This window comes from Phragmites australis, chromosome 21, assembly GCF_958298935.1.
Source record: "Phragmites australis chromosome 21, lpPhrAust1.1, whole genome shotgun sequence".
In the NCBI taxonomy this organism is placed as follows: Eukaryota; Viridiplantae; Streptophyta; class Magnoliopsida; order Poales; family Poaceae; genus Phragmites; species Phragmites australis.
Genome location: NC_084941.1, coordinates 16,077,114 through 16,149,202, shown reverse-complemented (window position 1 = coordinate 16,149,202; position 72,089 = coordinate 16,077,114). Strand labels below are relative to the sequence as shown.

Below are 72,089 nucleotides of genomic sequence, written 5' to 3'. Positions count from 1 at the left end.
AGTCGAGGCTCTTTGGGGTTAGTGAAAATCCTGCTCGGGTATCTAGTCGAGACTTGTCAAAGCTAGTCGAACCCTACTCGAGTGATAGTTGAATCTAGTTGAGACTCATCGAAGCTAGTCAAAACCTAGTCGATATTGATTATCTGCATTTGTTCTTGTTCATGTTACATCAAGAATTGAATTAAATTAAATCTGAAAGTGCTATTTTTACAGTTAATGAAGATGATAGATGTGTGTATTATCGCCATGATGGGGGTGAGGGAGTTATTCTGTGCTTGTATGTTGATGACATACTAATTTTTGGGATAAATCTTGATGTGATTAATGAGGTTAAGTCATTTTTGTCTCGAAATTTTGATATGAAAGATCTGGGAGAGGCTGATGTGATTTAAACATCAAGTTGATCAAAAGTGAGAATGGGATTACGCTTTCACAATCTCATTATGTGGAAAAGATCTTGAGCCGCTTTGGCTACATGGACAACAAGATCGCTTTAACACCTTATGATCCTAGCTTAATACTTCGAAAGAATAAAAGGATTGTTAGGGATCAACTGAGATACTCCCAGGTAACCGGATCACTCATGTATCTAGCTAGTGCTACAAGGACTGATATCTCATTTGCTGTGAGCAAATTATGCTGGTTTACTTATAATCCGGGTGATGAACATTGGCATGCACTTGATTGAGTAATGCGCTACTTGCTAGGCATTGTGAATTATGGACTTCACTATACTGGGTACCCATCAGTACGGAGGGTTATAGTGATTCAAATTGGATATTTGATATTGATGAGATCAAGGCCACAAGTGGATATGTATTCATTCTTGGAGGTGCTACTGTCTCATGGAGGTCTTACAAACATACCATATTGATGAGGTCAACCATGGAAGCAGAACTCACAGCGTTAGACATAGCCACTATTGAGGCAGAATAGTTGTGTGAGCTCTTGATGGATTTACAAGTGGTTGAAAAATCGATACTAGCTATCCTTATGAACTATGATAACCAAATAGTTATTGTCAAAGTAAACAGTTCTAAGGACAACATGAAATCCTCAATACATGTAAAGAGACGATTAAAATATGTCAGAAAACTGAGAAACTCCGGAGTGATACCGTTGGATTATATCCAAACAGCTAAGAATCTGGCAGATTAATTTACAAAGGGACTATCACATCATATGATAGATAATGCATCAAAGGAGATGAGTATGAGACCCATGTGAGTTATACTATAGTGGTAACCCAACCTATGTGATCGGAGATCCCATGAATTAGGACCTAGGAAGAATAAGCTATTGGTTAACCGAAGGAGAGTACCACACAAACCACTCGAGTGAAGATGCAATACTCTCAAAATCTGTAAGGCGGGTTGGATGTTGCCTTAATGTGTATGTTAGATTTAATTAGCGAAGATGCTAACCTACAGGGTATTCTTGAAAGAACACAGCTTTATGAGCATGACTGTTGGTCACAGTCTATGAGACTTGGGTGATCTCAAATAAACTCATGAAGAGACCATGGAGTACGACTTATATGCTCCACCCGCAAGGTAGCCTACTGGAAACTAAGTATCAGTTATAATTTTAAGTGAAACTTGTTTGCACAAAACTTGCAATTCAAGGTATAGTCCATTTTCCAAGTTGTGAATGAGTGTATCTTAATGTTCTAGGTGGATAACAGGTATCCATCGAAATACTAGTATATCAAACAGTATTGAGAAAAGGCAAATCTTCATGGGACTTTGAGGTCTGGTGGGGGATTGTTGGAACATATGGGCTTGACTCATTATATTTGTGTAATTCCAAATAAATCTCAAAGGCCCAACTATGTGTAGGTGGGGTGTAATCTTCAGTCCCACCTTACTAGTGGAGGTGGAGGACAACCAACTTAAAAGGGATTCTCTCCTTCACTCACTTAGCATGTGTGGAAGAGAGGACTAGGAGAACACATGCGTGCACTTGCTCGCCTTGCCTTGCCAGACTGTGGCTGAGGCCATGGTCATGGTGGTGGCGGAGGGCGCGGGCGCACGACACCTGTGTGAATGGTCCACCAAAATTGGGTCCAGTTGCTTACACAGGTGTGGCCTCCTTTTGTAGTTTTGTTCTTTTTTCTGCATAGGCAAATAGATAAATATATGGAAACCATGTCGGTTAAGAGCCCGATCGTCGTGCGTCTCAATCGCTCGATCCTCTTTCTCTCTATATATATCTGCTAGTCGTCACCACAAAGAAGAGACACATATACGCAATTAGGGTTTTTGCCAATTTCTCTCTGCTGAGCCATCACACGTAGTCTACTTCATACTGCTGTGCTGGTGTGCACCGACGAACGGGAGAATAGGTCTCCAGAACCCGTCGCTCTTGGAATCTTGCACCGGGTAGGGCGAATAAGGTTTTTGAGAAGCGCTCGTTGCAACTGCTCATGATCAGCTTCCTCTACATCACGGCGATCTACTTCGACTACTTCATCATCTTCATCATCGTTCACTACATCGACATCACCGGGGCCTCTGCATCTCATGTTGCCTCAGGTACGTACATTGCAATCTATATTAGATACTTAGTCGAGGCTCTTTGGGGTTAGTCGAAATCTTGCTTGAGTATCAAGTTGAGGCTCTTTGGGACTGGTCAAAATCCTGCTCGAGTATCTAGTCGAGACTCATCAGAGCTTGTCAAACCCTACTTGAATGATATTCGAATCTAGTCGAGACTTGTCACACACGATTTTAACGGACAAAACCAAGTGCGGCTTATGTGTGCCCAGGAAGTTTAACACACATAAGGACATCATAGGTGAAGTAGCAAAAGCAATACTTTTATTATATAAACATTCACTTCTTACAGAATAAAGACTTCACCTAAACAACCTAAAAAATTAAACTAAACGACAGCATCTAAATAACAGCAGCGGGATGAAAACATCGGCGACCAAGCACTCCACAGGCACCGACTGGAAGACACGCTCCTTAGAACACCAGGTCGTCTTCTTGGAAATCTTCAAAATCTTCCACTGAGCAGCATATGTTTTTGTAGAAGAAAGCAAGGGTGAGCACATAGAATACTCAGTAAGTGTGGGAAAGTAATGACATACAGGCTTATATCAAGAATAGGCTAACACATGGTATATTTGCATAAATGCGAGTAATGAAAACATATTTGGACTAAAAAACATTAAGCAATTATTAAATGAATGTAACCCAAACAGTTCAGCATCCAGCATACAAGGCTCCCCACCTTGCACACCATAACCGTCTAGTACTCCCTGTACTTTATCCAAAACCACCTAGTACTCCCTGTACCAAAACCATAACTATAACCATCACCCTCTAATCATGTGAGGATCCAAGTCGCTCATATCCGTGAGAACGACTGTTATAATAGTTTTACACTCTGCAGAGGTTGTTCATCTTTCCCCACGAGTCAGTGAATTCCATATTGCCGTGTTTGCAAGACACTTAACACACGCTAGTGGTGTGCCGCCAAGAATCACTGCATAACATTTGCTACCAACTAGAGACTAATCCAATATGTGTCTGCCCACTAAGTTTCATCACCAGGCTTTACGCAAGCTAAGCTCCTACCCAGAAGCCCCCTTTTGTGCTGACCCAACACACACTAGATAGACTCTAATCAGTATGTCACGTCTTACCCATATCAGCCTGGTTGGTACGTTACTTCTTGGGTTGTCACTCCACGAACCGGTCCTTACTTAGGTTACTTGAGCAAACACTAAACCAACATCATAACCATGATAGCCACCAAAACTATTTTGCTCAAGGCCTAAGGTTCCATGTTGCTAGACCATTAACAAATTAACCATCAATATTGTATATGTTCATTAGTCAAGATCATGACACTTCTTAACATCCCAAAAGCATGGCTAAGCAATCTACCCATAAAAGACACCTAACCATAAACCATCTAGGTTCCAAGGGATGATAGGGGAAAATCTAGAGAAAACCCTAACATACGTGACTACCCATCATATTGACAGACATTGCATGCAGTTTATTAAAACCAAAATATTTAGAAACATAGGTTCAATATGATCAAGCACAATAACCGGCAAATAAACAAACAAGATACACTAATAACAGAGCACAAAACAAAAGAACAACGAGATAAAATCTATCTAGAAAGAAAGAGCACTGAAAAACGAATCTATCAGCGCAAGAATCGCTTAAAATGGAGCTATGACGAAAAAGTTAGGGCTAAAACAAATCTAGGGTTTAATCTGAAAAAGAAAAGGGCTTATTTTGAATAAAATAGAAAGTTTAGGGACCTTTTTGTAAAAATAGGGGACCTAATTGTAGTTATGAAAAAGATCAGGGACTAATATGTAAAAAGGTAGGTGCTTTTTGCTAAAAACAGAGAAGTTCAGGGGTTTTCTTGCAAAATTACCAATTTCCAGGAATTATCAAATTTATTTCTATATTGAAAAACCTCTTTTATGACGTGGCTGTTGACTGGTTTGACACATTGGCAAAAGAGTTGAGATGGCAGCTGAGGTGGCAGGATGACGTAGCAAAGCGGCTGACTGGGTTCAAGTATAAACACATGGTGCTATGATATTGGTTGCCAAAGGGGTACGCTCGGATCTAATATCGGCCACACAAAACAGATCTGAGGACTCAGAGGAGTTCGGCTACCGGAGAAGAAGGTCACGGAGGCACCGAGGGGGTTCACGGCGGCGCACGGCCGGGAATCTCACCGGAATCGGCTCCAGCTCGCCGGCGGCGACGACGAGTGATGAAACAGAACCAGGAGAGCGCGGGGAATCCGTTTTGAAGCTTACCGCGAGCTTGGCGGCACGGGAAGGCGGTCGTCGATGACACCAGCGGCGATGCAGCACGGGTTCTCGTCGGCGAGGGGCTCCGGTGGTCAATTGGCGACGGCGAGGCCTGGGAAGGCTTTTGGGCAGCACGTGGCTTCGAAAGAGGGCTTCGGACAGCGCCAGACAACTCTGGAGCGGCAAGGCGGCGAGGACCGATGAGTGGCGGCGTTAATGGTGGCTGGAAGCTCGGGTTTCGCGGAGATGCGATGAAATTCGGCGAGATGGCTTGGGGGAAAAGGTGAGGAGGGGTAGGACTGCTTATATAGGCGGCTCGGGTCATCCAGGGGTATCGGCGTACTCGATTCGGTCTCTAGGGCAGCAGTGCAGCGTGTTCGGGTTGGTTTCGGTCGAGAGTCTGCAAGGAAGACGACAGGGACACGAGCCCACATGTCGGTGGCGCACGGTGAAGGCGACAGGAGCAAAGGCTCCTTCGGCGCGTTCTGCTGGGGTGCACGACGCTGGGTCGGACCGAGGCCCAGGCGGGGGAAGATCGAGGCCGGCCGGCTGGGCTGAGGCCGAAAGAAAGGTTTGGGTCGGGGGGGGGGGGGCGAAGAAAAAGGCAGCCCACGAAAGTTTATTCTTTTCTTGTTTTTCTAAATTCAATTTCAAATTCAAATTCAAAGCAAATCCACTTCAAATAAAATCTATCAAAAGCCAAATAAAAATCCTATATGCCTAATTCAGCATGAATGCATAATAATCAATTATATCCTATGTCAAATATATTTTTGTTTTATATAAAGTAGGATTTTACTCTTTTTAATTATTTAAACTCATATTAAATTCTAGCAAATTTTTAAGAAATTTCTAAAGGTGGAAAAATTAGGGTGTTACAAGACTCATCCGAGCTAGTTGAATCTAGTCGAGACTCATCTGCTCGAGTATTTTTATACGACCAGCCATTGGGAGCTATAGGTTTGGCCTCCACGACAGTATCGCGGGCTGCTACCTTGAGATGGGCCTCAAGTCATCATGGTCAGGCTGGAGGGAAGAATGGTTGTTCCTCAAGATAGAGGATTTGCTGGACAATATCTGTGTGCCAAACAGACCGGTAGAGGTCCTCGATAGCTGGGGGAGCTCGCCTATGACCACTCTGGAGCTGTTGAGCCTCGTGGCCTAGCTCAAGACCCTTGTGAATGCTGGGCTGACATGATCAGATGTCATTCGTGAGTTCATCAAGTGCCGCGTGTGCCACTTGAGGAAAAGAACACATCTGGAATATATGTATACCAGGAGTGACGACGTCACCAGGGAGATCTCTCTACGTAACATCGCAACCACTTCCATAGCGCTCTTTGTTCATTTGTGCAGTGTCTTAAGTATCCCTCCTATGCAGATCTCTCTGATGAGTCCATCGAGTCGTAGGTCAAATTCTTCATGGCGGTAGCCCCGAGGAAGGATAGCCCGCCGAAGATACTCCTGCATTGTGCGACCTCTCCCCATCGGAGAGGGTTCGGATCAGATTGGTATGTTTGGCCTTTCCTCAGAACTTCCATCTTAAAGCCTTCTCCTAGGTCCGGGTTTCATGGTTTATGTTGTTGCAGAGTCTCCCTGAGGTTGATGTTTTGCGTCCGATAATCGATGAGATCACAGGGACCGCCCGTGAAATTGATCTTACTGCAAGTGTGCCCTCTCAACGGTCCAGCACCACCCCGGTCGACCAGCCACCTAGCCGTGATGTTGGCCCAGCTAGTCGAGGAGGTGACTAGATTGCCTAGATTAGGGTAGCGATGATAGGCGGCGGTCCTACAAGTGGCGCCGGTCAGCAAAGGGTCGACCAGCATCAAACTCACCACGCCCAGACCCACTCTGACCAGGCATGCTCCGACCATCCTGGCTCTGACCAGGCACACCCCGACTAGTCTTGCTCTGACCAGCCCAGAAGCAGTCAGGCTACCACTTTGGCCAAGTGCCCACACTCAGGGGGAAGAGACTGGCAGAGTACCCGTCTACCGGGGAGACGTCCAAACGTGCTTGTGAGATGCCGAGTACCCGTGGCTCAACCGTCAGACTGTCCTCCCAAACCAGCCAACCCAGCATCTTTATGAGGTCTAGGCTTGTCCTCAAGGGCTCCTTCAGTGCCTTAAAAGCTTCTCAGAGAATGCTACGTGTGGTGCTCTCATCCTTCTTAAACTGGGCGAGGTTGGTGGCAAGCGTGGTTTTTTCTCGTTGGAGCTCACCACACTCCTGGTGTAGAGTGAGCCACTCCAACTACCTCTCTAGTGCGGCGCACCTGCTAGCAGGTGCTTCCTTTTCATCAATTAGCTTGCGGATAGAGGCCGGGAAATGTGTGGCTGGAGATCATCGAGCCGAAGGACCTACGCACAGCCCGGGCTTGGGACTATGCCACCAGGGTTCTCTCGAAAAAGTTTTCCAATTTCCCGGGTACCCTGGTGGAGAGGGGTGCCAAGGATGTGGCGTAGGAAGTGACGGATGTGGCAGGGTACATCCACTGGTGCTATCGTAGCCATGATCCCAACTTTAACCTCGACCTCATTCAGGAGAGGGTTGCAGTAGTCGGGCCTGTAGCTGGGGAGAAATTGCAGGAGGAGTGCCAAAGGGCGGTGGACTATGGGGATCCATCTTCCAGGTGGAGGCCATCGAGGAGTAAATATCAAGTTGTAACTTAGGTTCTGCATTATGTTTGGATGAAACTTTTTTATTTCTCTGATGAGTTTTGCTGTTGTCACCATGGACGTAGAAGTCCCGAAGTGTTCAATCCTCCCCCCGCTCTGAGCCCCCGACCGAAACTATCAACAATGCCCACGACCAGCACAGGATGGAAGTGGCACGATCAAAACTGGCTGCCCCCTGCTTGCATCGAACCCTTGATAATGCTCACCGAAGATTCCATTGACCGGCGTATTTGGGAAGCGGTTGCCGAGTGTGAGCTAGGATTTGCGGTTGAGTAAGAGAACCTATAGGGTGACCTTCGAGGTGTGTCGGTCCTACCATCACTTGGTCACATGTAGTCCTAGGCTAGCCAAGCAAGACTCACCAGCTGACCTCTGCGAGGTTCGTGACCTATTTTCTTGGTCAGCTTGTCAGGATGAGTTGCTCGTAGCACAGAGAGACCTGGAGCGGATGACCAGAGAGAGCGACCAGTGATGCGAATACTTCTACGGCTGCCTCAGTCGGGCCTTTACACCCTTTGACTCACTGCTGTGGTCCACCGTCGTTCAAGTTCGCCCCACTCCTGGAGACACTGTGACCCGTCACATCGATTGGTTTTATGCAGCCTCTGAGGAGGCCAACGATCTTGAGTGGAGCTTTGTGAGACCGTCGGTGACTACCTTTTCAAGGTCGAAGTCACCGACGCCTACCTTCCCCTTGTCTGCATCCGTGACCATATCCCCGACCTGGACCTTGCCTTGGTAGTCCCTGCCAGCTTTGGCAGGGTTCAAAGGACCACAGAGGAGTTCGGTGCTCTCCCAGACTTGTTTTTATATGCAGCTCGCTCCCTCCTTTGGACCGTTCAGTTCGACCTACTAAGGGGCATCTTTAGCACCTAGGGATACTATTTGTAAGAAACAGCCCCCAGGCAATACCCGAGCGGTTACTTGTAACACAAGGACTTGCTTTTATGTAAACCTTCCTTGTGTTCAATTGTCGAGTGGGTTCTGAGTGCTCCTTGGCGAGGTTCCTACCGCTTAGGATGGCCCTTAGCACGACAAGCCCTTCGGAGGTGACCAGCGCTCGACCCGATCCAGGGCTTACGACCTCATGTCTGTCATCCATCGGATGCCCATACCTTTGGACAGTAGAGGCGTCCCTCTACTCAAGAGCACTTGTGGTCTTGCCACGTGACCTTTTCTGCTGACACATCATCGTTAGGGGCTGCTCAATCATCCAGACTATACCTGAATCGAGCAGGGTGACCACATGATGGTCACTTGAGGTCGACAACATGGAAGGAGGCGTTGCCTCCAAAGTGTTGCCTCTTGTGCTTTGTTTATAAGCGGAGCATCCCTTCCACTTTGTTCTGAGACCGCGGTGGGTGGTCACGTGAATCTTTTTTGAAAGACTCCGACTGGGACATGTGTCCAAGAAGAGGCTAGTTAGGCCAGCCCATCGGCTAGGAAGTCATCCTTATGAGGGAGGTGCTTGACTTCAAAACCGATGAAGCGTCACTCTAGCTTTCTCACTTCGGAGAGGTATGTCGCCATCATCTGGCTTGAGCACAGGAAACCTTTCGCACTCGAATCACAGCCAGTAGTGAGTCCCTCATCGCTAGTGGGCGTTTTACCCCTTGTGCGAAGGCTGCTCATATTCCAGATAAGAGGCTCTCATACTCTGTAATATTGTTTGATGGCCTCAAAATTTAATTGAAATGTGTACCTGAAGGTGTCACTGGCCGGTGAGGTCGAGATCGCTGCAGCCCCCAGTCTAATCAATGTGAACGACCTACCAACAAGTGTGGTCCTGTGCCTATTCATCTCTGGTCGCAGAAAGCAACCACTGTTTGATGACCAGTAACACTTTCACGACCAATGGGGGTAGCTGAAAAATAGGGCAACAACTCCTTGTCTGGTTAAGGAGTGGTTAGTATAGGAGGAGAAAAAGGGTCACCTGTTGAGATCCTGGGAGGCTGCCCCATTCCTGGTATCAACCAAAAGTGATCATTCTTTCTATCACAACTTGAAGAGTGGAAGGCCCTATTTTCTATCCACAAGATGACCCTAAATAAGGAAAAAATGCATTCAGTCAATTTCTGAACATCCTTTAACCTGGTCGGGAATCTCATGTGGCCGATGGTTCTGGTTCACGTTGCGGAGGGCACTTTGGTGAAGAGGATCGCACAGGTTGGTGGGCAATTCGTCCTGACACGGTGGGCGCATCTCCAGGCAGTGCCATAGTTACTAGGCTAGCTTCCCCGGGGCATACGGCCTGGAGCTCGCTACAAGTACCTGGGACATCGGGGCCTATGCCGCTCTCTGTTGTATGGTACTTGTTGAATTTCGAAACCTTCGGATTTTGATCCGATGTCTAAACTCTGGAGTGCACCGAGCTCAGTCATATCCCATGATGAATTCCCCGCGTTGATCAGGGTCCTCGGAACGGTACTCTGCGGTTACCGTGGATCTAGCCATGAGTAGCCCAATCTATTTCCAACACTCACCAAAACGTAGAAATGTGCTCCCTACCTGGCACACCAACTGTTGAGGGTTAATCCCTGATAATGATTCCGGGATGTACCAGTCGAGGGGTGCGTGAACAACACTTGCGGGGTTCGTATGCTATGAATTCAAGAACACAGGAGTTATCCAGGTTTAGGCCTCTAGAAGGATAATAGCCCTACATCCTATGTACCTGGTTATCAGTGTTTTGGAACTGGTTACCCATGAGTTTTCTTGACTCCTCCCTCTCTTTATATACCAGAAAGAGGGTGAACATACAAGTGGACCCCTTTTGCTCTGATGATACTGACATGCCCGTCCCATCCATCAGACATCTTCATGCTCACCTGATCCTGATCAGTCGGCCTGCCCTGTCCCCTCACTGGTCTCACCCGCACGCATGCAAAGTGACCTGCCATGCCTGTAAGCCCGTCCCGTAGCATTTAACGCTACAGGACGAGGCATGGCACCTCTATACTGACCACGACCTGGCCGTCGGGGTGGAGTGCCTAGGGAAGGAAAGACACTTGAGTGAAAAATATTTAATGAGAATAGACTGGTTTGGTGAGTACATGCCCCGAGACCAGCGAAGCCTGGTTGCGGGATTTCCTTATGTGCTAAGGATCCTGGTTGCGAAGGCATAGAATGGTCGCGTGGTGGGACCCCGGTTTGGGAAAAATCTTCTGCGAACTGGAAATAGCTAGTGTGGGCCCACAGAATAGGGGACCTCTATTCTATACACCGACACTAAGTATCTAATACAGATTGCAATGTACATACTCAATGGTGATGTGAGATGTAGAGACCCCCATGATTTCGATGCAGTGGATGATGAAGTAGTCGAAGTCAATCACGATGATGTAGAGAAAGCTGATCGTGAGCAGTTGTGATGAGCGCTTCCTAAAAACCTTATTCGCCCTCTCCCGGTGCTGGATCCCAAGAGCGATGGGTTCCAGAGAGCCGCTCCCCCGTTCGTCGGTGCACGCCGGATGGAGTAGAGGGAGGATCGAGCCATGATCGGACTCAGTTATGTGCCACAATCGACGATCAAGCTCTTAGCCGATACGGTTTCTATATATTTATCTGTTTGCCCACACAGTAAAAAGAATAAAACTAGAAAAGGAGGTTGCACATGCGCAAGCAACTGAACCCAATTTAACAAACCATTCATGCTAGTGCCGTGTGCCCGCACCCTCCGCCACCACCTCGGTGAGGCAAGCGAGCGCGCACGTGTGTTCTTCTAGTTCTTTCTACCACACATGCTAAGTGGGTGAAGAAGAGAATCCCTTTTAATTTTTTTTTTCTTCACCTCCACTAGCAAGATGAGACTAAAAGATTACACATCCACCTCTACAAGGTTGGACCTTTAAGATTTATTTAGAATTACACAAATATAATAGGTCAGGCCCATATATATTCTAACAATGCATGCTAGGATCGAGTGGTTAAATGAATGGTAATATATAGTCAATCGAGATCAGTTGCTAATATTTTCTTGAGAATTTGGGACGCATTGCTAGCTTACCATTAATGACTAGTTTGTTTGTTTTTCTTTAGGTAGCAATGGTTCAAAAGAAAGCCATTGATTCATTTTTTAAAAGAAATAGAGATAAACCAGTTGTGGAGCAAGAGCAACCTTCGGTATGGTTTACTTGTAGTTTGGTAAGTGCTAGTCTGATTGTCTTCACGGTCACTTACAATTTGTGAATTGCGACCCAATTGTATATATAATGTCATCCTTAATGCTTTCCTCAAATTCTACTAAGACTTATAACTCTAGCACTTGTACTAGTTGATTAGCCTTTGCAACTTTGCCTAATTGCCTTTGCTTGTGGTCCATGGGCGTCCTATTCTTTTGATGATGGTAATTAGCAAGGTTTTGAATCTTGTGATTTCCGCGGCTTCGCGGCAATGTTCCATAAAAAGCTATAGCAGCTATCCTTTGTTGCGTGCTAGTATTAAAAAATAATTAAATGTCTAATATGGACATAATAAAATTCGTGTTCGGCTAAATTGTAAAGACGTGGTAAATACGAATACTTGAGTATTGAAATGGAGTAAGAAATGATCTTTCTCAAGGTTTTTCTCATAGTTCAGGTTTATAAGAAATGTCTTTGAGCTTCTAATAATTTTGGATTTCAAAATTAGCTTGCTAGTAACGAGCTACGGCAAATAGCGAAAGATTGGCTCATAGTTTCACGTTTAGGGTCCAAAACAGCTAGCTAGCTATTCAAAATGCTGGTAAATAGAATCAATTGAAACAGTGACACACGATTAGTCCAACTGGTAACCGATATGACATTGACAAGAATGGATCCATGAATGATGCATCGTGCACAAGTTGTAGCTAGTTAAGCACCCTGTGGAATTGAGATCCTCTGCAGTTAAGTGATAACCGCAGAGGATGAACAGTCCTCTGCAGCACGACCACTCACTTCTACACGATCAAAAGCAATGCTCCCAAACAACTGTTACAGTGTAGTTGCTATAGTATAGTTGTTACAGTATAGTGCTACAGTGACAAACCAAAGCACAGTGTATCCGGATACTGTTGATACAGTTTGGTGATTGATTTATGCATAGTAGGCTCGTTTCACTATTGAAACAATAATTCTTTTTATTAATCTTTCATTAATGCAGATGATTTGGGTCCCGACCTGTGGCCTATGTAGGGTGTAAACTCGACTATACATTCGATATGATGTGATGAGATTTAGATTTTGCTATCATTTTTGTCCTATTCATATTCAAAACTGAAAAAAATGGATGCAAACGTGGTGATGTGTTTGGGATATGAAATGTTGTTTCATCTTTTTCATATTCATATTCGAATTCAAATTCGATGCTTATATAGTATGTTATTGCAATATGACTAGCTGTTTGATCGAGTTATTAAATTTAAAGTGAAATCATGTTTGTTTAGGCGAAACAAATAAATAAGATTATTTTTTTAAGGCTAACAGGACATGGCATTGATGCTCCAGTTCCATTTATTGAATGAAACCGAGCCATAACCCATTCAGCTCAGAATACAAGTTTTAAGCCACCAAAATAGGCTTAAGGCCCTCTTCTAGACAGCTTAGTCTTGTGTATAAGGCAGCTTAAACTTAACTATCCACATAAACTCCTGTCTGAGGAAGCCTTGAGAAGCTCATGTACTGTTTTCTAAACGGTTTCAGAAATTTGAGTTTATTGTTTGTGTAGAATGGTGAAAAGTCTGTATTATTCCTATACTTGTTTTGTTTGTTGTTTAATTGATAATATCATTATTTTAGACTGTTTTTTACACATTTAAGCATTAGAATAAGAATATAAAATAGAAAAGATCTATGATAATTTGGGCTATGCATTGTCGTAGCTGTTGTCCACGATAATTATCCTAAAGGTGAAATGCATACATTGCTGGGGGCAATTCACAAAACCGTATGTATTGCTACCGAGTTCTGAACAAAAAGTTGTTTCCATCCACATAACCGAATTTCCATCCCCCAAGTTCCAGAGAAAATCGTTGATGCCTTTCTTATTCTCTTGTGACACTAACCAAATCGAAATTATATAGAGAAGACATTGTCCTATATACTTAGCCATTGTTCGACAAAGAATTCAGCTAGCCTGAAATATCATTTCTAGTTCACAGAGTCACACGCACTAACAGATGGAAGTCATTAAGGAAACAGGCAACAAATATTCAGAGCTAAGTAAAATCCAAGGCAAGGTTCTCATTGATATTATCATTATTGCCCATAGCAAACAAATGCAAGGTTAGGTTATCATTCCTTGCAACTGAAATTTTCACACCAACAAAATTCTAATTTTCCAACAGAGTTTGTCACCGCAAAAATGTCTTCAGATTTAGAAAATGGCAGATTCTGAAGCGAATATTGATCAAGCAGTCGAAAATTGCCAGGATAGAGAACACACCATATTGATCTGCCAATGCAATGAAACTCAGGTACCGTAAGAAAGTATCATAGCATCACATCACAGCATTTCTCATAGAACATATATATCAACAGACAACAGAGTCATCAGATTCGAAACACCAGTCGATCGAAATTGACAGGATTGCAGAGCATAGCACATTGAGTATTGACATGCCAATGCTACTCGCAAAGAAACTCAGCAGATATAACAAAGTACACCGCAATCAGAGCATTCCCACAGAATGTATTGGTTGTTTGCTCGATCTCACTGGAAGAACCACCCTGCAAGAGAGTACTCTGACGGCGGCAGTGTCAAAAATCATTTTGAATCAACCAAACTTTTTACATTTTCATCGTCAAACGAAAAAAAAAGAATATAAAGAACAAGCGTACACTTCACCTCTACAGAGACACTAGATCTACACAGAACAGAGCAATAAAACTACATTGCATTTATCCCCCGAGCTATTTTCCACATTTAATCGTATTGCACGCACCTGGAACCTGAAGCTTCTTCTTGAGTCTCACATCATCTCCATTTGGATCTCATGGAGCTCAGTCACCTCCTTGTTTGTGAAAGAACATCTGCAACTGTGATGTTCTTAGTGCGCTATGGCGTGGCCGTTATGGTGGAAGCTCTGCCTCTGCATGTCATAGAAAATTCAGGAACAATTTAAACAACATGACAGTATCAATACAAATGAATTAACCAAAAATAAAACTTTGAGCCAGCAAAGTCTGCTTCCGTCTGTCACAAGAAGATCAATTGAGATGGGGAAGGGAAAAATTGGGGACTGGGTTCAGAGGAATTGTAAGGTTCTGGGTTTAGGTATATCCATTGTTCATCCTCTCCTCTCCCTCAACACCAGTACAAATACCCTTCTCACACATGCCACTACCCCAACAACCACTCCACTGGCCATACATCAGATTGGGCCTTCTGGTCCTAAGCCCATGATGAGGTTGGCCGTTATCATGGTTCCTTGGCGCCCTTCTCTCCCCCGTAGAACAACCATCCATGGCGACATCCCTTCCTCCTTCAAACGCACCTTGTCCCCAAGCTGGCGCCAAAGGAAATCGATGCTTCAAGACTTGGAGATCCTCCTAGGTCGCCAGAGACTCGGGCAATCCCGACCAGCAGACCAGCACTTGCACTGCAGCGGATGATCCTTTCTTGTAGAGCCAGCGTTGAAGTATTTGTTCTGGTACTTGAGTCTCCTGTAGCTCATCCGGCATCACCGGCAAGGCCCCAGCGCTTGCACCGATGGAGGTAGCGCGTGCTTCAGTTGGGACACGTGCACCATCGGGTGAATCCGACAATCATCCAGAAGCTTCAACCTGTACGCTACAGGCCCCACCCTCTACAACACCTAAAAAGGTCCAAACTAACGGAATGCCAATTTATGGGTAGATTGGTGGGCAATTGAAGTCTGTATGTAAGGTTAGTGTTGAGGGAAAATAGACCAGCCTGAGGATAATGGTTGACAATCGCTATCAAAGGTCCCTCCAAAGCCTTCAGTCTCCGGACCCTCAGCGGGAGGCCCGGCTGTCGGATGCGGCAGACCCACTCGGGTGGGCCACCTCTCCAGCACATATGTGGCCTTCCGAAGACTCGAAGCTATAGCCAGTCCCTCTAGAGCCTTCGGCCTCCGGACTCAGCAGGAGGCCTTATCTCCAGAGGCTGCGAACCTCTTCGGGCCACCTCTCCGTCATGTACGTGACCTTTCGAAGACTCGAAGCTATAGCAAGTCCCTGTAGAGCCTTCGGCCTCCGGACTCAATAGGGGCCTTATTCCCGGAGGCTGCGGACCCCTTCGGGCCACCCCTCCGGTGCCCATGCGGCCTTCCGAAGCCTAAAGACACAGCCAGCCTCTGGAGATAATATCAGGGAAGAAAGGAGACCCCCCTGCAGCCGACCTGACACAAGGTGATGGACGATTAATACCAGTGCAAGTGGTGCTTATCCTGACACTCCAGCGTGATGCAAGTCATCCTGACACCCCCGGCAGAGCGGCGCCGGGCTGGAATGGCAACCGGCTCACCCCTTAGGGGGCAGGTATCACAATAATTACCATGGTAGATATTTATCTTCTATGTAAGGTAAAAAGTAGTTATACAGGATAAGGCCCAGTAATTCGGTCAGGTTCTAAATATTTGTACATCGTGATAACTTGTACACTAAGCTATGTACCACCCTATAAATAGGGGGTCATGGTCATCTGGGAGAGGGGGAGGTCACAAGGAGCACGCTCAACACAGCACGGAGAAGCACAATCACAAAGTCTACCTGTGGTACTCCCCCTAGCCCGATCCATATTTTTACTATCAATACATTTGTGGTGTTCCTTTCTCTCAAACTTCGTCTCCAAGCTCGAGTCTCCTCCTTAGAAAAACTCTCGTTGTACTTGCTGGGGTAAGACGATCTCTTGCTCCAACAGTTGGATCTTCAGGAACGCCCACTCTCCCACAGCAAATTCCCTGTTTGACCACTTCTTGTTGGCCTGGCTTTTCATCCTCTGTTGCATTCTTGTAAGATGCTGCTTCAGAAGATTGTTTATGAGCTCCTGGTCTTACATCCACTCAGTCAGATCAGGAATCGAGCAAGCTAAAGTATCAACAATGCCAAATTGACACGGCTGATGACCATACAGGACCTCAAATGGAGTTTTGCCAAGTGTTGTATGATACGCCGTGTTGTACCAAAATTCAGCCAGCGATAGCTAAGAACTCCATCAGCGCGGGAAAAGCATGCACAAAGCAATGCAAATATGTCTTGAGACATTGATTTACCCGCTCAAATTGTCCATTGATCTTCCAATGATAGGCTGAGCTCATTCTCAATTGAGTTTGCACCATTCGGAACTGCTCCTGCCATAAGGCACTCGTGAAAATCCTGTCCTGATCAAAGACCAAGGATTGTGGGAGACCATGTAACTTGTAGACATGATCCATATACACTTTGTCCACTTGAAGAGCAGTGAATGGATGTGCTAAAGGAAGAAAATGTGCATATTTCGAGAATTTATCAACCACTACCATGATGCAATTGAATTGGCTAGATTGAGGAAAACCTTCGATGAAGTCCAATATTACATTTGCCATGCGTGATCCGGCACTGGAAGAGGTTGGAGCAGCCCTGGATACTTGGCAAGATATGGCTTAGCTTATTTGCAAACAACACATGCCCCATCATACCGTTTGATTGTCTCCTTCAGTCCCAGCCAGGCAAAAAGCTTCTTAGCATGCTGGAAGGTGGCTTCAATGCTGGAGTGCCTCCTACAACTCCATCATGTAGTGCTTTTAGCAAAAGATACTATACAGACTCATTGCTTCCAACCCAAATCCTTCCTTTATAGCTTATCACCCCCCTTTGCAGATTCAATGTTCCTTGTTGAGGTCCATTTGTCATTAGCTTAGACAATAGTTGCCTAGAATACTGGTCTTGTTGATATCCTTCTTTGACTTGCTCCAACCACACTGGTACAACAGAAGAGATTGCCATCAGCTGCTCACTCTCTTCATGCTTGCATCGGGACAGCGAGTCTGCACCCCGATTCTCCACTCCCTTTTTATATACCAACCGGTATTGCAATCCTAACATCTTGACCATTAACTTTTGCTACCAAGTAGTTCCAATTCTTTGCTGCTCAAGATGAACAATGCGTCTTTGCTCAGTCTTGATCATAAATTCATAATATTGAAGGTATAGTTTCCATTGCTCAACCACCATTAATATGGCCAAGGTCTCCTTTTCATAAGTAGACATGCCTTGTGTCCTCGGTCCAAGTGCTTTGCTAAGGAAAGTGATGGGATGTCCATATTGAATCAATACCGCGCCAATGCCCTTACCCGAGGCATCGATCTACACCACAAATTGTTTGTCAAAGTTGTAAAGCTAGCACAGGGGCTATGATTAGAGCTTGATATAAAGCTCTAAAGGACTCATCTGCCTTGGTGGTCCAAACAAAAACTTGATTCTTCTTCAAGAGATTGGTTAAAGGTCGAGTGATCTCCCCGAAGCCTTTGACAAACTTTCAGTGATAACCGTCTAGCCCAAGGAATCCCCTTACTTCTCTCACATTGGTGGATACCATCCATATTTTCACTACAGCTATGTTCTTTCCATCAGTTACAACCAACCCACCACCGATCACATGACCAAGTTAAGTCAATTGTTGCTGCACAAAAGAGCATTTGGAGGCCTTCACCTTGAGCTGATGCTCAGTCAGAATTTCTAGCACCTGTCTCAGAAGCCACTCATGATGTTCCAATTTGCTGCTATACACTAGAATATCATCAATAAATACAAAGATCCCTCTTCTCAATAGTGGCACAAGATTTCGGTTCATAGTACCTTGGAATGTCGCTGGAGCCCCTGTCAAGCTGTAAGGCATAACCTTGAACTCATAGTGTCCTTGATGTGTTTTAAAGGCGGTCTTGTGCTCATCCTCGGTTCTCATCTATATTTGATGATATCCGGCATTGAGATCCAAGCATGTGAACCAAATAGCTTGTGCTAATCATCCAACAGCTCATCCACAATTGGTAAATGGAAGTGATTCTTGACGGTAATGGCATTAAGGTGGCAATAATCCACGCAGAACCTCCAAGTTTTGTCCTTCTTTTGAACCAATAGCATAGGTGAGGCAAAATGGACTGGAACTCAATTGAATGACCCCCTCCCACAACATCTCTTCAACTTGGCGCTCAATTTCATCTTTTTGAGCTGGAATGTACCATAGGGACAAAGATTCACTGGACGAGCACCTGGCAGCAAAGGTATAAGCATGATCGAAGGTCCTAGGTGGAGGCAACCCTTTTAGTTCCTCAAACACACTCTGAAATTGATGCACCAGCTGCCTAATGTTGTCCAGAACCGTCTGCTCTTGGGACTGCTCAAGCAAAGCAAAGATCTGCACCACATGTGCAATAGCTCCTCTCATTCCAGCCCCTTCATTTGCATTCCATTCAGTTCTGTACATGCTGTTATATTAGGCTTAACTCCCTATAGAGTAATCCTTCTACCTTCATGTCTGAATGTCATTTGTTTCTTCAACCAGTGTACCTCCATAGGGCTGTGCTCCTCCAGCCAGTCAATTCCCAATATGACATTGTACCAGGCCAAAGGGAGCATTCTCAGAGTGGTGCGGAAGGTCTCTCCCCTAAACCTCTATTCACACTCTAGGATCTCCATGGTACAAGTCAGCACCCCCCATCGGCCACTCGCACTCTAGTTGGCTCTAGAATTTTTGCGACACCGCTCATTTGCTAGGCCGCTGCCTCACTGATAAAGCTTTTTGAGCTTCACGAGTCCACAAGAATTAAGACTTCTCAGCATCGAATCAACCATTGCAACCTCAAGGTTTTGGGGGTTTCTGCACCTGAGAGAGCCTCCTTGGAAATTTACATTAGATCCTCTGCCCCAGACTCCGCAATGCTCTTGGTATCATCTTTGTTTTCTGACTCTATTGATATCATGTTGAGCAGTTCCTCCATAATGTGCAATTGAACTATCTTTGAGCATCGATGATCGTGGCCAATCCACTTTTCTCCACAAGTGAAGCACTGCCCTTTGCCTTGCGGTATGCGCGCAAAGTAGCCATATGGTCCTCCATTCCTCCAGATGCTCTAGCTCTTTCTGTTCCACACCTATCTTCAGCAGGGGGTGAGCTCCAATCTCCAGACTTCACCGGTGGTGACGGTAGGGGTAGCTCTAGTGTGGAGCCCCTCGGGATGCAATGGTGAAGGGCTTAGACCGCTGCAACTCCTTCTTCCTTCCACTATCCAGCATCTCCTCCTGCAACAAAGCTAGAGATATGGTAGTATCGAGTTGTTGAGGCCTATGCAAAACTATTATAGATCTCACTTCATGCTTCAAACCATCAACAAATTGTGACACAAAAAACAATGGATCCCAGAGAGGATTATGTGCCATCAATGAGTACATCATGCCCTCAAAGTTCTCCACATAGTCTGCCATTGATCTAGTTTGCCGAAAACAGAAGAATTGTCTTAAGGTTTGGGGAAACTCCTCTCTGCCAAATTTCTCTGTCACTACCTCACAGAACTCGTCCCAGGTAAATGACTCTAACCAGGAATTGGTGTTCTCTACCCATCTCACCGCCCCTCCAGTGAAGTGCATTGTTGCCACATTCACCCAAGAATCTCTGCCCAAACCAAACACTCTAAAGTATGATTCACACCTTTTCATCCATAGCCTTGGCCGATCTAAACAAAATTGAGGAAAATCAAGCTTCGGTAGGGGCGTATGGTAATGTGAATGATGGCTCAGTTTCTCCCCCCAATTCTCTTCCTCACTCTGATGAAGAATAGGCTTGGCTCGAGGAATTTTACCCTTGCCCAGGGAAGGCAACTAGGTGGTGACCACCCTATTCCCAAATACCCGGTGTTCATGATGTGCACCGTGGGCCCGTGACCAGTGAGTCTGAGTTCTTGCTCCTCGTGCAACTCGCTCCCATCTGCCATGATTCCTCCATGGTGCTCCTTGCTCGGCAGAGGCAGAATCGAGGGCAGATTGATAGGTCCAATGTTGAGGATGGGGTTGCAAGCGATCTGGTTCACTTGCATCTTCAATTCTCCCACCTTTGCCCGGATTTGCTCCACTGACACCTCCATGTCGGGCTTCCACCTCATCAGTGACTCGAGCGACACTGATTGTGCCGCCACCATCTCTTAAGTCATCTGATTCTACTATTAGATCCGCACGAGCTATCGAAATAGATCTGCCATCTACTGATCACATTCCGCCATTTGTCGCTGCTTTCGCTACGATATCATGGAACCTGGAGATAATCCAGAATCTCTAGGATTGATAGGCTCCGGTACCAGATTTTTCACAAGAACGATCAATTGAGGCGGTGAAGGGAAGAATTGGGGACTAGGTTCAGAGGAATTGTAAGGTTCTCGGTTCAGGAATGTCCATTGTTCATCCTCTCCTCTCCCTCAACACCAATACAAATACCCTTCTCACAGTATTCTTAGAGGTGCCATATGACTTTCATCACAAAAGTGAAGCTAAAACAAGAGCACCGATGGAGCAAGAGAGCTAGAATTTGTGGTGGAGGAGGTGCTATGTGACAAGCTGGTGCAGGCGATGGCACGGTGCAGCATCGGAGAGTGGCGGTAAGCCACATCACTGCTCTCGTCAATCCCCACCACCAGCTAGGCACATCGCTTAGCTCCTCTCAGTCGTGCAACTGGCTACCTGCATGGTCCATCGCCACCACGCCGCTCTACTCCTACCACCAAAGTCCACCTCCACTTCACAGTGCTCCCATGCTGCTAGGTTGGACACCCTCTACCTGTTCTCCGTCAAGTGGGCCGATCAGCTCACCCACCCGAAGATGAAATTCCATCTGTTAACTGAAAATATCTTCTGTTATCTAAACTCGTTATAGTTAAGCCTCGTAAAACTAATTTCTGTTAGTTAAAAAAACTAGTTTTGCTGCATGCAAGCAATGACATGGTATATAAGCCATTAAGCCGAGTATAAGAAAGACATGTTGACAATTGCACAATTACTCCACTTTCAATGGAGGTGATGATAATATTGGTATGCTTCAACAGTATATGTTTTGGCTGTTCTCATACAGAACTTTTGATTCTTCTTCCATCACGATTGTACAATCTAGAGCAACATCTACAACACTATTCATCTGTATGTTGTGCGGGACCACCTATACTAGGTATCCTACACTTGCTTATGGGTAGTGCAGCCCACAATCAGTCCATCATCAAAAGTGGGCCTGCCCGCAAAACTAGGTTCTTTCTTCTTTTTTCCTTTTTTGGTAATCATAGCACAGTTCGCTAAATTTATGTTTTTTCTTATTATACTCATTCAACATTTTTAGATCCTTGGTTCAACATTTTGCGAAACCTAGTTCAATATTTGGGAAAACTGGTTCGATATTTTTCACATAAAATATTGAACTTGTGCATTCAAAATGTTGAACTAGTACATTCCAAATGATGAACTAGAACATTAAAAATGTTGAATTTAAAAAATCTAAAAAGGAAAAAAATACTTATATTGGATCTCATTTTATTGTATTAATTCTAAACAACACAGTGGTTCAAACATATTTTAAAATAAATAAAATGGTTTGAAAGAAAAAATTATTTCAAGTTTGAGATGCAAACCAAATTCCACCTGATAACAAGATGTGACACGTGTCCCTCCTCATTGTGCATGCCCAGTCGTCCGCGTGAATCATAACTGTTCGCTCTTCTTCCATACAAATCTTAAAGTGCACTACCCCAAGGCTAAGGGTAGCATGCCCTATATATAGGATTTCCAATTTTTACTACCTCTTCTTCCAGATCAAGCCATCAAAGGACCTAGGCTAGAGTATGCGGGCTAATAAGCTAGTTCAAATGTAATTGGTCCAGAATGGGTTAATCAGTGATGTTAGGAATGGAGAGGGTATGCTATATAGGATCTTAAAATATAATATTTTGCTGATTAGGAGGAGAGAAACAATCTAAAATGCCCTCAATGCCCTTGTCAGTTTGTGGGGGCCCATGCGTTAGCCTCTATGTCTTCCTTTCTTCCTTCTTCTCCCCTTTGCTTAGCCTGGGGTGAGTGGGCAGCGGTAGTAGCCTCAGGTGGATGGCGATAGCAAGCCTCCGTCCAAGGCAACAAGCTATTGTTCTAATCCGTTATCCTGGACACCATAGCCGAGATATGCCTACATTTAGCAAGCTATTATTCTCCTGGTACCTATTCAACCAAAATCTGCCTCCAGAATCGACCACTTTCTTTTCTTTGTGCGTCGAGAATGGACTGGAGAATCATCCATTGACTTTGCACTGATGAGCTTGTGGTGAAGATGCCGTAGTAGACGTCAAAAATGCGCAGGGTAGGAGGAGGGTAGGAGGGAGAACAGTCGATCTGGAGGCTTCTCTGTCCCCACAGTTAGAGGTAGTTTAGCGGCACTAGGTAGGAAGGTATGCATGCTAATTGCATTGATTGATTCATTGTGAATTCTATGGATTGTCCACCGTGCTTGTGCACAAGGCCGACCGACTATGAAGCTCCACCCTCTCTAGCACGGGCAAGGCCAAATCGATGCTCAGTTGGACAGATCCGACTAAGGACCGATGATTATGGACCTGGCGGCTTGAGCACTGGACGGGAAGCCGAACGTCTAGCCGCATACATGCACCAAGGGCTTGAAAATCCAATCCGTCGAGCATGAGCTCTTGCAATGCGGTGATGGAATTTGGGGGAGGAAAGGAGCTACAGAGAGGAGGAAGATAGATATGACGAGTGGGTCCAAGAACAAAATAGCCATTGCAAATGGAAGTCACGGAGATGGATCCAAATTTCCAATCCATCCAATTACCTGGCATTGGATATTTTACCGCTAAGGGTATTGATGATTTTGTTGGAATCGTCTGCTTTATGGCACGAGCAACAAGTATAGCACACATAACATAGAAACTAGGTGAGAGCATAACATATTTTGGTGATGCACTATTGACTTTGCAATGTTTTCTGATATTTTTTATAATGCAAGAAGTAACATGAAGACATGGGCCCTCAAGAACCAGTAATTCACAGCACCACACATGCTAATTACAGCTAATTAAAGACTGGTAACAACCAACATGCGACGAATTAAGCTCTTAACTCACTCAAATGCAAATGGTAACAACCATGCACATGCAATGAAATGGTAAATAAATGGCATGCATTATTAACTTACAACAAATTCCCCCTAATCCTAATGCTTATAATTGAAATCTGAAAGTGCCTAGAGGGGGGGGGGGGTGAATAGGCTTTTCTGAAAATTAAAACTACAACAGCGAATTAAATATGTCGGATACTCCGGTGAAGGTCGGATACTCCGGTCTGGTCCGGAGTATCCGGTCTAGTCCGGAGTCTCCGGTCTATACAGGAAATCTAGAATAACTACGAATTAAAGCAAGTAGCTAGAATCTATAGTTGAAGCTAGGTCTACTAGATATCACAGAGCTAAAATAACAATTAACACTAGCTAGATGATCACTAGAGCAATTTGTATGAAGAAACACAAATTCACACGATTAAGCAAATTGCACAAATAAGAACGCGAGAGATTATCCCGGAGTTCGGCCACCTCACAAAGAAGTGCCTACGTCTCCGTTGAGGAGCTCACAAAGAGCCGGGTCTTTTCCAACCCTATCCTCTTCTAGCGACCACAAAGATCAAGCTAGAATTTCTTACTCAATTCGAAGATGATTACAAACTTCCCGTGGCACTCCACAAAGTTTGGGTGCTCTACGGGCGATGCCTTGCCGTCTAGAAGCACGAAGCTTCAAGAGAAATTATCACAGCGAATGCTCGAGGAAGAACTCAATGCTCAAATGGCTTAAACCCTCTCCAAACACAAACTCACTAAATTTTGCAAACTTTGCACTAGAGGTGGTTGGAGGGACTTTGAATGCTCTTAAAGTGCTCAAAGAGTCTAGAGTTCACCAGCAACAGCAAGCCTTAAATGCCATAGGGTGTGGAAGTATTTATAGCCCTCTCTCAAAAACTAGCCGTTACTGTTCTGTCAGAACTGACCGGAGTATCCGGTGAACACCGGAGTATCCGGCCCCAAATCCAAAAACGGCGTCAGAACGGTCACAGAACATGTCAGAACTAGCCGTTACAATTCTGTTAAGTTACCGGAGTCTCCGGTGAACACCGGAGTCTCCGGTCCTGACAGGGCTTTCAAAAAGACTAAGTCCGGAGACTTGCCGGACCCTCCGGCCTCTTCAGGTACCGGAGTATCTGGTGAACACCGGAGACTCCGGTCTTTTTATCAAAAAGATTAAAAGCTAACCGAGACACCCCTGCCGGAGTCTCTCTCGGAGACTCCGGTTAAAACTTATCCTCTTACCGGAGTATCCGGTGAACACCGGAGACTCTGGTCTTTTTCAATTAAAATAAAGACTTAACCGAGACTCTCTAGCAGAGTCTCCCTCGGAGACTCCGTCCTCAAAACCCATAAACTACCGGAGTATCCGGTGAACACCGAAGACTCCAGTCTTTTTCCAATAAAAATAAGTCGGAACCGAGACTCTCTGCCGGAGTCTACCTCGGAGACTCCGGACTAAACACTGAGTACCGGAGTATCCGGTGAACATCGGAGTATCCGGACTCAGTGAACTTTTGCAGAACTAACTTGGTGTCTGTGGGTGAGTGTGTCTCTCAACTAGTTGGTTCTAAGGGATATTTTGAGCATTGAGACACTAACCAAGCAATCAAATGCAACCCTCTTAATAGAGCGGCTATCCTAGACTCAATTTCAAAAATAAAAGAATTTAAATCCTATTGATTACTCTTAGTTGCTTCTCCTTGTGTTTCGACGGGCGTCAAACGTCATACGTCTTCCCAACTAATACTTAAACCTGTTCATAACTTAGATAAACATATTAGTTCCTTAATCATTTTGTCATCAATAAGCCAAAACCCACTTAGGGGGCCTAGATGCACTTTCAAAATCGACGATGCTGATCTTCACGTGGAGCAACATGAACTTAACACGCCTAAGAGGCTTTGGAAGTATGTCTACTAGCTACTCCTCACCACTGGCAGACTCAATGTTGATTTTTCCTCCCTTGATGCGTTCCTGAATGAAATGATATTGGGTATCAATATCTTTGATCCTGTCATGGAATGTTGGGTTCTTGCACAAAGAGATGGTTGCATTCTTATCCACATTCAGCGCTGCTGCTTCGGGCTTATCACCACCAATGTTGCTCAGTAGACGGGCAAGCCAAATAGACTGCACGCTGTAGTGGAGGCAGCGATGTACTCGACCTCGCAGGAAGAGAGACTACCACTCTCTGCTTATTTTACTGCCAGCTGACTGGGCTCCGGTCGAGGAAGCAGATCACGCATGTGGTACTCTTGCAGTTATCGACGTCGTTGACCAAGTCACTATCGATGCGTCTTGATAGTCATGGCTGCTCTTCGAGCTTTCTTGCGTAGTGGCAGCCCATGTGCAGAGTATCAGCGATGTAGTGCAGGATACGTTTCACCGTGGTGAGGTGATATTCCCATGGAACCTCTATGAAATGGCTCATATACCCCACGATATAGGTGATGTTGGTCCAGGTGTGAACCAAGTGGTGGAGCCTGCTCCTGATGCTATGATATTTGATCGCATCAACAGGTTGACTTGTGTGCTGCTTGCTTAGCTTCATTCACATCTCCATGGGTGTTTGACATGGATTGTAGTCGGTCATGCCACTTCTCTCCAAGATCTTGCACGCGTAGACTGTCTAGCTGATGGTGATGCCACCAACATGTCGTTGGACCTTGATTCCAACGTAGTAGCTTAGAAGCCCAAGGTTGCTCATCTTGAACAACCTATGCATCTCCTCCTTGAACCTACGGATCACATGCTCACTGGTTCCGGTGATGATCAGGTCGTCAACGTACACGCCGACGATGAGATGGGATATGCCTTCACCACATCCATACAATACATGCTCTGAAGTGCTCCGCTGGAAACCAAGCTTGATCAGGCTTTCATCGTGCTTAGAGTTCCATGCCCTTGATACTTGGCACAGCTCGTACAAGGCCTTCTTCAGCTTGAGCACCTTGCATTTGGTGCCATCGAGGATGAAGCCTAGTTGTTCGACCACGTACACCTCCTTCATGAGCACGCCGTTGAGGAACTCACTCTTCATGTCCATGTGGTTGACATGCCATCCTTTATGCACTGCCACAGCTAGAAGAACTCGCATCGATTCCAAGTGTGCCATGAGGATGAACACTTTCTCAAAGTTGATCCTTTACTACAGTTATGGCAGATTGTATTCTTGCAGAGGGCTATAGCTGACTTGATGTGAACCTTCAAAGTCACTTTTCCAGCTCCTTCCCTATGAGATCACCAAGCAAGCGTTCAAGCCAAACTCCGCCGTGCTTACGGCAATATATTGTTCTTAACATGAAGAGAGTGCTACTACTCTCTGTTTTTGGGACCGCCAGCTGATGAGATTCTTGCCGAGAAAGAACAAAACTCCCGAGGTGCTCTTCCAATCATCCACATCTCCATCGAGATCACTATCATTGTAGCCCGATTAGCCTTGGCTTCCCAGTGCTTGCTCTTGCAAAATGGTACCCCAAAACGAATGGTTCATGCAATGTGTTAGTTTTGATCTTAGCTAGATGCAACAAACATGACCGAGTCGTAAGGGAACCCACATTCCAGGCCATGAAGGAGAGTGCTCAGATCCGATGGCATCGGCGTGCGATATGAAGACGGAGGTGGCACTGACATGGTGGAGCTAGAAGGGTGAAGGCAACAACATAGATCTGGCCTTTTATAGGCACCGGAGGGGGACGACGCGGGATGACGGCAGCGATGTGACGGTGGCAGGCAGCACGACGGTAGCGACACGATGGGAGTAGGTGAGCTACTCCACTGTGCGAGGATTGTTCTTCTTTTTTATTTCTTTTTTTCCTAGGTTGTTACAGTGCTAAGGTTGTGTTAGCGTAGTGAGGAGAGCACATAACATGCCCTTGGGCCCCAACGTGATTACAAGTCCCGGTTTGACCTAGCCAGTGACACATTACCTTTCTCAGATGATTGCGACACGCTCAGGAGGTGTTTGAGGGTGGGCCTGGATCCATTGGAAACCTCACAAGATAACCTTTCAGGCTATATTTAAAACCACCATCAGACTTTGGTTGCAAGAGTTATGATCTATTTAACGTGGTGATTCTCTGGTGGCCGAATTGTATTCCAAAACACGAGGGACTTGGGGCACGTTTGGATGGAAGCCCCCGGTCACCCTGCCAAAAGGTTTGCGTTGGCCATGTGCCGACGCAGCCGTTTGGATGGACGCCAAGTTTTGGCTTGCCCAGGGCAGCGTCTGCTCACGCGGTCGTGGGCGAAACGGTGGTGGAGAATTTGTCCAACAATTATTTGGCCAGCCAGCACTCTGGCGGGGTGGCTACGGGGGGCATCCAAACTAACGTTTGATCTCTAGCTTATATTGGTCCATCCGTGACGTTGTGATGTGGTCAGAACTAAACTCATGTGAACCCCAATCAACTTCGTGCATTCTCCATGCATCTTGATAATCGAACCTGAACAAATAATCAAAACACTCATTGTGTAGAATCCGATATATGCTCATGTAAGATATATAGAACGTGTATTAAGAATGCATGCACTTAGGTACAAACTTGGACAATGTGGCTGTATGCATGCAGATCATGGTCACATCACAAAAAGCTAGCTCCCAATATGTGCCTTATATGTGCATAGCGTGTAGTTAACATATCAACATCTCAATATTACATCCATACGACATTACATAAGCACACATTTGTTGTATATGACAAGTCGTACTAATAAGGGCTGACATCGGTCAAATAAGTTCACAAATGAGAAACCAAGTAAAAATGTATCTTAGTTTATTTATGATGAGCGATTGATATTAGTATTCATTTGGTTTGATAATTTTCGGTTTTGGTTAAGCTTTGGTGTGCTGATTCTAGTGAATCTGGAACTTCCGGCCTGAACCTAGAACTTTCGGGTGATTATCTGGCGTTCAGAGTTTTTGTATCGTCAGAGCTTCTGATGTTCAGTTTTGGTTGCATGAACCCGGAACTTCCGGCCTGGACCTGGAACTTCCAGTTTCACGGGAAAACCGAAACCAAGAGCCCCTGTCCGGATTGAACCCGGAACTTTTGAGTACCCAAACTTTCGGGTTTGGACCAGAACTTCCAAGTACCCTGGATGAAGTTCGTTTGTCCCATATTCACCTTTCTTCTTGGGAATTTGATTTCAACTAAGAATTTTGATTTTGAACTAACTGCAATTGGAGTTGAAAAAAATGTGTTTGCTTGTCTCATGATGTGTAGATAATGGATACAACTTGGTGGCCGATGGCGGAATGATCGGGGTCAAGCGGGGTGGTTGGTGCCGGACGATCGAGGAGACCGAGTAGAGTCAAGGGTGATCTTAGATATGCACGTGAAGGTCAAGCAAAGCATAGAAGATGGATGGAAACGGCGTGTTGACAAAGTCAAGTGAAATAAATACTGGTGTAAGTGACAAGACAGCATGAGAGATCGGGAGAGACTTGCCGACGGTCAAGATCGTGAGACAAAATACACATGTCAACATCGGGAGGCTTACTTGAGGTCAAATAAGTGGTAGTGAGTCATGCTCTGAGAAGCATGAAGGGGTTTCGCGGTTTGGCCTCAAAACCGTGGGAATGGTGGAAGTGCATGTAGCATTATCGTGATGGTTGCGTCAATGTGAAGCTAAGTCATGAAGGCGTCACAATCGTCTGATGGATGGAGGATAAAATGGAACAAGATGCCCTCGGTGGTAGGTAGAAGTGTACTACAAGAGAGAGGTATTTTGGAAATTAGAAAACTTGCCATCTAAGGAAGCTCTCAAAGCATATAAATAGAGGGATAGGGCTATGTAGGAGGGTGAACCAATCTCTTGAGCCATTCATATGAGAGCTTTGAGCTAGCGTTTTAGAGGAGGGGGAGATGAGTGCTTAGTCTATGTATTAGGTTACAGCTTTGTAAGGAAAAATCTTTGTAATCCGTCTAAAATAGGGCTGATCTCTGCAAACAGTGAGATTTATGTTTACTCTTGTGCTTGAATTCACCTCCTTCTAGTTTTCCTCTATTGGCTCCCTTGCGAGCTTGCAAGCTTTTCATCCTTTAGTTGTGAATTTTGTTTTTTGTGCTTAAGCTGAAATTTCCCGCCTTGCTGGAGTGGTTTTCTCGTTGCTAAAGGCATAAAATTCATATACAAATGTACACAATTGGGTATTGAATTTCATTACCTCTCTATCAATTTGGAGACTTTCTTCACCCGGTATTCATCTTTTTGATATTTGGGTGTTTCTTCTCAAGATCCAAGCCTTGTATGAGGATGAGTCATGGATTTGGGTGTTTAGATTTTAAATTTTCAAATCGCTATTCTGTTTTGGTCAAAACTTCCATTCCAATTTGGAACTTCCTGATTGTGGTTTTAAATCATGATAGAGAACCCTAAGCTAGAGTTCATCTGGAGCTTTCGGGTACCCGAAACATCCGGGTTGCACCCAGAACTTTCAGATGAACAGTATTTTCAATATTGAGTTTCCACTCTGTTCTTTGTGGAGTTTTGTTGAGATTCATTTTTGAGGTGCGTTGGATGAATATAGGAGAAGCCCATTAAAAAAATTTGTTAAGACGTCTATTCACCCCTCTCTAGTCACTATTCTCGGTCCTATAATTGGTATCAGAGCTGGTTTGATCATTTGTAGACCTTAACTGGCTTTGTGATCCATAGATAACAATGGAGAGTCATGGGAAGATCCCGCTCTTTGAAGGTAGAGATTTTTCATACTGGAAGGTACACATGGAGGCTTATCTCTTAAGCCAAGGAAGTGAGCACTAACCAAATCAAGGTTCGGTGCCATAGCACGTACAACTAAGAATATCACATGTTCGTGCAGGGCCCCAGAGAGTCTTTGGATGCTACGTTTGCTAGATTTGATGCAATTATGAGCAATCTTAGATCCACTAAAGTTTTGCCTTACTCTGATCATGAGAGGACGATCAACCTTCTCTATGCTCTTGATCATATCATATGAGAAGTGAAGATCTCGAGCATTAAAGAGTCATCTAGTTATGACATATTAACTTGTGATGAACTCTTCACCAAGCTCACATCCACTAAGATCTCCAAGGCGGCGAGGATAGGCTTAGGAAATGTAACACCTTGATTTTCAGATTTCTTAAATTTCTAAAAAATTTCAAGATTATTTAATAGCTTCACCAGTAGTATAGGATTAAAACCTATTTTCTTAATCAATCAATCAATATAGGTTATTATTTTGTATGCATTTCAAGCTGAGTTTTGCTAGGAGCCAAGTAAATGCATTAGAGTTTTTTTTTCTTTTCTTTCTCTTTGGTGTTTTGAGTGAAAAAAGATTTTCAAAAGGTTTTTACAAAACTCAGTAATGAATAATAAGGACCTTAATGGTTGGAATTCAAAATCTTTGAATTCATAATCTATTCAATCCTTGATCATACCTAATCCTTCTCTAGTTCAATCCAAATATTATCCAAATCCTTGTTTAAAGTCAATCTATCGTCTTTCTCAAATTCTACCCAAATCCAAATTCAAATTCCTTATCTACTCCTGTTCTTATTCAACCTCATTTTTCATTTCTCTTAAATTCACTCCAAACTCAATTCAAATTCAAACCCTATTCAAATTTCTCTACAAAAGTTTCTTTTCTAAACCCTATGTATACCTAAAGTGTCTTTGGCTCAATTTTGCTCAAGTCCAAAACCTTAGCCAAGTCTTCTAGATGGCCCAACAAAGGATCCGCGAAATCTATAAATTTTTGCGAAGTCCTAGACAGTCTCATCTTCCCATGAACTTTTAGAGTTCAGAATGGCCTCAAATACAAATATTGACATACCAAAGTTGTAGGTCTCGCCGAGAGCTTTGATTTGAACCTATGAAAGTCATCTTTTGGATAATGGAGCTAGGAGTTATGGCCCCCAAGATTAGTACTACGCAGATAAGTCCAAGTTCAAACAGTTTATCTTGTAGTGCATTTTTGGAAATTAATATGACATTTTCAGAAGTTACAATTTACCAAAGTTGTAGATCATTTAGAGTACTACAATTTAAAGTCAAGAAATGTCCAATTTGGAGTATGGACGATAGAGATATCATCCTCAGAATAGAGAGTTGCAAAAAAGGAAACCATAACCGACTCGAACTCGAATCCGATTCGTGTTCGGCTTGGACTCTACCTCAACCAGCCGCCCCTAGTCCTATAAATATGAGTTGCACGTTCTATACCCCTATTCCATGCCACCAAACCCTAGAATTCGCTACTGCCCTGTCCGTGCGCCGCCGTTCGCCAGAGCTGCTGTCGCCGTCGCCCGCGATGCGCTACCTTGTCGTCTTCTCCGCCAATCCTCTTTCCTCGACCACCAAAGCAAGGTGAGGACCCCTTCTTCTCCTCCCTTACTACTGTTTTAGAATCATACTAAGTCCCTAGCCAAAGCCCGATCTACGCCGCCATGGTTGTCGCCATTACGGACAACCATGGGATAGCCGCACTGTAGCCGATTGGCATCGACGTTCCCGACCGACCAGAGGTCAAATCACCAATTCCTTTCACCTATGCATGTCCCATGATATTCCCCACGCCCTCAGCAACGGCCAGTAGAGCAGTCAAAATACTGTAATCAAGGTCGACATACTTGCTGTCCGGTTTCTGAACACGTTCTATGTGCGCACCGGATTTGCATTCGCGTCCCCTGTCAATTCGAAAGCCGTATGGATGCACCAACTATGTCACGGTGTGTCCCATTGAGTCTTCTATGTGACCCTAGGAGCACATCCCCATTTGTGCAGTGACACAACCAGGACGTCATTGTCAACCACAACACGTCGCAGCTATCACCCATCTCATTTCCATTAATTGTTCTTCCTCTCAGTGGATGATCTACCCAAAACTATGCCGTAGCATTGTGTTCCTGGGATATATGAAAATCTCTGTTCAAACGGTTTCTCAGATTTCATAGCCAATCTCCTGGAACGCGAGCATCTTCGTTCCTGCATCTGTTCACGGTCACCACCAAACCTAGAAGTAGTCATCGCTGTTTTGCCGCTACCTCGGATGACCCCTCCAAAACCACCATACTGCTGAGTTAGTCTTTCCGCATTCTACGCTATGCTTCCCTCGTTTCACTGAAACATCACTGAAGCCCGACATCGATGTTAGTGGCCACGTGCCTGATCGCCATCTCCGACGAAACTCGAACCACCACCGCTACATAGAGTCACAAGTAGTATCCTTAACCTAGAAGCGCAACCTTTGGCCTTTTTGATCTATTGTAGGTGGTCAATAATAGATCTCAACGTATCCCTTCTTTAATTCAAGATGGTACTTGCATAGCATGCCAAGTCAGTGCCACATCATTCTCCTTACCTAGTCAGCAAAGTCTGGTCTGCCCTATACTTCTTGAATCTTGCGCAATAATGTTGTCAAGCCTGACGCAGTGATTGTGCAATAAAGCCTTTTTCCATAGGAAGATAGTTCTAGAAAATCAGCATTTCCATTTAAGTCTAATCCATCTCTCGAAAACTGTTCTCTTTTCATCTTAACTCCGATTTAGGCGATTCTTACGTCTAAATGTTTCTAAAATCATACCTATCCAACCATAGTATTTTTAAAGTGTTTTGATGATGTTTGGTATGTTGTTCTTAGTGTTTTCCTTTGTGCTGTTTGTCGGTAGTTCTCGCGATTAGTCGATAACGTTCCGGAGTAGTTCGAGGGACTTCAAGATCAAGATGTCGACAACACTGAGCAACATTGGGTAAAAGGCAAGTGTCCTTGATCATCTTGAACTTATGTTTTTAAATTTTTTGTTTTACAAAATTGCATGCAGGTGTGTCAATATGATGGGTAGTCATCTATGTTAGGGTTTTCCCTAGATTTTCCCTTATCATCCCTTGGAACCTATATGGTTTATGGTTAGGTATCTTTGGTGGGTAGATTGCTTAGCCATGCTTTTGGGATACTGGGAAGTGTCATAATCTTGATTAATGAAATTATGCAACAATGGTCGTTAATGTGTTGATGGTTTAGCAACATGGAACCTTAGGCCTTGAGCAAAGTAGTGTTGTTGATGTTGATGGTTATGTTGTTGGTTTAGTGTTTGCGTAAGCAACCTAAGTAAGGACCAGTTCATAGAGCGACAACCCAAGAAATATCGTACCAACCATGAGACCTGGTATGGGACAGGCCTGGTCTATTAATTAGTGGATTCCAGTTTTATGCGTGTGAAACGGAAGAGTGGATGTGTGGGGACGGCAAAGGCCAGAACCATTTGGTTAGTGGTATGAGATGTATAGTGGAAGGGAAGAGTGAAATTTTTCTGGAGCTACAAGGCGCAAAAGGGGGCTTCTGGGTGGTGTGAATGCCACTTTGACGGTAGTAAAACCTAGTGGGCATGCACATACTAGATGAAACTTTGTAACGGCTTTGAAGTGACTTTCCGGGAGACACACCACTGGCGTGTGTTAAGTGTCTAGCTAACACGGCAACATGGAATTCGCTGACTCGTGGGGAAAGCTGGATAACCTCTGCAGAGTGTTAAAACTATTATAACAGTTGTGCTCACGGTTATAAGAGACTTGGATCCTCACATGATTAGTTGGTTGTGGTTATGTGTTGTGGTTACGGGTTTGGTTGTAGTTATGGTTCTGGTACAAGGAGTAATAGATAGTTATGGTTTTGGTTATAGTACAGGGAGTACTAGATGGTTATGGTGTGCAAGGTGGGGAGCCTTGTATGCTGGGTTTTGAACTGTATGGGTTAGATTCACTTAATAATTGTTTAATATTTTTTTGAGTCCAAATATATTTTCATTACTCGCATTTACGCAAATATACCATGTGTTAGCCTATTCTTGATATAAGCCTGCATATCATTATCTTTCCCACACTTGTTGAGCGCGTCATGTGCTCACACTTGCTATTTTCCCTATACCATGCGACATGTGTGTTGTTGCTCAGTGAGTGAAGATGTTGAAGACTATCAAGACGATGTTGTGACGTTCTAGGCACGTGTCTTCCGATCAGTTGCCTGCGGTATTGTTGGGCACTAGTGCTTCTGTTCCGCTGCAGATATCTTCATAGAAGACAATGTATGTCAATTGCTGTAAGAGCTTAACGTTTATTCTATAAAAGTATTACTTTTGTTACTTCACCTGTGACATCCTTATGTGTGTTGAACATCCTGGGCACACATAAGCTACATCTGGTTTTGGCCGTTAAAACTGGGTGTGACAAGAAATCCCTTGTCTCAGAACATGGTGTTGGTTTCAGGGCATAGCGGTGTCAGTCAGTCTACGCCTGGTGTTTCTTGTGCTAACCCCTTAACTAACAGATTTGCATTGTCTTCCATAGTTTCTATCATAGATAAGAAAGTGGATATGCTTGATGATAAGGATCTTGCACTAATTGTGAAGAAGTTCACCCGCTTCTACAACAACCATCGAGACCGGAGAAGGGGTAGTTCTCGGGCCTACTTTGAGTGTGGTCACACTCAAGAAGAGGGAAGATTGCAACCACGACCACAATAAGCACAAGAAGTCCAAGAAGCTCTTCTTCAAGAACCGTGACAAAATGGCCAAGAAGGTGGCCAAGGCAGCTTTAAGTGTGTTTGTGGTAGCGCTCAGCAATGTCGACATTTCCTCATGTGAGGAAGAGAGCTTAGAGGAGGAGCAGCCCATAAAGAATAAGAAGAAGACCAAGGACTTCACCGGCCTTTGCTCCATTACGGATGACAATGACAGCGACCCCGAGCTTGGTTCTTCTGAGGTTTCACCCTCCTACGACCAGCTTTCTATGCAAGTTGATACCTTGAATGATGTACTTGTTAGCTATGATAGATTGCTTAAAAAAGTGTTTCGTGAGGTTAATGAACTCAAGTCTAGTCCATAGTGTTCATCTTTTGAGATAGAGTTTCTTAAGTCTAGGTCCAATGATGAGGAGTGTAATAGTTGTCTCGTGGTCATGAGTGAGCTTGTCGAGCTTTAGACTTTGCATGCTCAAGTCACTAGTCAACTTGAGACTATGAAGAAGAAGCTCCTTGAGGAGAAGTCTAGACCTACTTTCTTAGGCGCTTGCAAGAATTTTCCTTTGCTCTCAAAGGATGTTGATGTGAAAGCCTAGCATATAAATGAGTTAGAGTCTAGATTGGAAAGTGTTGAGAATTCTAAGGATGTGCAGTCAAACTGTTCCACCTACATCTACATGAAGGATATGCTTAGCTGAGTTAGAGGGAAAGTTGAGAAGATCATGGCTAAGAATGAGAACCTCCTTTCTCTTATGGAGAAGTTCTCAGAAGGCAAGGGCAAAATGGATTTGATCTTGGCCAAGACCAAGATGTGTGTCGATAAGGCAGGTTTAGCCTTAGGATTAGGTTTTGAGAGAGTGGCTTACAATGGGGTTGGTAAGACTGTTTTCACCTCACCTACTACCCTAGAAGCTGAGAAGTCTAAAATCAATGCCACACCACAACCCATCAAGAAACCCACTCCACAAATCACAAAGAGGAAAGCCGTACCACAACCCAAGAGAGCTCCACAGCCTAATATCAGAGCCCCTGTGAGAGAGTCTAGAGTGACCGATAATCGAGTTTCTGATAGATGCTACCATTGCACCTATTGCCAGAAAGAGGGTCACCTTGTTGGGTTTTGCTTTCGTCGTAGGAGGGATGAGCGGCGTGAGTGAGAATGGAGTACTTCAAACATGTATTGCCCCTCTTTTGGTGTACATGAGTCTTTTCCTTGTTCTTACTCACGAGTCTCGAGCGCTCCTCAGCTTCCTCCTAGGGGTGGTGCCCAGCGTGGATCTTACCATGATTCATATGGTTTTGGTTCATGTGTAAGAGGCTTTGAGTTGCAGTGCTTTGGCGGACCATATTTTCCCTATCATGGCACTCGCCCTCAGCGCACTAGTATTAAATTGCATGCACCTGCTTCTACTGCTCCAGGGCGGATGACCCATTACAAGATTTTTAAGAGGTTTTTGTCTAACCTCAGTATTGAGCCATCTACCTATTATTATTCTCATATGTAGGTGGCAGGCAGAGGCCTGGATATTCATCATGGTTCTCCAGCCTCACCCCGACAAATAGACATGAGTATATCAGTTTCGGGGATGATAGGAAAGGAAGGGTTAAAGCCAAAGGTATGGTAAAGGTGGATGAGAGTTTCACTCTCAAAGATATGGCTTTGGTGGAGCATCTGGGATATAATTTGCTTTTTGTATCTCAGTTGTTGGATGAGAACTTAGAAGTGTGTTTCAAACGCGATACTTCTCGAGTTCTTGATTCTTTAGGCACTTTAATTTGTTAGATTTCCAGAGTTGGGAGAGTTTTTGGAGCTAATTTTTTTGAGTATGTTGGTTCTTGTAGATGCTTAATTGCTCAACCTTCTTTTGAGCTTTAGATGTGGCATATGAGACTAGGGTACATGAGTTTTGATTTGCTTTCTCGTTTGAGTGCCGTAGGCTTGATCCGAGAATTGCCCAAGCTCAAGTTTGAGAAGAACCTTGTTTGTACTCCTTATCAGCATGGCAAGATAGTCGTTGCGTCTCACTCTCCAATCCATCTGGTGATGACTGAATGACCAGGAGAACTTCTCCATATGGACATTGTTGGTCCTTCATTGGTTTGTTCGGCGGGTAGGAAGTGGAATGCACTTATCATTGTTGATGATTACTCTTGCTACTCTTGGGTGTTCTTTCTTGTGAGCAAGGATGACACGTTCTCACACTTTCGAAGCTTGGCTTTGAGATTGTTCAAGGAACTCCCTAGTGCATTGAAAGCAATTTGTAGTGATAATGGCACTAAGTTCAAGAACTATCTCTTTGATGCTTTCTATCTTGAACCTGGCATTGAGCATCAATTTTCTGCCCTATATGTTCCTCAGCAGAATGACATGGTTGAGAGGAAGAATCACACTTTGGTAGAGATGACTAGGATGATGCTCGATGAGCATAGGGCTCCTAGAAATTTTTGGGCGAAGGCTATTAGCACAGCTTGCTATATCTCCAATTGGATTTTCTTGCGCTCAGTTTTGAATGTGACTTCTTATGAGTTGAGCTTTGGGAGGAAGCCGAAGGTTTCACATTTGAGAGTTTTTAGTCTTCGATTATTCATCTTAAAGTGTGGTAATCTTGATAAGTTCGAGTCGCATTCTTCCTATGGAATTTTCTTGGAGTATTCTATTCATGGTGATTCTTACTGGGTTTATAATCATGACACTAACACCATCATGGAGTCCTGTGATTTGACTTTTGATGAATCAAACCCTTGTGCTAGCTCTATTCTTGAGTGTGCAGGTGAATGAGAGATGAGCGAAAACATCTTTGTAGATGGTGACCTAGCTCTCGGGGATGATGAGGATGATCCACCACTTCCTTCTACCATACTCGCTCCTGAGCTATCCTACCTCTTCGACACCGGCAGAGGGTCCTGTAGCCTCTACTTCCACTTCAGCTGCTTTCGAGCCTACACCAGTGGTAGTTAAGGGGGAGGTCATCTCACAGTGCAAAGCCCATCAACACATTTAGTGGCAATACCCTCCACAGATGATGATCGGTGACCTCAATGATAGGGTAACAAGGTCCAAATCCGCTCAACGAAGTATACCAACGATTTGCTGAAGAAGTTCAACATAAGCGTTGCAAAGGCCTTAGCAACACCGATGGCTACCCCGATCGTGCTTGATCTAGATGGAGATGGTGAGAAGGTAGACCAGTGAGAGTACAGGAGCATAATTGGCTCCCTCTTGTACCTAATGGCGACAAGGCCCAATATCCACTTTGTTGTCTGCTTGTGTGCCCACTTCCAAGCGTCAACAAAGACATCTCACCGCCAAGCAGTGAAGCGCATATTGAGTTATCTCAAATACACCCTTGAGTATGGTCTTTAGTTTTCTGCATCTTCTTCTCTCTCTTCGTAGTTTTTTGGATGCGGTTTTTGTTGGTTGTAGAATTGATAGGAAAAGTACCTCTGGTACTTCTCATTTCTTGGGTACTTCTCTTATGTGTTGATCTTCTCGTAAATAGTCTAGTGTTGCGCAAACAACTGCTGAAGCTGAATATGTTATTACCGCTAGCTGTTGTTATCAAATTTTATGGATGGTTGCTACCTTGAGGGATTTTGTGTTAAACTTTTAAAGTGTGATGTTTTTGTGTGATAACACCAGTGTCATCAGCTTAGCCAATAACCCAGTTTGACACTCCAGAACCAAACACATAGATGTGAGATTCCACTTTTTGCGAAACCGCAATGAGAATAGAGATATTGACTTGAGATACATAGATACCCAACACTAGCTTGTCGATATCTTTACTAAGTCCCTAGATGCAACAAGATTTGACTAGCTGAGGGGAGAGCTTGGAGTTTACCATCCCTTTGGCATTGTGTGAGAGAGAGTTGCAACTGTACATACTCTATCTTACTTTTGTTGCATTTTCATTACATTTCATCTTATAAGATAATCATAGTAGTTAAGATTTGACCTGTATGTCTTTGGCATTTTCTGTTGCTAGACTTGTATTTGGACTAATTTAAGTAATTGTGCGGAGCAAGCTTTTAATTTTAGTCTCCTCTTGATGCTTTGACACAAAACAATTCAAGCAAGCTAGCTTTCCTAAAGATAACATTTGGCAATTTTATGAATCATGTAGACTATGAAATGCTACATTCTTGATCACCATGTTCATAATTGCTTTGGCTTAGCCAATTAAGGTTAGTTTGATGAATATCTTGCTCTAAGTCTCTTGGTTCAAGATAGTGGATTAGAGAATATTGCACTATATTTTCTATCTTTGTCAAATGTTTAGCTCATGATAGACCTTGGGGGAACATGTGTTACTTGTGTTGTAAAGACACTACTTGACTTGATCTTGTGAAAAACTTGGTAAATTGTGCAAATTGAATTTTGAGCGATCAAGTTTCTAGTGCTAAAATGTGATTCAATATGGTGGCATGATGCTTCATGTGGTTTGCCAAAGAAGTGAACTCGTGGTTGCTAAAAGTCTACTTGAGGTTCAAATGAAATACAAAGAAATGTGCTTAAATGATCAATTTTCTTTAAAGCACTTGATCTTACTAAGTCTTGGTTTCATATGTGAGTGTTTGCAAAGCCTATTATCATGAATGCTTGTTTGCCTAGTTTGAGATTGAAGTTAGCAAGTTCTTAATTCTTGTATTGCCTCGGTATGAGTGGATGCTTATGTGGTGGTCACTTTTAACATGATTCGGCTATGTGAGCTTAAATACGTCAATAATTCTTCAGTTTAGATTGTATAGCTTTACATTCTTGTAACACTATATCTTTTTAAGCCTTTTTGCACTTGTGAGCTCTACATTCTACTATACATAGCCCTTTGATGTTTCTAGCATTTGCAAATGTTTTGTGGTATACTTGATTGCATGTTCATGCCTTGCATGGTGTTTTATCCTTAATGTTTGCATGGCCAGAGAGGGAGAAAAATATGCACTAAGCTACAAAGAAGAATCTAGCATGATGAAAGGAGGAGAAAATATATGAAAAATGTGCATTCATCAAGGGGGAGTATTTGTGCTTTTATTGGGTTTTTGAGGACTTTGACTTGTTTCTGCCTCTCTTAGGGCTTTTGCAATCTTCCTTATGCCAAGTGGCATACTTTTGCTCTTTCTCGAGTTCTTGTCACTTGGATGAGCTTATTTTGTTGAATTTCTATAAATCAATATCTTTGTGCTTTGAGATTTGTCAATGCACTCATCAAGGAGGGAGATTGAGAAACCAAGTTGAAATGTGTATGGGTTTGTTTGTGATGAGTGATTGATATTGGTATTGATTTAATTTGATGATTTTAGTTTTGCTTAATCTTTGATGTGCTGATTCTATTGAACCTTGAACTTCCGGTCTGAACCTGGAACTTCCAGGTGATTATCAAGCATTCAGAGTGTTTGTATCACTAGAGCTTCTGTGTTCAGTTTCGGTTGCATTAACCCAGAACTTCCGGCCTAGACCTGGAACTTCCAGTTTCATGGGAAAACCAAAACCGAGAGCCCTTGTCCGGATTGAACCTGGAACTTTCGAGTACCAAAACTTCCAGGTTTGGACCAAAACTTTCGGATACCTAGGATGAAGTTCGTTTGTCCCGTGTTCACTATCCTTCTTGGGAATGTGATTTTAACTAAGATTTTTAATTTTGACCTAACTAGAGTTTGAGTTGGAAAAAATGTGTTTGCTTGTCTTATGATATGTAAGTAATGGATGCTGTAGCATCTAGGCCCCTAAGAAAAAGGTAAGAGTTTCGGTGATTAATGACAACCATATCATTGTGACTAACATTTCAGTCTTTAAGCAGCATAAAGGATAAAGAAAAACTTAATTGTCAATGATGCCTTTACACTCTTGCTCATTAAAAGACTTATATGATGATCAAAGGACCGGAACGTGAAGGATAAGGATCTACTAGATCTAAGTGTCACAAGGAGATGAAGGACACTTAGAGTAATATAGGTTCTTTTTCTACTTAGTCTTTTGACCGTACTATAAAGAGGGGTTAAGAGTTGTAGCTTGACTTAGGAGAGTCTAAACATAGTCGATGCACACTTGTGACTTTCCATTACTAGGCTAACCTCAAAAAATCATTGGTTCCGAATCTCGAAGGTAGAACTCAAAATTGTTTTGAAATAGATAAAATCAACGAAATTTCAGTTCACCGGATGATCCTCTGTATCAGAGTGAGTTCGTCGGAGTAAATTCCTAAGAGTTCTGACTTGAAAAATTGTTGAAGAGCACGCCGGATAGTCCGGCGTTTGATAGGTGAAATCACCGGATAAATAGAGAGCGATGAAGTCGAGAACTAATTCTACACACCGGATAGTCCGGCGTAGCAAAATATGATCACCGGATGAATTTATACAGAGAGGTTGTAAACTATCATCTGGCCCATTTCAATGCACCGGATGATCCGTTGTAAGACAGGATTAATCACCGGAGGTTTAACGGCTAATGGAACAGTTAACGGCTATTTTGTCAGAAGTATTAGCACCGGATATTCCGTTGTGAAGCGTGTTATTCACACCGGACCTTCCGGCGTTAAGAAAAAGTTCTAGATTGTTAGGCAACGGCTAATTTTCGATCCTTAGCCTATAAATACCCACTCATTTGGACCTCTCTTCATCTCTTGCGACCCTGTAGCAGCTCATACACTTGGTGTGTCATTTAGAAGCAAGAGATATAGCACTTGTGTCAATTCTAAGTTCTTAGTTGAGGATTAAGGACTTTCTTGAGTGCTTGAAGAGTAACAAGTGTGCATCTAGCTGTTGTCTAGGCTTGGTCTTTGTCAAGTGAAGCTTGAGGCTTGTTACTCTTGGTGGTTGGCAACACCTAGACGGTCTTGGTGATCGGAGGTTTTCTCGGTGAGCTCTTGGAGGACTTGTGGGAGCCCCGGGAAGAGATGATGTACTTGGTTTGATGCCCGCCAATCCGGAGATGGAGAAAGGGCAATCAAGAGGGAGCACTTGAGTCTTGGTGACTCAAGGGGGAGCTACATCCTTGGTGGATGCTCCAACGAGGACTAGGGGGAAGTGCCAACTTCTCGAAACCTCGGGAAAAAATAGGTGTTCTCTTCTCCAACTATTTACTTTCCCGCATTTTACTTTGAGTATCTTTGCTATTGCGAGTCCTTCTTTAAAATTCTCTCTCTTGGTTATTTTGCTTATTTAGTTACCTTGTCCTAGTTTAAATCACGTAATCGCATTCTCTCTTATCTAGGCTAAGGTTTTATTTGTTTAAGCGGTAGAAGTTTTAATTAGCACCCAATTCACCCCCCCTCTTGGGCCATTCTATCCTTTCAATTGGTATCAGAGCCACGTTCTCTTGATAGGCTTAAAATCCTAGAGAAATGGCTCCGGGGAGCGGAAGTAGCGTGCCAAGGTTCGAGGGAAAGAACTTTGCCTATTGGAAAGTTCGCATAGCGAGCTATCTTGAGGCTATTTCCCCCGAGTGTTGGCAAGCAACCTCTGTTGGGTTTGATCAACCTTTTACCGAACAAGAAGTTAGGTGGAATGCTAAGGCTAAGAATGCTATATTTGAGGGAATTAGTGAAGAAGTTTTCTCTAGAGTTAGAAGTAAGGAATTCGCTCATGACATTTGGGTCGCTCTTTGTGAAATTCATGAGGGATCTAGGAGAATTCGTGAAGAAATATATCATGTGCTTATGAATGCTCTAAATCAATTCAAGATGTTTCCAAATGAATTATGCAATGACATGTATTCTCGTATGAACATGCTTGTGGAAAAAATCAATTCTCTTGAACTCACTCAATTGTCCGATGGAGACATTATTCATAGGATCTTGATGGTACTTCCCAAGCCACAATACAATATTGTTATCTCTCTTCTTCATGAAAGGGACATCAATGACATGACCATCACCGATGCCGTGGGAAAGATATGTGCTCATGAAATGTTCTTGTTTGGAGATCATGAGTCTTCATCCAAGAAAAACCTTGCTCTCAAAGCAAAGATGGTCGACAACAAGAAGAAAAAGATCAAGCTTCCATCATCATCAAGTGAAAGTGATGAAGATGACGATAATGATGAAGATGATGATGATGACTCCGACACCGAGCTTGCTCTTCTCATGAGAAGAACCACAAGGATGATCTCTAAGTTTCAAAAGAAGGGCTACAACTATGATCCCAAGATAAACAAATTTCGTCCGAAGAAATTTGACAAGTTCGGTGGTGAAGACAAGAAGAAGTGCTACAATTGTGGTAATCTTGGTCACATATCATATGATTGGCCTCATCCTGACAAGAGAAACAAGAACAAGTCCAAGAAACTTGATGCAAGTGAGGATGAGGACAAGTACAAGAAGAAGGATCAAGACAAGAAGAAGAAGAAACTCTTTAACAAGACAGGTGGAGGACGTAAGGCCTACATTGTTGGTGAATGGGTCTCCGGTGAGAGCTCAAGTGATGACTCAAGTGATAATGATGACAACAACTTCGCGGGTCTCGCAATCGTCAATGATGATCCACCTCTACCTCCACCACCTATGTGCCTCATGGTAAAAGGTAACAACAAGGTGAGTAGTGAGGAAGATGATAGTAGTGATGATAATAGTCTTTCTCCTAATGATCTATCTAAGCTAATGAATGACTATGCTACCATTATCAAAAGGTAAAAGGCTAAAATCAAGTTGCTTGAAATGCTAATTCCATGCTTAGTTCTAAACATGATGAGTTGCTCACTAAACACAATAATTTGCTTGAAAAACATGATGAAGTAGTTGAATCTAACAAGTCTCTCAAAGCAAGTAACTATAAGCTAAAACTTGAGCATGATGGCCTAATATACAAACACCAAGAACTTGAGTATGCCTATGATGCCATTGATCGTAGCTTGGATGAATTGGTTGATAATGATGTAGTTAAGGTCAATGCATCTACCTCTTGTGATGATCTTCTTGATATATCATGTGATATTACATCATCATCTAAGACTAACCATGCAAGGGAGCAAGAGCTTGAAAGTGAGATTGCAAGTCTCAAATCTTGTGTGGCCCGGTTGACCAAGGGGGAGTACAAGCACAAGAAAATCCTCATGAAGAATGCTTTGTACTACAACAAGAAAGGACTTGGATGCTTCCCCAACCCAGTAAAAAGGGTCATAAAGACACCGGAGATCAAGAATTGTTTCATCAAGGAAGTTGGTTCATATTGCCAACATTGTCAAGTCACCGGACACCACACAAGGGAGTGTCCAATTCCTACTAAACCTCTCCCTATTTTGCCTTCTAAATACAAGTCCACATTTAATTATCATCATTTTCTATTGCATAAGCTTAAAAATGATAAAATCATGGCAAAATTCATTGAAACTCAAGCTAAGGGCAAACTTCCTAGGCAACTTTGGGTGCCTAAATCTCTTGTGTCTCACATGAAGGGTACCAAACTTGGTTGGGTACCTAAACAAAAAGCTTGATCACATGTGTGTAGGTGAACTACAAAGCCGGTGGAAAACATTGGGTGCTTGATAGCGGATGTACACAACATATGACCGGCAATGTAACGATGTTCACCTCTCTAGAAGATGAAGTGGGTAGTCATGATAAAGTTACTTTTGGAGATAACTCTAAGGCAAATGTGGTAGGTTTGGGTAAGGTGGCTATCTCAAAAGATCTCTCTATTTTCAATGTTCTTTTAGTAGAATCACTTAGCTTCAATCTACTCTCCGTAGCTCAACTATGTGATTTGGGTTTCACATGCTTTTTTAGTGGTGTTGATGTTATCATAACTAGTAAGAAGCATAATGACCTAATATTCAAAGGTTTTAGACATGGGTATATCTATCTTGTGGATTTTTCCTCTAATGAAGCTAGCTTGACTACATGCCTCTTCACCAAGACATCTATGGGTTGGCTTTGGCATTGTTGGCTTGCACACATTGGGATGAGCCAACTCAAGAAGGTATTCAAGAATGGGAAGGTGGTTGGTGTGAAGGATGTGGTTTTTGAGAAGGACAAGTTGTGTAGTGCGTGTTAAGCCGGAAAACAAGTTGCAACTCCTCATCCATACAAGTCCATGATGTCTACGTCAAGACCCTTGGAACTTCTACACATGGACCTCTTCGGACCAACTACCTACAAAAGTCTTGGTGGTAATTTGTATTGTCTTGTCATTGTTGATGATTATACAAGATATACTTAGACTTTCTTTTTAGATGACAAGGGCAAGACCGTTAAAATCTTCAAGAAGTTCGCAAAGAGGGCTCAAAATGAGTTTGAGTCCACACTTGTGAAGATCCGGAGTGACAATTGGACAGAGTTCAAGAACACTCAAATTGAAGATTTTTGTGAAGAAAGAGGCATCAAACATGAGTTTTCATCAACCTACACACCTCAGCAAAATAGCGTAGTGGAGAGGAAGAACAAGACCTTAATCACACTTGCAAGAGCAATGTTAGATGAGCATGGTACCCCTGAGAAGTTTTGGGCGAAAGCAATCAATACGGCGTGCCATGCATCTAACCGAGTCTACCTCCACCGACTATTGAAAAAGACGCCATACGAGCTTTTCATTAGGAGAAAACCCAATGTCTCCTACTTCCGGGTGTTCGGGTGTAAGTGTTTTATCTACAAGAAAAAGGAATGCCTAGGCAAGTTTGAAAAACGTTGTGATATTGGTTTTCTTGTTGGCTATGCATCAAACTCCAAAGCATATCGAGAATTCAACAATGCCACCGGATTTGTTGAAGAAACTTGTGATGTGGAGTTTGATGAATCTAATGGCTCCCAAGGAGAAGATATTTCTTGTGATGATGTAGGTGATGAACCCTTGAGAGATGCAATGAAGAATATGGCAATTGGGGATATCAAGCCTAAGGAGGATGATGAAGATGTACCCTCTACTTCAATACCGCACACCTCAATGGCACCCCAAGTTGATAAAGATGAAGACAAAGATGATCAACCACTTCCATCACATGATGTCCATATCTCTCAAGAGGAAGCTCAAGCTCAAGCTCAAGATGTTGGACCACCACAAAATACAACCTCAACAACCTCAACAACCACAAGGATCACCCGATTGACTTGATCATTGGGAGTCCATCTAGGGGAGTACAAACTCGCTCTCGTCAGTGTGCTTCATTTTGTGAACATTACTCATTTGTCTCTTGTTCAGAACCCACATATGTAGATGAGGCTCTCAAGGATCCGGATTGGGTGTTGGCAATGCAAGAAGAACTTAACAACTTCACCCGCAATGAGGTATGGATACTCGAAGAGAGGCCTCAAGACAAGAATGTGATTGGAACCAAGTGGGTCTTCCGTAACAAGCAAGATGAACATGGTGTGGTGGTACGCAACAAGGCAAGACTTGTCGCACAAAGTTTTGCACAAGTTGAAGGTTTGGATTTTGGCGAAACATTTGCTCCCGTGGCAAGGCTTGAAGCCATCCGTATCCTTCTTGCATTTGCTTCACATCATAACATAAAACTCTATCAAATGGATGTGAAAAGTGCATTGTTAAATGGCCTTATTAATGAACTCGTATATGTTGAACAACCCCCCGGTTTCGAGGATCCTAGATATCCTAATCATGTTTATAGGTTGGTCAAGGCGCTTTATGGACTCAAGCAAGCCCCACGAGCTTGGTATGAACGCCTACGTGACTTCCTCATCAACCAAGGATTCAAGATCGGAAGGGTGGACACCACATTGTTCACAAAAATCATCGACAATGAGCTCTTCTTGTGTCAAATTTATGTTGATGATATAATATTTGGTTCAACTAACAAAAAGTTTTGCAAGGAATTTGGTGACATGATATCTAGGGAGTTCGAGATGTCGATGATTGGCGAGCTAAATTACTTTCTTGGATTTCAAATCAAGCAATTGAAGGAAGGGACATTCATCCATCAAGAGAAGTACACAAGGGATATCCTCAAGAAGTTTAAGATGGAAGAGTGCAAGCCAATCAAGACCCCCATGCCTACAAATGGACATCTCGACTTGGATGAAACGGGTAAACCTATTGACCAAAAACTCTATCGCTCTATGATTGGGTCACTCCTTTACCTTACCGCATCTAGGCCTGATATCATGTTTAGTGTATGCATGTGCACTCATTTTCAAGCTAATCCTAAGGAATCTCATCTTGGTGTGGTAAAAAGAATCCTTATATACCTAAAGCATACACCTAGCATATGCTTGTGGTACCCAAAAGGCGTTAGTTTCGTACTTCTTGGATACTCAGATTCGGACTTTGCCGGATGCCGTGTGGATCGCAAGAGTACTTCGGGTGGGTGTCACTTGCTAGGGCGATCCCTAGTCTCTTGGAGCTCTAAAAAGCAAAACTCGGTAGCTTTGTCCACAGCGGAAGCAGAATACATTGCAGCCGGAGCATGTTGTGCTCAAATCCTCTATATGAAGCAAACCTTGTTAGATTTTGGTGTTCATCTAGAGAAAGTTCCACTCCTTTGTGATAATGAGAGTGCCATAAAAATTGCTAACAATCCCGTTCAACACTCCCGCACAAAGCACATTGATATCCGTCATCACTTTTTAAGAGACCATGTGGCTAACAATGATATCTCCCTTAGTAGTGTTTGATCGGAAGATCAATTGGCGGATATCTTCACTAAACCTCTAGATGAAGCCACTTTTAGTAGATTGCGAAATGAACTAAATGTGATCGATGCTTCTAATGTTATGTGATACCTTGTCATATAGATGCATTCATAATAGGACCTTGTCTAACCTTCTCAAGATAATAGTGAACATGGGTTTTGCTTGAGATGGTGGGTCACTAGTTCTTCTCAAGGCATGTTGTTGGGTTCACTATGAAGAAGCTTGAGAAGGGAAGTAATATGACAAGATAGATTAATTCTATGCTTCACATTCGCATGTCGTATAGTATGCACTCATGTTTACTTTCATGAATGACCCTTGCATTGGCGGTAGAGAGATCACAAAGGAGAATATCACTCTTTGAGATGGTTGTTCACTCTTGATGTGAGCATACAACTCTATAAGTGTGCTTAAATTGATATAAGTGCTTAATGCCAATTGAGTCATATCCTATCGAATTTAAAGTCTTAATCTTTAAGTTCGTAGGAAATATGGCTCAAACATTTCCATTTGAGTTCCATCTCTTGCTCTTTGGATCTTATTTGCCTACTTCAAAAATTATATATATAGTAAAGCCTTTTGGCGAATATTTGCAAAGGAGTGTTTGAGAGGGTAAAGATTTCACTCAAACCGGTCCAAATATGTGTTTTGTTGAGTGATTTGTTTAAAAATTTGGACTCGGTAAGAGATTTTAGTTCAGCGCAACATTCTATCACAAAATGATCCGACGTCTGCTCAGAGTCATCACCGGATTATCCGGTCAGTTCAATGAGAATGAAATCAAAAAGGACTTGCACCGGAAGGTCTGTTGTTCAGCACACGTCTCAGAGGAACATCCGGCGTGCAGAAGATACTGTTTTGAACAGATTAAAAGTGCTCTCTGGAAAATTTGTTCCGGTGTTTATCCGGTGTTCAATACATGACTCAGAGGACCATCCGGCGTACAGAAGATGTTTCTTCAGCAGTTTAAAAGCTCTCTGGAAAATTTGTTCCGGCGTATATCCGATGTTCGGTAGCCGAGTCACCGGACTATCCGGCGCTCTCAATCTAGGGCGAATATGTCTCTGGATTTTTGATCCAGTGTCTTTCCGGTGTTAAAAACCTATATCAACGGATCTTCCGGCGTTCAAAAATTTGAAAGGACCCCACCTGTCATATAAATCCTCTACCGAGCGCCTCTCTTTCTTTCTTCATCCTGTCGCCGCCGCCGAATCCGCCGAGTCTTCTCTGTCGCCGACCACCGCAGCTACTCGATGACGTCTCCGCGCCGGCGACCACCCTCCTCCACATCAGCAGCTCTCTTCTTCCTCTGCGCCGGTGACCTTTTCTCCTGAAGCGTCGCCGCCACCGCCGGTTTTCCTCCGCGCCGCCGAACTCCAACGCCGCCGGAGATTTCCTCATTGAGACCACCACCTCACCGCCATCTTCTTCAAATCCTAAAGCGTGGTGAGCTTCAAATCCAGTTCAAATCCTCAATCACTCAAACCCTAGCCAAATTAAATGAATTTCATGCAAAATTCCTCAAATTTCATCCAAATTTCTTCAAATAGTGTTGCTGTAGCTAATCTTTCATCAATGTGACATACATATTCATCGATCCATGAAGAATTTGGTTAAATTCATACAAATTCAAGCAAATTTAGTCGAATTCGATCAAATTTCATTCAAATTCCATCAAATCTTTAGCAAAATTTGCATCACTCCCTTAATCTTCAACTCATCAACAGCAACTACATATACATACATCGATTTGCGCTTCAATTGATCAAATTCATGTATTTTCATGCACGTTCAAGACAATTTGGTAAAAAATTCAAGCAAATTTCGTTCAAAATTCAAAATATTTAGTAACACTTGCCTCATTAGCTTTATTTTCAACTCATTCATCGATTCATGCTTCAATGATCAAAATTATGCATATTTAAACAAAATCTATTCAAATTCATGCAAATCCGAGTCAAAATCTTAAAAAATTATGTCAATTAACTTTCAATTATCAAAACCTGAATATATGTTCATCATTTTTAAGTTTCAGTTAATCAATTCATCAAAAACAATCCAATGTTCTCTTAGCTTCTTAATTTTGATCAAATTGATCTCAAATACTCTGCAAATTGATCCATCATCTTATATCGCAATCCAATTCTAGCATAATCATCTTTTTCATCCTTTACATGCTTAGGGTCTGTTTCAGATTCTCTCATTGCCAAAATCTCATACACTCTATGCGATCTCTCATCTCGGTATTATCTTTTATCTCTTCAGATGGGTCATAAGCGCACTGACAAAGGCAAGGGCAAGATGGTTAAGAAGGCCAAGAGAACTCCATCTGAGAAGGAGTGGGAGAGAGCTACTGCGGCCGTAGATGCCTATAACAAGCAGCAGCAGGGTCAGGGGATCCAGATCAGAGATTCTACCACCCCTGTTCGGCGGTCGACTCGCTCTCGCTCTGCCAGAGGAGCGAGCTCGACACCTTCCGGTCAGTCAGACAGCCGTAAGAGGGCTCGTCAGGAGCCAGAGCCTGAGGAGGAGGAGCAGCAGCAGCAGTCAGCAGAGCCACAGCCACAGGCCGAGAGGCGGTTGCGTGACTTGACTTCTTACAAGTCACCAAAAGTTAAGAAGCTGAGATTCGTGCCCATTGATGAGTGGTTCCCTAAGGAGAGAGAAGAGGGAACATATCCGAGATTCCATACCCTCTTGCAGGAGAGCTTCTATGTCTCATATCAGAAGCTGAAGGTTAGCTTGAGTATCCACAAGACACTTAACTGGAGATATATGAGGATAGCTGCAGGGGGAGCAGATGTGAGGCGTCACTTTGATTCTATCCTAGGACTCACTGACCTGCTGACAGATGTGGATCACTACATGGAGGATTGGGTGAGAGTATTCTATGCCACAGCCTGGATTGCAGAGGATCGGTCATTTGTACAGTTTATGTTCCAGGGAGACTTTTAGAGGCTATACTGGGCAGCCATTCTAGAGGCCTTGAGACTGCAGGAGTCTGACAGGAGCCTGCATGAGATCGTCTATCTAGGTGCCAGTGCTCCTCGCCGTGGTCTGACTGGAGGGATTTTCCCGACCGATGATCAGATCCGTCCGTTGTTCAGGCTGTCATTCCCTCTAGGATCTCGGAGACTGCCAGACATGCTGATCCCTGAGGTGCGCGTCATTCATAACGCGCTGAGGCACAGTCTACTACCGAGGATTGGGAACGCCGAGTCAATCACTAGCCTTCAGCAGTGGCTTATCCTCTCTATCTTCACTCACCAGCCATTCGATATTGTGGATTTCATTCTGTGTGAGATTGAGGATGTGATCACTGATGGGATGACGATGGTCAGGCAGCAGCCATATGCGCATATTATCTCTTTCTTGCTTGCTCAGACCACCAGACCACCGGAGTTCTTAGAGACATATGAGTCGTCTAGGTCCTTCAAGGTGTATGCTCCAGCTCCTCCTACAAATAGACGATGTGGTTAGAGAGCAATGGCTCACGCACAGGAGCATATCCCTCCTGAGGACAGAGAGAGAGAGCAGCTGCTGAGGATGAGGCTCTTGCAGAGGCCGAGGCTGATCTACCACAAGCTTACTTGGACATAGCGTCTGACAGTGACTCCGACTCTTCGGATCACGAGTTTTTGCCGCCTCTTCCTCGATGACATGATCACAAGGCAGGTGGGTCTGCTCAGGGTATGCAGCATTCAACCTCAGTTCCTTCAGCACCTGAGTCGACCCCCCCCCCCAGTGCCACCTCCTGCTGCATCCTCTTCAGAGTTCTCACAGTTTCTGCAGCAGATGCAGCAGCAGCAGCAGATGTTGGTACAACAGCAGCAGATGATCATTCAGTAGCAGGAAGCTCAGGAGGAGAGGTAGCTGAAGTATCAGGCTGATATCATTCGCCAGCAGGAGCAACAGACTTTGATTATTCAATCTCTCCAGCAGCAGCAGCAGGCCATGCTTGCAACACTTCCGCAGCAGTAGCAGGCTCTGTCAGCCGACAGAGAGACAAACACTCGGCTCTTCTCATACCTCCTCCAGCAGCCTGGTCAGCAGCTTCCAGTATCAGTTCCTAGCCCTCTCCCTGCCGGCACCACCAGTTTGCTCAGCACTCCGGAGTCCAGCTTTCCACTGTCTGCTCTTTTGGCATCCGGAGTTCTCCCAGAGCCTGTTAGCACATCTCAGAGGCCAGTGTTACCATCCCTGACTTCACCTTTGCCCACTGGTCCTCTACGCTTCGAGGATACTCCGCAGCCGACAGTCCCTGAGCAGCAGCAGCCCGTTGTGCATCCACCAGCTACTGAGCCTGCACCTGACGCACCAGATGCCACTCTTCAGTCAGTGCAGCATCAGATTGATGAGGCGACATCAACTGCGGGGCATAGTCCATCCAGTTATGATGATGGTGTTGGTAATATGCCCTAGAGGCGATCGAGTTTGCGGATTGGATCTGCTAATGGGCTTTAATGTTGATTAAAGGACCATTAGGGTTTAGAGTCATAATGGGCTTTAATGTTGATTAAAGGCCCATTAGCGTGCTCTATATAAGAATAGGCAGGGGCCAAGGCGCAGTGTGTTCTTTAGAAACCCTAGCCGCCTCCTATTCCCGAACTCCCTTCGAAACCCTAGCCGGGCGCGCGGTGCTAGCACACCGGCGCACGGCGATTCCATCGTTGTACGTGTGGATACCGTGGAGGCGCTGCTACTATTGTGGTGCTGATCTGCTCGGGAGTACTCGGGACGTACCCGCGAGTACTCGGAAGGTGCTCGGGACGTGCTCGGGACGAGGTTGACGATCGACTACTTGACGCGCACGACGTTGGATTGGTCTGCTCCAACTCTTCTTCCGCTGCACTGCTCGTCAAGTGGTAACGATTCATGATCCCTTACTCGCATGGCTTCCTGGTTGAATGCGGTAGAGAAAATTTATTTTGTGCTAGCGTAGCCTACCCGCAACCCTTCAGTGGTATCAGTTCGTCGTAGCCCCCTCTTCTACCACAGATCCTTAGTCTCCTACCGCTCCAGATTTTTAGTTGTGTCCTAGTTTCCTCTTTTTGGTGCTTCGATGCCAAAGGGGGACCGCCGTCGCGTACACGCATAGATTGTTGTAATAACATGATCCCATCACGACATTAGAATTCGATTCTACGCTTAACTCATTTTTGCAGAGAATGTTGTGACTGGTATGGCCTTGTGATATGTGATGCATGTGTGTAATTTTTCATGGCCTGCGTGTCATGGTTAATTGCAGCCCAAGGCTGTCATGTTATTGTATAACGGCCTGCGTGTCGACTTGTGATGCTTCTTCTCATGTAATTTATCTAGTGCTATTAGGTGTAATAGACTAGAACAAGATCATGGAGATTTGAAGCATGATGACCCGGAGGACAGGAACCGTGGCGATGAAGATCACCATGTGAAGGGGCCATACTATGTCACAGTTAATATGATTGCCTGTGATGTTTTTATGTTCCTGTCATACTATTCTTTCATGTTTTATATGTGGTGGATATGATTTTCATGATAGAGTAGTTTCCCTCAGAAAAATCAAGAGTAATTGATGCCCTTCCAATAGCTGCACCTACAAAGGTTTTGATCATTGTATGGTAGGTCTGCCAAAGCAGGGTGCCATCATTTATCTTAACCAGTTAGAGTGGATGTCGGACATCCACACGCATAGTATTGGTTTACTTGATAAAGCTATCAAAACGGTTTTGGGCTTTGGGGCATGGTGTTGGGCGCCGGGGCATTCGATGCCACCCAGCAAATAAGAGTCACATAGGGATGTGATTAGCAAGGCGTTGCTTACCTATGTCACTAAGTTTCTAGCAGTGATGCCAAAGCTCACTAGAACTTAGTTGAATATGGATCTTGATCATCTATATGTTGTTAGAGGGAAAACACATATAGTGGAGTATCTTTTGTTAAATTGTTTAATAGAAGATTCACATAGGCATAGTGCTGAACCTGCATTTTCTGTTGTAGATTATGGCACCGGCCGCTAGTAACACTTCCAGTTTTAATTTGCGATCGATTCTTGAAAAAGAGAAGCTTTCTGGAACAAACTTTATTGATTGGTATAGAAATCTGAGAATTGTTCTCAAACAAGAGAAAAAGGAATATGTTCTAGAGGTCCCCTATCCTGATGAACCAGCTGATAATGCTCCTGCCACGGATCGGAGGGCTTATGAGAAGCACACCAACGATTCACTGGATGTTAGCTGCCTCATGCTTGCCTGTATGTCCTCTGAGCTTCAGAAGCAATATGAGAACAGGGATGCCCATGATATGATTGTGGGACTCCGAGGCATGTTTGAGAACCAAGCTCGGGCCGAGAGGTACAACACCTCAAAGTCCTTGTTTGCGTGTAGGTTAACAGAAGGCAGTCCAGTCAGTCCTCATGTGATCAAAATGATTGGTTACATTGAGAGCCTGGAAAAACTTGGTTTTCCCCTTAGCCCTGAGTTGGCTACGGATGTAATTCTCCAGTCGCTCCCTGCGAGCTTCGAGCCGTTCATTTTGAACTTTCATATGAACAGCATGGAGAAAAGCATGGCTGAATTGCATGGGATGCTAAAAACTGCTGAGGAAAGTATTAAGAAGAGCTCTAGTCATGTGATGATGGTTCAAAAGGATAGCAAGAAGAGAAAGCGCAAGGGTAAGGCTAAAACTTCGGATGAGATCTCGAGTTCTAAGCCTAAACCTGTTGGAAAGCCCAAGGCTAGCCCTGCCGCTTCTAACACTTGCCACCACTGCCATAAGACTGGTCATTGGCGGAGGAACTGCAAATTGTACTTGGAAGAACTCAAAAAGAAGAAGGGAAGTAAGACTTCCTCTTCAGGTATAAATGTTATTGAAATTAATCTTGCTACTCGTCCTGATGATTCATGGGTATTTGATACCGGATCAATGATTCATACTTGCAAATCGTTGCAGGGACTGAAAAGGACTAGGAAGTGTGCAAGAGGCGAATTGGATGCTCGCGTCGGTAATGGTGCAAAAGTTGCTGCGTTGGCCGTTGGCGTTTACTCCTTATCGCTACCCTCAGGATTAGTTTTGGAATTAAATAATTGTTATTATATTCCTGCCTTGGGCAAAAACATTATCTCTTCTTCATGTTTGGAAGAAGATGGTTATGAATTCATAATAAAGAACAAGTGTTGTTCGATATTTTTGAATGGTATGCTCTATGGTAATTGTCCATTAGTAAATGGATTATATATATTGGATCTTGAGGATATAACTATCTATAACATTGATACAAAGAAGCCTCGGCTTAATGATTTGAATCCCACTTTTGTTTGGCATTGTCGATTAGGTCATATAAATGAGAAGCGTATGCAGAAGCTCCATAAAGATGGTCTTCTACATTCATTTGATTTCGAATCATTTGATACATGCGAGTCTTGTTTACTTGGCAAGATGACTAAGACGCCTTTCACTGGTCGAAGTGAGAGGACAAATGAATTATTGGCCCTAGTACATACAGATGTATGTGGACCGATGAGTTCTACAGCTAGAGGTGGTTTTCAGTATTTCATTACTTTCACCGATGACTTTAGTAGATATGGTTACATCTACCTAATGAGGCACAAGTCTGAATCCTTTGAAAAGTTCAAGGAGTTCCAGAATGAAGTACAAAATCATATAGGCAAGACAATTAAATTTCTGCGATCAGATCGTGGAGGTGAATATTTGAGCCATGAATTTGGTGATCATCTAAGGCAATGTGGAATCGTTCCACAATTGACTCCACCGGGTACGCCACAATGGAATGGGGTGTCCGAGCGGAGGAACCGAACTTTGTTAGACATGGTCCGGTCGATGATGAGCCAATCTGATCTTCCATTGTCCTTCTGGGGATACGCTCTAGAAACTGCTGCTTTCACGTTAAACAGGGTTCCATCTAAGGCTGTAGAGAGGACACCATATGAGATATGGACCGGGAAGCATCCCGGATTGTCTTTCCTTAAGATATGGGGTTGTGAGGCTTATGTAAAACGTTTGTCGTCTGATAAGCTCACTCCCAAATCTGATAAATGCTTCTTTGTGGGGTATCCTAGGGAAACCAAAGGATATTATTTCTATAACCGGGAAGAAGGCAAAGTGTTTGTCGCCCGGAATGGTGTCTTTCTTGAGAAAGAGTTTCTCGCGAAGAGAGTTAGTGGGAGCACGGTGCAACTCGAAGAAATTCGGGAACCACTTGAAAGTGTTTCAGCTCCTATTGAACCACAACTCGGTATGCAAGATGTTGCAGAACCTGTTGTCGAGACACCAGCCCCACGTCGGTCGGAAAGGTTCAGTCGTGCACCCGAGCGGTTTATGTTCCTAACCACGGGGCAGCGCGACATATTATTGTTGGACAATGATGAACCTAAGACTTACTCGGAAGCAATGGTGGGACAAGACTCCGAAAAATGGCTTGGAGCCATGAGATCCGAGTTAGAATCCATGCGAGAAAACCAAGTTTGGAACTTGGTCGATCCACCTGATGGTGTGAAAACTATCGAGTGTAAATGGGTTTTTAAGAAAAAGATAGACGTTGATGGAAATGTTCACATCTATAAGGCACGATTGGTGGCGAAAGGTTTCAGGCAAATTCAAGGTGTTGATTATGATGAAACGTTTTCGCCCGTCGCAATGCTAAAGTCTATTCGGATTCTCCTAGCAATTGCTGCATATTTCGACTACGAGATATGGCAAATGGATGTCAAAACGGCTTTCCTTAATGGAAACCTAAGTGAGGATGTGTACATGACACAGCCTGAAGGTTTTGTAAATCCGAAAAATGCTGGGAAGATTTGCAAGCTGCAAAAGTCCATCTATGGACTAAAGCAAGCTTCTCGGAGTTGGAATCTTCGTTTTGATGAAGTGATCAAAGGGTTTGGTTTCATCAAGAATGAAGAAGAGCCTTGTGTTTACAAAAGGACTAGTGGGAGCGCACTTGTGTTTCTGGTCTTATATGTGGATGACATATTATTGATCGGAAATAATATTCCAATGCTCGATGCTGTCAAATCTTCATTGCAAAAGAGTTTTTCAATGAAAGATTTAGGAGAGGCAGCATACATATTGGGCATAAAGATCTATAGAGATAGGTCGAAAAGACTACTCGGATTAAGCCAGAGCACGTACATTGACAAGGTATTGAATCGGTTCAATATGCAGGATTCCAAGAAAGGTTTCTTGCCAATGTCACATGGCATCACTCTCAGCAAGAATCAATGTCCTAAGACATCTGATGAGCTCGAGAGGATGAGTGCGATCCCGTATGCTTCTGCTATCGGGTCCATCATGTATGCTATGTTTTGTACACGCCCAGATGTCTCCTATGCTCTAAGTGTTACGAGCAGATATCAATCGAACCCAGGTGAATGTCACTGGGCTATTGTAAAGAGTATCCTCAAGTACATGAGAAGAACTAAGGATATGTTCCTAGTCTATGGAGGTGAGGAGGAGCTCGTTGTAAATGGTTACACCGATGCTAGCTTCCAAACCGACAAGGACGACTCGAGATCGCAGTCTGGTTTTGTGTTTTGCCTTAATGGAGGTGCGGTGAGTTGGAAGAGTTCCAAGCAAGAAACGGTTGCTGATTCCACGACGGAGGCTGAGTATATCGCAGCTTCGGAAGCTGCAAAAGAGGCTGTTTGGATCAGAAAATTTGTTTCTGAGTTGGGTGTGGTCCCTAGTGCGTCCAGTCCAATGGACCTCTATTGTGACAATAGTGGTGCCATTGCACAAGCCAAGGAGCCTAGGTCGCACCAGAAGTCCAAGCACATACTTCGGCGCTATCACCTCATTCGAGAGATTATTGATAGAGGTGATGTAAAAATATGCAAGGTGCACACGGATTTGAATATTGCTGATCCGTTGACGAAGCCTCTCTCACAGCCCAAGCATGAGGCACACTTGAGCTCTATGGGTATTAGATACTTGCGGGATAGACTCTAGTGCATGTGAGAGAATGTGTTCTGTCTATGCTAATGTACTTTTGGATAATTGTTATCTGGTTCCATGAATAATTATCATTTACATTGATCAGCAAGTATGTGACTTGTTTGTGAAACTCTTTGTTTTTATGATGTTATTCTAAATAGTCCCTAATCTCATATCATTGTGTGGGACAATAATGATTTATAGATTAGCACATTTGACTGAATGATGATCATGTTTCACGGATCATAGATATGGAAATATCAAATCAGTAATGTGGACACATGTTAGAGAACATGATGTTGGATAGACCCACCCTGAGATACTGCTGGGATTGTTATTTTTAATGTGCCATCAGTTGTTATCTCAAATGGTGTACCTACAGAATCCTTTGACCTGAGATCATCATTGATTCCAGAATGTGTAGTAACACACTTAGGAGCTTCCAAACGCTATTCCGTAACTGGGTAGTTATAAAGGTTGCTTTCGGGTATGTTATGAAACATGTCGTGGGATGTGAGTGATCAAGATGGAATTTACCCCTCCTAAATAACGGGAGAGATATCTCTGGGCCCCTCGAGGTAGTTGGATTGGAAAGTGCATGGCCATGCCAATGTGATTAAAGAGTTAATCATGGTGAATCCACTACTTGATCGAGTGAATGGTCGAGCTATCACAAGGGTGGCACGAATCTCGCCTTGAGCTTGACTGGTATCGTGTGGTAAAGGGATTGGTGCATGAGTATATCAAGGTTCAGCCGATATGATCTTTGTGTGCATTCGGGAGTCAACATGTCCTGCTAGGTACCGCTATTGACTTGCAATTCGGAAAAGGGTTTCCGGATAGCGGCCGTTTACACATGAACCTAACGGGTCACACACTTAAGGGGATGGAATATAAAACTTGTGCTAACTCTAGTGCAAGTGGGAGATTGTTGGTAATATGCCCTAGAGGCGATCGAGTTTGCGGATTGGATCTGCTAATGGGCTTTAATGTTGATTAAAGGACCATTAGGGTTTAGAGTTATAATGGGCTTTAATGTTGATTAAAGGCCCATTAGCGTGCTCTATATAAGAATAGGCAGGGGCCAAGGCGCAGTGTGTTCTTTAGAAACCCTAGCCGCCTCCTATTCCCGAACTCCCTTCGAAACCCTAGCCGGGCGCGCGGTGCTAGCACACCGGCGCACGGCGATTCCATCGTTGTACGTGTGGATACCGTGGAGGCGCTGCTACTATTGTGGTGCTGATCTGCTCGGGAGTACTCGGGACGTACCCGCGAGTACTCGGAAGGTGCTCGGGACGTGCTCGGGACGAGGTTGACGATCGACTACTTGACGCGCACGACGTTGGATTGGTCTGCTCCAACTCTTCTTCCGCTGCACTGCTCGTCAAGTGGTAACGATTCATGATCCCCTACTCGCATGGCTTCCTGGTTGAATGCGGTAGAGAAAATTTATTTTGTGCTAGCGTAGCCTACCCGCAACCCTTCAGATGGCTCCCAGTTCGTCGTAGCCCCCTCTTCTACCACAGATCCTTAGTCTCCTACCGCTCCAGATTTTTAGTTGTGTCCTAGTTTCCTCTTTTTGGTGCTTCGATGCCAAAGGGGGAGAGTCTAGTGATAGGGGGAGTGGGTAGTGAGAGAGTAGCTGCAGGTAGCTGTAGACTTTTGATTCAGGGGGAGAGAGCTTAGATCTTTGGGTAGTCTTTGTTTTGGTCTATTGGATCTTTTGATTTTTTGATGTAATGGTAGGCCATTTGGTTTTATATGGATGTGTTTTTGTCTGTCATTACATTATCTTTCTATGCGCTTAATTCCTATTTTTTTTGTATTACTTTTTCTTATTCAAATTGATATATGCCGATGATTGCATAGTTTTTGTAAATTGCACTTAAATTTCACATCTTTTTAATATATGTGTTGTCATCAATAACCAAAAAGGGGGAGATTGTAGCATCTAGGCCCCTAAGAAAAAGGTAAGAGTTTCGGTGATTAATGACAACCATATCATTGTGACTAACATTTCAGCCTTTAAGCAGCATAAAGGATAAAGAAAAACTTAATTGTCAATGATGCCTTTACACTCTTGCTCGTTAAAAGACTTATATGATGATCAAAGGACCGGAACGTGAAGGATAAGGATCTACTAGATCTAAGTATCACAAGGAGATGAAGGACACTTAGAGTAGTATAGGTTCTTTTTCTACTTAGTCTTTTGACCGTACTATAAAGAGAGGTTAAGAGTTGTAGCTTGACTTAGGAGAGTCTAGACATAGTCGATGCACACTTGTGACTTTCCATTACTAGGCTAACCTCAAAAAATCATTGGTTCCGAATCTCGAAGGTAGAACTCAAAATTGTTTTGAAATAGATAAAATCAACGAAATTTCAGTTCACCGGATGATCCTCTGTATCAGAGTGAGTTCGTCGGAGCAAATTCCTAAAAGTTCTGACTTGAAAAATTGTTGAAGAGCACGCCGGATAGTCCGGCGTTCGATAGGTGAAATCACCGGATAAATAGAGAGCGATGAAGTCGAGAACTAATTCTACACACCGGATAGTCCGGCGTAGCAAAATATGATCACCGGATGAATTTATACAGAGAGGTTGTAAACTATCATCTGGCCCATTTCAATGCGCCGGATGATCCGCTGTAAGACAGGATTAATCACCGGAGGTTTAACGGCTAATGGAACAGTTAACGGCTATTTTGTCAGAAGTATTAGCACCGGATATTCCGTTGTGAAGCGTGTTATTCACACCGGACCTTCCGGCGTTAAGAAAAAGTTCTGGATTGTTAGGCAATGGCTAATTTTTGATCCTTAGCCTATAAATACCCACTCATTTGGACCTCTCTCCATCTCTTGCGACCCTGTAGCAGCTCATACACTTGGTGTGTCATTTAGAAGCAAGAGATATAGCACTTGTGTCAATTCTAAGTTCTTAGTTGAGGATTAAGGACTTTCTTGAGTGCTTGAAGAGTAACAAGTGTGCATCTAGCTGTTGTCTAGGCTTGGTCTTTGTCAAGTGAAGCTTGAGGCTTGTTACTCTTGGTGGTTGGCAACACCTAGACGGTCTTGGTGATCGGAGGTTTTCTCGGTGAGCTCTTGGAGGACTTGTGGGAGCCCCGGGAAGAGATGATGTACTTGGTTTGGTGCCCGCCAATCCGGAGATGGAGAAGGGGCAATCAAGAGGGAGCACTTGAGTCTTGATGACTCAAGGGGGAGCTACATCCTTGGTGGATGCTCCAACAAGGACTAGGAGGAAGTGCCAACTTCTCGAAACCTCGGGAAAATATCGGTGTTCTCTTCTCCAACTATTTACTTTCCCGCATTTTACTTTGAGTATCTTTGCTATTGCGAGTCCTTCTTTAAAATTCTCTCTCTTGGTTATTTTGCTTATTTAGTTGCCTTGTCCTAGTTTAAATCACGTAATCGCATTCTCTCTTATCTAGGCTAAGATTTTATTTGTTTAAGCGGTAGAAGTTTTAATTAGCGCCCAATTCACCCCCCCCCCTCTTGGGCCATTCGATCCTTTCAGATGCAACTTAGCGGACGATTGTGGGATGATCGGGGCCAAGCGGGGTGTTTGGTGCCGGATGATCGAGGAGACCGAACGGATTGAAGGGTGATCCTAGCTGTACACATGGAGGTCAAGTATGGAAGATAGATGGAGATGGCATGTTGACAAAGTCAAGCGGAAGAGATACCGGTGCAAGTGACAAGGTGGCCCGAGGGATCGGGAGCAGGAAAGACTTGCCGGCGGTCAAGATCACAAGACAGGGTATATGTGTCGACATTGGGAGACTTGCTTGAAGTCAAGAAAGTGGTAATGATCCATGCTTTGAGAAGCATGCAAGGCGTTTCGTAGTTTAGCCTCAAAACTGTGGGAAGGATGAAAGTGCATGTGGCATTATCACGAAGCTTGCGTCAAGGCGAAGCTAAGTTATGAAGGCATCCGATTGATTGAGAAGAAAATGAACCAAGATGCCCTCGGTTGTAGGTAGGAGTGTACTACAGGAGAAGAATATTTTAGTAATAAAGAAATTTGGCATCCAAGAAAACTAACAAGATTTATAAATAGAGGGATATGGCTATGTGGGAGGGTGAACCAGCCTTTTGAGCAATTCATATGAGAGCTTTGTGCTAATTCTAGAGGAGAAGAAGAGAAGTGCTTAGCCTATATATTAGGTTAGAGCTTTATAAGGAAAAATCTTTGTAATTCGTCTAAAATATGGTTGACCTCTGCAAGCAATGAAATTTATGTTTACTCTTGTGCTTGAATGCACCTCCTTTTAGTTTCCCTCTATTGGTTCCCTTGCGAGTTTGCAAGTTTTTCGTCCTTCGGTTGCGATTTTTGTTTTCATGTTTAAGCTGGAATTTCTCACCTTGTTGGAGTGGTTTTTTTCATTGCTGGAGGCATAAAATTCACGTACAAATATACACAATTGAGTATTAAATTCTCTGGTCTCCTATCTATCAACGTGAAGATTTTCTTCACCCGGTGTTTATCTTTTTTATATTTGGGGGTTTTTTATCAAGATCCAATCCTTGTGTGGGGATGCGTCATTGATTGATATGCTGTGAAACCTAGTGTTCGATTCCAATCATGAGACCCATAATTGATTGGATTTTCAAGTTTGAATTTTAAATTTTTGAATCAATGTTCTATTTTGGTTGGAACTTGCAGTCCAATCCGGAACTTCCAGATTTTAGCTTTAAATCGTCACAGAGAACCCAAAGTCAGAGTTCATCCAGAGCTTCCAGATACCCAGAACTTCCATATTGCAGGACTTCTAGATAAACAGTATTTTCAGTATCGAGTTTTTGTTGTGTTCTTTGTTGAGTTTTGTTGAGATTCATAGTTCATTTGGAGCTTCTGGATACCCATAACTTTCAGATTGCACCGAAACTTTTGGATAAACAGTATTTTCAGCATTGAGTTTTGTTAAGATTCATTTTTTAGTGTATTGGGTGAATACAGGACCTCCAACAAAAGAGGGTACTCCAGCAGAAACATAGCATAAATAGCAAGGAACCTGACAAGATTAAGCCTTACAAAGGACATTCGCCCATCACCGAAACCCGTTTGAAAGGGCAGTAGAACGTTCATATTTAGCTTGAATTGAGATTTTGGGATGTTACAATGTTGGGCTTCGATGACCACCTGATCCTGCGCTTCCTCAGCCTCTGGCCGATGACGAAGGAGAGTTCCAGGGACTGGGACACGTTCAGCCTGGGGTCGCAGTGAGTGTAGTAACGGCTACTTAGGTCGTCAAATGAGATGTTGCATGATCCACCGATGCACTCAGTTACATGTTACCCAGTCATCTCAAGGTGAATGCCTCCTGGGTGGCTTCCTTCTTGCTCATGCACGTCAAAGAAGGCATGTACCTCAGCCTGGTTTGGACGAAAAGACCATGCTTAATTATATTAGTCTATTCATATAGCTCCAAGAATAGGTGACGAATATGCTACGAGAAACTGTATTTTGAGTTTTTAATGTGACCATAAACATCATTATTTCACGATACTTTTACGATTGAAGCATAGAATGAAGGTATTAGTACTGGTACCTAGTATCAAACTATATATGGCACATACCAAAATGGAGTCAAAGTGACGAATCTTCACGCCGCAAGGAGCCACGGTAGTGTTACCGTGCATGGGATCAGTGACCCAGGTGACGATCTGTCCTGCACGGCGAACAGAACGGATGAGATGAGGTAACTTGGCCCTTATGTTCTCCGCCCCCATCCTCGTGATGATGGTAATTCTCCCAGGCCTATTTGATGGGTTCAGTATCTCGATCAGTTTCACCAACTCGATGGGTTCCATTTGGTCACTCACCTACAATTAACCGCATATATATTGCAAATTAAATCATGTTTCGCATATATGAGCATCTATCCGCGTGTGTATTAGTGTCTGTTAAATTGGACGAGAAGAAACCAAATTGGCTTTAGTTAGAAGCTAGTTAGGTACTGAGTGACCTTGATGCCCAGAGGGTTGGAGACACCCCTGAGGAACTCGACATGAGCACCGTCGAGCTGGCGAGTGCGCTCACCAACCCAGAGCATGTGTGCAGAAGAATCGTAGAAGAGACCAGATGAGTCGTCCTGCCGGGTCAGGGCTTGTTCATATGGTAGGAGGAGGCATTCATGCGAGGTCCAGAACTCGGTGCGCTTCGATGACGACTGGTCCGCCGTTAGCTCAGCTGCAACCATGAAGCCGAGGGCTTCATCCACGCTCTGTGCCAATTCAAGGTACCTGCTGTCGCCCTGCTCACCGCGTTCTGCGAAATCCAGGTCCCACTGCGCAACGCGCTGCATGGAGGCGGCGCACCATCCGGCGGCGGCGAACGCCCGGAGCAGGTTCAGCGTCGCGGCCGACTGAGCGTAGGCGCGGACCATCCGCTGCGGGTCGGGGGTGCGGCTTTTCTCGTCGAAGGCATGGCCGTTGATAATGTCGCCGCGGTACTTGAGCAGCTTCACGCCGTCCCGCACCTCGAACACCTCCGACCTTGGCTTCCCGAACTGCCCGGCTATCCTGCCAACCTACGCACGCACCAATCCAACACATATCAATTGTTGCATTCATCCATTACATCTCTTCAGTGCTTTATGTAACAGTGTTGTGGAGGTGGCTGCATGCATGGTGGGTGGGTACCGTGACGACGGGCATCTGGGCACCGAACATGAGGACCACGGACATTTGGAGGAGCACGCGGAAGGTATCGTGGATGTTGTCGCCGCTGAACTCCTTGAAGCTCTCTGCGCAGTCGCCGCCCTGGAGGAGGAAGGCGCGGCCCATGGCGGCGGCCGCCAGGCGCTCCTCCAGCTGGCATGCCTCTCCGGCGAGCACGATAGGCGGGAAGCTCTCGATCGCCTTCAACACCGCTTCCGCCTCCGCCGCGTCGGGGTACTCCGGCTGCTGAAGCGCCTCCTTCGTCCTCCAGCTGTCGACCGCCCACTTCGCCGGCGGCGTCGTCCTAGGCGGAGTCTGAGGCAGGGCCGAGGGCACGGGCTTCCCCATTTCAGGATTCCAGGGCGATACAATTCGGATTCGCAACAAAATTAGGCTGGGCTTTATCGTAGGATCTGGAGATACTACTTTGCTCGATTGAGGAGGGTTATATATAAGGTTCTCTACCACAGTCGTGTTTTGGAATCATACTCCTCTAGTTGTAAATATAGGTCGTTTTAATATTCTTAACTATTCTTTAAATATAAATTATTATTAAATTTATATACATTTTTTTCTCTTTTGTTACTGTCTTTCTCTTATTTAATAAATGTTACTACTCTCATAAATGAATGAGTTATCTTTTCCAATACAGAGTAAATAAAAGGCAATAAGGTTATTTGATCTATTTTCTTAATCCTTATGCACAAGTCTAAAACGACCTACATTTGCAATTAGAGGAAGTAAGTGATATCCGTGAATTTTTTATATTTTGGCTATTTTAAAAAAATCTTTCCACATGGGAATACAATATTAAAAACAGACTATTTTTAGGGTGTCAGTGATTATGACATCACTGTTAAATAGCATGTCCTCGTAGCTGTTAGGGGTCGTTGTTAAGCACCTCCGACGGCTCCATGGTTCAGCTAGCCCATGCCTAAGGAGCCATGCCTCTTGAAGTCCTCATCTCCAGGAGCCATACCTCCTGAAGCCTCCATCTTCTAGAGCTATGCCTCCCGAAGCCTCTATCTCCCGGAGCCATGCCTCTCGAAGCCTCTATCTCCCGGGAATCGGGCAAGCTTCAGGAGGTATGGCTCCTGGAGATGAGGACTTCAAGAGGCATGCCTCTCGAAGCCTTTATCTCCCGGAGCCATGCCTCCCCCAGAGCCCCCATCTCTGGGGATCGGGCAGGCTTCACAAAGGCTATAGGGTGAGTCATCAAGCCTCGAGAAAGATCGGTCAGGAGGGGAACGTCAGTCATCCTTTGCCTGCAAAGAAGTAACTGGAATTAAATACCTAGGTTAGTGGACGCCACCCTAACACCCCAGTACAATGGAGGTTATCCTGACACCCCTAATAGCGCGACGCTAGGCCGCAATTGGGGACCGGCTCACCCCTCAGGGTACATGCACCATAATAGTTACTATGATAGATATTTATCCTCTATGCAGGGTAAAAAGTAGTTATTCGGGATAAAACCCAGTAATTCGGTCAGGTCATAGATATTTGTACATCATGATAACTTGTACACTAAGCTACATACCACTACATAAATAGGGGGTAGTGGTCATCTGGGAAAGAGAGATCAAAAGGAGAACGCTCAAGGCAACACATAGTACACAAAGGTGCCCAAGCGCTAAACCATGTTGTGATACTCCCCCCAGGCCGATCCATTTTTCTACTATCAATACATTTGTGGTGTTCCTTCCACTCAAACTTCGTCTTTAAGCTTGAGTCTACTCCTTAGAAGAAACTCTCGCCGTACTTGCTAGGGGAAGACGAACTCTTGCACCAACAGCGCGCCATCTGTGGAGACTCAAACACAGAAGTGCTAACAGAGGTAGGATGCCACCCAAGAAGAAGACAACCAAGGCCACAGCAATGGCGGTCGAACCCGCGGTCACACCCGTGTGACAGTCCAGGCAACTAAACATAGGTCATTCCAACGACGGCCCCCCAACCGGGGGAAACGAGGGCCTTACAGCCACCGCCGACCCAGCCATGACCATATCTGTGGCCGGCACTGAAGGGCCCTCTACTCCAGAGACCTAGCTGCAAGGCGAGGCACCCGTTGCGCCCCTAGGGGCAGTGGCTGGTGCCACCGCGGTAAACACCATTCCAACTGAGCGTCAAACACTCTTGGAGGTGCTCCTGACCCATGTGGAGGAACTGCAAATGGCCCTGCAGGTCGAGCAGCAAACTACCCGCATGACCGCCGCCGCCCCCGTGATGACTGGCGCTATTCCGACCCAAGCCCTACGGGCATATGAACTCTTTGACACCAGGACCCTGCCCGTTCGGCCTCTGGCAACACTATGACTCTCCCCTGCAGGCCAACCTATAGGCTACGCCCTTCCTGGAGGGCTTTCGAACCCCAAAGCTACATAAGTTCAAGGGTAATTCGGATCCTGATGAGTTCGTTCGTTCCTATGCCCTCACCATAGAGGCCAGCAGGGGCGGACCAGCCACCGTGGCTAGATGCTTCCCCCTCGCCTTAGAAGGGGTAGCCATATACTAGTTCTGGGAACTGGATCCTGGCGCCATTCACGCCTGGTCCCAACTCTGAGACCTCTTTCCCAGCAATTTCCAGGGCACCTTAGTCAAGCCAGTAACCTCCGGAAGCCTGTTCACTATCAAGCTGGAGCCGGATGAAACCCTCTGGGATTACTTCTGAAGGTTCTCCCAGACCAAGGCCCAGATTAGGGGTATATCAAACTCTTTGGTCATTAATACCGCAACTTAGGGCTTGGTTGAAGGTCCCTATACGATCGGCTGAACTGGCGTCCCATACACACGGTGGAATTCCTCATGAGCAAGTTCGAGGATTATGCGTGGGCAGAGAAGGAAAAACTCCACCAAAGGCACTCGCGAGCTAGCGAGACTTCCTGTGTCAACCCCGAGAAGTCACACTCACAGGCGGGATCATCACATGCCCCTCCCTACCAGCAAAAGGGGCTTCAATCAGGCTCATACCTCCGAGTCCCAACGGGGGCGACAGTGACAACGCCGAAACATCAACAACATCAGCCCAAGGCGTAGGGCTCCAAATGAAAACCACCCTAGAGGATGCGGCCGGGGACACCTAGGAGGCCTTCCAGAGCGAAGCCGCACTCTGAATCGATGTTCCAGGGAAGAATCCAGGTGCACTCTACACGGCGCATGATGAGGACATAACACCGACGACTTCCAAAACCTCACCACCTTCTGAGAAGAATACCTCGGGAGGTAGGCAGCCTCCGCCTCGACTGAGGAGGCCACCAAGGAATGATCCAAGAATCGCAGGCCACCGGCCAGCGAGCGGGTCGATCATCTGGCCTTGCAGAACCCTCCGCAGCTGGCCCTACCTTCTATGCCCTAATCATCTGCAGAGTGGTACAACGATGAAGGGACACGGAGCAGACAGATCGTAGTCGCTATAACTAGCGGAGGGAGCTCCGACTGCACTTCAAAATGGCAGCGGCGAGACTACGCACGCTGGGTGCACCACCTCGGAGCAACCAGCATCCATCAGCAGACCCCCGAATGGGCCGACGCCCCCGTGACATTCACCATCAATGATTCCAAAGGGGTAAAATTTCCCCACTCTGATGCCTTAGTCATCTCAACCAACATCACCAAAGTCAAGGTCCAGAGAATACTGAGCGATAGGGGCAGCTCAGCGGACTTCCTCATCATACATGCCTTCGACCAACTCTGAACCCCATGAAGCTAGCTTTCACCAGGCCATAGACCCCTCCAAGGATTCAATGGCCCCCCCCCTCAACACCCTAGGCCAGATAGAACTCCCGATCATCTTCGGCGAGGACCTTGCAGCACGGACCGAAGTAATCACCTTTGACGTTGTGTACGTACCTTACGCCTACAACACCATTCAGGGACGGGGAACTCTCAACAGATTTGGAGCTGTACCCCATCACAATTACCTCTGCTTGAAGATACCCGGACCCCAGGGATAATAACCATCCATGGCGACCAAGACATGGCTAGGCGCATCCAGTACGGGCAACCTGCTCTGCTCCTCGGCCGCCACATCCACGCTGTGACCCAGAAGGGCTCTGAGGACCCCACCATCGGTGCATCCCTAGCACTGCTGCTCTCCAAGGCCACAACTGGAGGGGGACATAAAGTGAGTTCCCGTGCATCTAGGCCAACCTGACCGAACCTTCCAAATAGGGGCGGACCTCACCTCCGAGCAGGAAGCCCAGCTTTTGACCGTCCTACAGGGTAGCCTCGACACCTTTGCATGGTCCCCGCAGGATCTCCTGGGAGTCAACCACTCCATTATCGAACACTCTCTTCAGGTCGACCCAAAGGCTAGGGCCGTACGCTAGGGGCTTGGCAAGCTGTCCCTACAGCAGGCAGAAGCCACAATAGAGGAGGTCCAGAAGCTACTAAGGGCCGGTGTCATCTGAGAGATCATCCACTCCAATTCGCTCTCCAACACCGTCCTGGTCAAGAAACACAGCGGAAAGTAGCGTATGTGCATTGATTTCACATAGCAGAACAAGGTATGCCCTCGGGATCCATACCCCCTTCCTCGCATCGACTAGCTAGTGAATTCCACCGCCGGCTGCAAGTTGCTAAGTTTCCTGGACGCCTACTCCGAGTACCACCATGTGTGGATGGTGATGAAAGATGAGAGCAAGACCAGCTTCGTTACCCCCTTCGGGGTATACTGCTATGTTTGGATTCCCTTCGGTCTTCGGAATGCCACGGCCACCTTCTCTCGCCTAGTGCACAAAGTACTACAGCAGCAACTGGGCCGCAACGTCGAAGCCTACATAGACAATATCGTGGTAAAAATCCAGCTCGAAACCAACCATGTTGCTGACCTACAAGAAACATTTGATAGCCTCCAGTGCGGCTGAACCCGGAGAAGTGCGTATTCGGCGCTCAGGCTTGAAAGATGTTGGGATATCTCCTCTCCCGAAGAGGTATCGAGGCTAATCCGGGCTAGATTCGTGCAATCACAGAAATGTCACCTCCCACCAATCAAAAGGAAGTACAGTGCTTGGCCGGCCACCTCACAACCTTCAGCCGCTTCCTCGGCAAATCTGTCGAGCACAACCTCCCCTTCTAAAAAATGTTGAGGGACTTCGAACCATTCAACTAGACTCTGGCATGCTAGGCGGCATTCGAGGCCCTCAAGGTCCACCTTTCCCACCTCGAAACACTCGCTATGCCCCTTCCTGGAGAAGGGTTGCTCCTATACTTGTCCATCTCTACCTCTGCTGTCAGCGCTGCCCTAGTAACGAAGAATAAAAGTGACAGTCGCTCTACCCAAAGGGTTGTATACTATGTCTCGGAGGCCTTAGCCGGAGCAAAGACGCGCTACACCGAGCTCGAAAAGATAGCATATGCCTTGCTAATGGCCTCACGCAAGCTCCAGCACTACTTCCTTGCCTACAACATCACTGTCCCAACCTCTTACCCACTCGGCGACACGTTTCGCAACCAAGAGGCGATGGGACGCATCGGCAAATGGGTAGAAGAACTAAGCCCCTTCGTGGTAATGTTTGTGGCCCGCACCGCCGTCAAATCCCAAATCTTGGCAAACTTAATCGCCGAATGGACTCCGGTGCCTGCCAAACCCGCTATTACCCCTCCCCAAGACATCTGGACTATCTACACCGATGGAGCATACGTCTCCATAGGAGCCGGAGTTGGTGCAGTCCTCATCTCCCCTACATACCAGCAAGTCCAATTCACTGCTCGCGTGGATTTCAAGATGACTAACAACATAGTCGAATACGAAGCCATCCTCTTAGGCCTCTTGAAGGCCAAATCCTTGGGGGCAACTAGAGTCATCATCCGGACCGATTCCCAGATCATCGCCAGTCACGTCAATCAGAGCTTCCAAGTTCGACATCTGGACATGACAAGATACCTCGAAGCCATCTGCAAGGTCGAAGCACACTTCCGCGGCATATCAATATGGAGCATACCGTGAACGAACAACAACTTGGCAGATGCCTTGGTAAAAGCTGCCTCCATGGGCAAAGACCCACCATTGTGTGCCTTCCTCGAAACTCTACACTAGCCAGCTGCTAAAACCCTTAACGAGACGACCGCCACCATCCTCCCCATCGAAACCACCAACTGGAGAGCTCCCCTCTTACCCTTCCTCACTGGAATAAAACAGCCAGAAGACCCGATCACGCTCCGCTGCATTCAGCATCGCGCCAGGGGCTACCGTCTCATAGAAGGTGCCCTTTACAAGACTGGTGACTATGCTCCCCTCCTTCGCTGCATTACCAAACAAGAAGGGGCTAACCTGCTCCGAGAGATACATGAAGGCCTTTACAGCAACCATTTAGCGCCTCGCGCCCTAGCCGGTAAGGAAATTCACCAGGGGCTCAATTGGCCTACAATCATATCCCATGCAGAAGACCTCATTTGCACCTGCCAAGGATGCCAGTGGCTGGGACACCAAAGCCACCAGCCCCCAGCTCCCCTAAAACCAATCTCTCTTGTCTAGCCCCTGGCTCATTGGGGCATGGACCTCATCGAACCATTCCCCCGTGCCGAAGGAAACCTTCAGTACGTGGTGATAGCATTGGAATACTTCTCCAAATGGGTTGAGGCCGAGCCCCTCACGGTGATCACATCGAAGAATGTCCAAAAATTCTTCTAAAAGAACATAATTTGCCACTTCGGTGTTCCATGACAGCTCAAGGTCGACAACAACACACAATTCAACTCCGGGCCTTTTAGAGAATTCTACGATGACCTCGGCATCGAATTATGCTTCACCACAGTTCGACATCCTTAGTCCAATAGGGTTGTCGAACGGGCCAACGACAACATCCTCTCCAGCTTAAATCGTCGACTCGTCGGCCTAGCTCGAGGCCTATGGGTCGAAGAGCTTCCTAAGGTTTTATGGTCCCACCGCACCACAATCACACGAGCCACCGGGTTCACCCCCTTCCGCCTCCTATATGGCGATGAGGCCATGACCCCCACCAAGATCAAGGGATGCTCACTCAGGGTGCAACTACCACAAACTACCAAAGAAAGAGCGCTCTCCCTTGATCTCACCGAAGGCACGTGGCTCCATGTCGTCCAGACTATTCATCACTACATCAAGAAAACCAAGGCCTGGTATGATTCTAAGGTCACACCACGGAGCTTCAAGCCTGACGACCTAGTACTTCGACGTGCCCTAGCTCCAGAAAAACTGCGCAACAAATGGGAGGGCCTATATCTGGTCCTCAGGTCTAACAGACCCAGCTCCTACCGCCTAGCCGATACAGAAGGGACCCCCCCTCGAACACAGTTGGAATGCGGAGACCCCGCAAATACTATGTGTAGACAACCCCAGCCTCAGTCCTCTCCAAAAATCCAAAACAATAAAAACCATAGGTTTACATAGCCACAAATAGCCACCTTCTGTAACACCCTAATTTTTTCCTTTTTGGATATAGTAAATAATTTTGTTGTTAGAATTAGAGATGTTAAGTTTAGTGTTGGAAAACTCTAGGAGAAAAGTTTAATTTCTAAATAAAATAAATTGGTATAGGTTATATTGTTTTGTTGCATTCATGCTCGAGTAGTTGCATTAGGGTTTTATCATGCGAAAAATATTTTTTGAAAACCCCGAAGCGCATCATTTAATTTTTGAAAGAATTTGAGCCCTCTTTTCCCGGCGGCCCATCTCTCTTTTCTATCTTCGGGTTGAGCCCGTTTCCTCTCCCCGCTGTCCGCCTGGGCCGTGCGCGTCTCAGCCCATTTTTGCTCCATCCACACCAGTCGAAGACCCCCCAGACCGAAGCCGCTTTCTCCCTTGCGAAATGCCCATGTGCGCCATCTCCTTCCTCGCTCTGCGCCCGCCGAGTCCGAGCTACACCTGATGCCGTGCGCTTCCTCTCCCGAGCCCGTATCCCAACCGAACCCCGTCCA

At 44.9% G+C, this 72,089-nt stretch overlaps 1 pseudogene; it reads right to left on the bottom strand.

Annotated features, from left to right (window-relative positions):
• Positions 1-60,258: 60,258 nt before the first annotated feature.
• LOC133903186 (phospho-2-dehydro-3-deoxyheptonate aldolase 1, chloroplastic-like) lies at positions 60,259-64,541 on the bottom strand (annotated as a pseudogene).
• Between the last annotated feature and the right edge of the window lie 7,548 nt (positions 64,542-72,089).